The sequence below is a fragment of the Rhizophagus irregularis genome, chromosome 1 (assembly GCF_026210795.1).
Source record: "Rhizophagus irregularis chromosome 1, complete sequence".
NCBI classification, from domain to species: domain Eukaryota; kingdom Fungi; phylum Glomeromycota; class Glomeromycetes; order Glomerales; family Glomeraceae; genus Rhizophagus; species Rhizophagus irregularis.
The window spans coordinates 6,682,848-6,754,936 of record NC_089429.1 but is presented as its reverse complement, the minus strand read 5'-3'; the positions used below and the strand labels follow the sequence as shown (position 1 = coordinate 6,754,936).

General features: G+C 26.7%; 12 protein-coding genes across 12 annotated transcripts; 9 read left to right on the top strand and 3 right to left on the bottom strand.

Annotated features, from left to right (window-relative positions):
* Positions 1 to 3,809: 3,809 nt before the first annotated feature.
* OCT59_001382 (uncharacterized protein) lies at positions 3,810 to 4,338 on the top strand (the record flags this gene model as incomplete). The annotated part of the gene is made up of 2 exons (XM_025325408.1): positions 3,810 to 3,960; positions 4,127 to 4,338. The coding sequence occupies 2 exons, from the start codon at positions 3,810 to 3,812 to the stop codon at positions 4,336 to 4,338; spliced, it is 363 nt and encodes a 120-aa protein (XP_025181357.1).
* Positions 4,339 to 12,783: 8,445 nt separating this feature from the next.
* On the top strand, positions 12,784 to 13,107 carry OCT59_001381 (uncharacterized protein; the record flags this gene model as incomplete). Its single annotated transcript, XM_025331845.2, has 1 exon — positions 12,784 to 13,107. One exon carries the CDS (start codon positions 12,784 to 12,786, stop codon positions 13,105 to 13,107), a length of 324 nt encoding a protein of 107 aa, XP_025181356.2.
* An 8,599-nt stretch (positions 13,108 to 21,706) lies between these two features.
* OCT59_001380 (uncharacterized protein) lies at positions 21,707 to 22,350 on the top strand (the record flags this gene model as incomplete). Its single annotated transcript, XM_066139527.1, has 2 exons — positions 21,707 to 21,808; positions 22,048 to 22,350. The coding sequence occupies 2 exons, from the start codon at positions 21,707 to 21,709 to the stop codon at positions 22,348 to 22,350; spliced, it is 405 nt and encodes a 134-aa protein (XP_065988925.1).
* A 259-nt stretch (positions 22,351 to 22,609) lies between these two features.
* On the top strand, positions 22,610 to 23,325 carry OCT59_001379 (uncharacterized protein; the record flags this gene model as incomplete). Its single annotated transcript, XM_066139526.1, has 2 exons — positions 22,610 to 22,797; positions 23,112 to 23,325. 2 exons carry the CDS (start codon positions 22,610 to 22,612, stop codon positions 23,323 to 23,325), a joined length of 402 nt encoding a protein of 133 aa, XP_065988924.1.
* Positions 23,326 to 23,435: 110 nt separating this feature from the next.
* On the top strand, positions 23,436 to 24,041 carry OCT59_001378 (uncharacterized protein; the record flags this gene model as incomplete). Its single annotated transcript, XM_066139525.1, has 2 exons — positions 23,436 to 23,650; positions 23,765 to 24,041. The coding sequence occupies 2 exons, from the start codon at positions 23,436 to 23,438 to the stop codon at positions 24,039 to 24,041; spliced, it is 492 nt and encodes a 163-aa protein (XP_065988923.1).
* Positions 24,042 to 27,740: 3,699 nt separating this feature from the next.
* OCT59_001377 (uncharacterized protein) lies at positions 27,741 to 27,983 on the bottom strand (the record flags this gene model as incomplete). Its single annotated transcript, XM_066139524.1, has 1 exon — positions 27,741 to 27,983. The coding sequence occupies one exon, from the start codon at positions 27,981 to 27,983 to the stop codon at positions 27,741 to 27,743; it is 243 nt and encodes an 80-aa protein (XP_065988922.1).
* A 5,598-nt stretch (positions 27,984 to 33,581) lies between these two features.
* On the top strand, positions 33,582 to 34,532 carry OCT59_001376 (uncharacterized protein; the record flags this gene model as incomplete). The annotated part of the gene is made up of 1 exon (XM_066139523.1): positions 33,582 to 34,532. One exon carries the CDS (start codon positions 33,582 to 33,584, stop codon positions 34,530 to 34,532), a length of 951 nt encoding a protein of 316 aa, XP_065988921.1.
* A 6,875-nt stretch (positions 34,533 to 41,407) lies between these two features.
* On the top strand, positions 41,408 to 42,666 carry OCT59_001375 (uncharacterized protein; the record flags this gene model as incomplete). The annotated part of the gene is made up of 4 exons (XM_066139522.1): positions 41,408 to 41,655; positions 41,737 to 41,885; positions 41,991 to 42,149; positions 42,230 to 42,666. 4 exons carry the CDS (start codon positions 41,408 to 41,410, stop codon positions 42,664 to 42,666), a joined length of 993 nt encoding a protein of 330 aa, XP_065988920.1.
* Positions 42,667 to 42,703: 37 nt separating this feature from the next.
* OCT59_001374 (uncharacterized protein) lies at positions 42,704 to 43,501 on the top strand (the record flags this gene model as incomplete). The annotated part of the gene is made up of 2 exons (XM_066139521.1): positions 42,704 to 42,880; positions 42,983 to 43,501. 2 exons carry the CDS (start codon positions 42,704 to 42,706, stop codon positions 43,289 to 43,291), a joined length of 486 nt encoding a protein of 161 aa, XP_065988919.1. The 3' UTR covers positions 43,292 to 43,501.
* Positions 43,502 to 46,728: 3,227 nt separating this feature from the next.
* Positions 46,729 to 47,260, top strand: OCT59_001373 (uncharacterized protein; the record flags this gene model as incomplete). The annotated part of the gene is made up of 2 exons (XM_066139520.1): positions 46,729 to 46,820; positions 46,957 to 47,260. 2 exons carry the CDS (start codon positions 46,729 to 46,731, stop codon positions 47,258 to 47,260), a joined length of 396 nt encoding a protein of 131 aa, XP_065988918.1.
* Positions 47,261 to 48,781: 1,521 nt separating this feature from the next.
* OCT59_001372 (uncharacterized protein) lies at positions 48,782 to 50,452 on the bottom strand (the record flags this gene model as incomplete). The annotated part of the gene is made up of 1 exon (XM_066139519.1): positions 48,782 to 50,452. One exon carries the CDS (start codon positions 50,450 to 50,452, stop codon positions 48,782 to 48,784), a length of 1,671 nt encoding a protein of 556 aa, XP_065988917.1.
* A 15,757-nt stretch (positions 50,453 to 66,209) lies between these two features.
* OCT59_001371 (uncharacterized protein) lies at positions 66,210 to 67,058 on the bottom strand (the record flags this gene model as incomplete). Its single annotated transcript, XM_066139518.1, has 2 exons — positions 66,210 to 66,829; positions 66,911 to 67,058. 2 exons carry the CDS (start codon positions 67,056 to 67,058, stop codon positions 66,210 to 66,212), a joined length of 768 nt encoding a protein of 255 aa, XP_065988916.1.
* Positions 67,059 to 72,089: the final 5,031 nt, after the last annotated feature.

Here is a 72,089-nt window from a genome sequence, read left to right as displayed (position 1 = left end):
AATAAAATAAATCAAATAGTAGTACCGTAAAATTATTTTTATAGCAAATAAATTATAAATTATTATTTATATAAATGTGTTTAAAATTATATTAATTTTGAAAAATTAGAATCTCTAGTAATTAAAGTACATTAACCATTAGACACACCGCTAATATAATCCTTTTTTAGACGTTTACGGTATGTGTGTATATATATATATTTTTTTTTTCGAGAAAATGATATTTCTTGGTACAGTATTCGAAAGTATTTAATTAAATTATTTCAAAACTAGGAAACGAGAACCGTTATACAGACTGAAGTGCTGTTTCTGATACTTAAAGTTCGTTTATATCAATAGCGTTACTTTTGTAATATATGCAGGGCAAACAGACATATGACTGCATGAGTTGATATTTTACTTAATAATGCGTCAATAATGTAACTTTTGCATAACTTTCGTAATAATACATAGTCCTTTGTTACACTTCGAACGCCGTTCTTTTTTAAATTCTATATAATTGGATCGCCCCACATTATGAATCTTTTAGAGAAGATTGAGAATGGATAATCAGAAGAAATTCGCCCTTCGCTCTCTAAGAAAAAAAATAAAAAAATATAACTTTTTATATTTTTTTTAATAAATTTAGTATATTTTTTTGATCAGTTAGTGATTTTTTTATGTCACAATTAATAATTTTATAAATTTAAAAAGACAGTAAAGGTAGAATTGTGATTCACTTAATTATGAAATTTTGCTTTTTATAATAAAAAAATTTATATATATATAAAGACGAACTTATAAAGAATACAAAAAAAAATTATAAATTTATATTTATGTTAAGACGAACTATAGAAGAGAGATGAAAAGAATAAAAAAAAAATAAATTAATTATGAAATATGAATTGAGATAATAAATTTATATTTATAAAATGACGAACTATAGAAGAGAGATGAAAAGAATAAAAAAATTAAATTAATTATGAAATATGAATTGAGATAATAAATTTATATTTATAAAATGACGAACTATAGAAGAGAGATGAAAAGAATAAAAAAAATTAAATTAATTATGAAATATGAATTGAGATAATAAATTTATATATATAAAGACGAACTTATAGAAGAGAGATGAAAAAAATAAACATATAATCATAATAATTTAATTATAATAATTTAATCATAATAATTTAATCATAATAATTATTGATTAATATTCATGCCCCGAAGACAGTGGCCTGTCGGGGATGATATTGCATATCTTGTATTTTGCAATAATTGCATAACATAAATTTTCTTATGTTTAAACATTTTTGCGTTATAAAATCTTATAATAATTATATTTTTATGGTACACGAGCATATTTTCTCGTCACAATTGTCGCAATCGTCACAATTGTCGCAATTGTCGCAACCGTCACAATTGTCGCAAGTCGCAACTGTCACAATTGTCGCAACTATCACAATATTCGTTATTTGTATTTATTAAAATGATTTATTTGTTAAAGGTTTAGGTTTTAGTAATAATATTATCATGTTTTTGTAAGGGTTAAAAATTTTTAAATTTTATTAATTAGATACTAAATAATTAGATACTAATAAATAATTGTTCCAAAGATGAATTTTTTTTTGTCGTATAAATACAAAAAAAACAACTCTACCGTTACATACATTACATATCATATTCCTTTCTATACAGAAAACTTCAATCAGGATAAAAATAGCTGAAAAATTTCATTATAAGAATACTCAAAATGAATAAAGATATTTATAAATTTTTTTTCTTTGTTTCCAATATTTTTTTTTAGTTAAATATAAATTCTATTTTTGTTTTGTTTTTGATCTAGTTAATTTTCGTATGATTGATTTGATTGTTCTTGTGATACATTACGTATGATTGTTATTGTCCAAAAGCTCCTTTGGATTCGCAGAGTCGCGAATATCAAACATATAATCTAAATTTTCTTTTTAAATGTACAATAGGATTGATTTATTATTTGTGCATTAATAAATAATAACTGCATCATCTTTTCGAAAGAAGTCTATCACGCTACCTCAGAAGGCTACCAATGTAGTAAAGAGCGGTGATAAAAATTATTCATTTACATCAGCGCATAATATACTATTTTTAAAAGGTCTATGATAAGTATATAAAATTCACGCAATACAGTATTTAAACAGTACCTATCGGTAATAGAATATTTGTTATTGCAAAAATACCGTAAAGTCCCGAATATATGCACCAAAGCATCCCTTACCAGAATTATGATAATTTTGTCCTACATTATGATGTGCTCGGCACGCATTACTTTATCGGGACTTTACGGTATCAATGAATACTAGGTAATTGTGGCTCAGACCTAAAAGGTTGCTCATAAACTGTATATTATTAAAATACAAATTGGAATTCAAAGATTTTAAAGAAACTATAAAAAATTTATGTTAAAAACTATAATGATTAATGAGATTAAGACTTGATCTATATACATTTTAGTTAATAAATATCACCTATAGAAAATTAATCTAATTTATTAGCTATAATACCAATAGAAATATTAATAACAGTTTGGTCTAAAGTCTAAATTATTAGAATTACAGTTTAATCTAATAGATCAATTTGAATTAAATTAATATATACCAATTTTAGTTTTTAGAAACCAAGATTTCCCTATAAAAAATATTTTTGCCAAAATATACTTAAAATAAACTTAAAATTTTATTTTATACTTAAAATATACTGAAATGGGTAAAAATTAAATATTATTTAAGTATAATTTAAGTATATAATAATATACTTAAAATATTCTTATTTTAAATGTCCTTAAAATATATAGAAATGAGCAAATTTAAGTGTAAATTAAATATAGTTTAAGTATATATTAAATATAATTTAATTCAAATTTTGTGAAAATTCAATTTTTAGTATATTTTAAGTATAAAATAAGAAAATTAAGTATATTTTAAAGAAAATTAAATATATTTTAAATATATTTTAAGTAAAATTTTTTTTATAGGGTTTTAGTATTAGTTATAATCTGTTATTTTTTTTAATTTTATAGCTAAAAATGTCTCACTTGAAGAAATACACTAACAATATTGACCTTGAAAAGATCACAGAATACAATATTAATGGAAAGAACTTTCTTGAAATACTACGTATTGCCCTTCAGAAGGTTGAACTTACTCATCCAACCACTATTTAAGGATATGTAGAGCGTATGTTACCTGCTTAAGAATACTGACAACAATACTGAAACTTTTACTAAAACCCATAAAACAGTACTTAAAGAACTTGGTGTTAAAAATGAAGTATAACATACCTACTTGTTGTTTACTCTCGCCGCTATTGCTGATGAGTAGAGTTCCAATCCGTCATCCGACGAATGATCAATCTCTTCTCATTTATTTTTGGAAAGAGACATTTATGTTTCATAATTTATAATTTAGGAACTGCATTCGATGTAAGGTGATCAGACTATGCATTATTTAATTAATTGAACATAAAATAAATGGGGTGAAATCTTAGTCAGATTGAAATTTTCATCTGTCGGATGATATTTTAATTCGTTCCTAATTTCTCCTTACTTTCATTTTTGAAAAAAAAGTTTATTTATTAAATTATATACTGTATTATGCTCTTAGGATATCCTTAGAAAAAAAATGCTTTTTTATATTAATTAAATGAGCGTACAACTGTCAAAATGTGATTATCCGTCGGATGACGGATTGGAACTCTACTGATGAGTACAAAGTCTCTTTGAAGAATTACATAGACAAAACTATTCAATAACAAAAGTGGCGCAGTTTGAGTCAACAGAACTAACCAATGATATGCCAGTATCAGCACAAGTACAGCTGATGGAAACAGAAATTTTTAAAAATATCGAACACCAATTAATGGATGTAGAATATGATGATCAAAACATTGAATACCAATCAGAAGACGTGATTGCCAAATCTTCAACAAAGAACTTAAAAAAGAGTACATAAAATTGAACGTCAAAGCCGTACCTTATATCCCAAAAGGAAAAGGACATATTGTTATGTTTGCAGAAATAGCCTCCAGGAATCTAGATGTAGGCAGCACTTATGACATTTCCTCCACTCCTTCTGGTAATAGGCAAAAAATTAACGTGATAAGCGCATAGCATCTGATAGTAAAGCTCAGCCAGTTAAGAAGAAACAACAATGCGCTTCTCCAAAAGAAATTCAATCAGTAATGACCAGATATGATCTAATACTCAAGAACAATGTTCAGGAAATTACTTTATACAACATCCCTTCCACTTGGACTCAACTCGAACTTCTTCAACATCTTGAGAAATGGGGTTACGTGATCGCTTTCAAGACTAAACGTTAAAAGAAATGTTCAACAGTCACTGTCTCAATTGACTTCAACAAGTAGGTTATGAGTCTATGGAATCAAGAAGTCTGGACCACTACTTTAAAAGGCAATGATATTCTGCTAACTGGAATCTTCAATAAAAAAAGAAAAGAGAACAATTTTGGGCTGTAGTAAAAAATTTACCTGGAAATATCACCACCTTGATGCTATATCTCTCGGATTCTATCCAATTACCTATATCCCATCTGGGATGCAAAACTTTTAAAATGGTTCAGGAGAAAAATACCTGCAAGCTTATCACATATTACGAAAATTGTGCAGATTTAGATAAAATTACGAATACTAAGCTGAACTTGCAAGAATTTGAAGGTATTTGGACTAAGTATTTCTCACCTCAACTATCTAAAGTTTATAATCGATCACTAGTTTCTTTAGATTCTTGAAAGTAGAAGAATTCATTTTCTTTCCAAAAGGTTTACTCTCCTTAGATTTGTTATTTGTAGTATTTGGTCTAACCTTGTTAGCTGAATTTTGGTTCTGCTTCTGATTACGGCCACTTCTTACTGAAGGTTTGGATGGTAGCGAATCTGAAAAACTCGCAGAAATCAAATCGTTACTAAAAAGGCTAGAGAACTGATGGGATGACTGCTTATCTTTGGTGACTATAGGTAGAATGTAAAAGATATTATAGTAAACTTCATATTTGTAGATTACTAATATTTTTTATTTAGTTTACCCCTTTTTTAATTTTTTTTTTTACCTTAATTTTTCTGTTGTTACTCCTTTTATTTTTTTGTTTAAATTTGAGTTTCATCTGCAATAACAATAAGTTTTTGGGGACTTATAGTGTAGACCGGAAGGAGAAAATCTCTCTAAAAAAGGAGGTCTTCAAGGTATATTTACTCCCCTAGCCTAAGTCCTTCTCTGACAGTACACACATAGTTACTCTATTGTGAGTTAATAGGTGGTTTAGTTTTTAGTATTTATTTAGGATCTATAACTAGTTCTACGTATATTGTATTAAAATTGGTTTCTATAAAAATCTTAATAAAGAATTATATGAGCTGCAGCAAAAAAAAAAAAAATTTTAGTATTAGTTTACCTATAAATTCCTTTTATTTAAAATTACTGAGTTATAATTATATAAAACTAACATTAAATTAATTTTAATTCTTAAAATAGTTAAACTTTAACTTTTAAAAGTTAAAAATAGTGTTAAATATACTACATGGTAATTTGGTTTTAGGTTACCATCATCAGGAGATTATATGAGGCAAATATTAGCATAAAGTTGTCAAATATGTATAATCTCTGGAAACTTACATTCCGTAAAAATCTATAAATATACGATTTTGTATAAATTACACTTAAACATGGTTATTTAAAAAGGCATATCTTAAAAAGTGCCATAAATTATTCATGAATGAGTTGTTTCAAAGTTTTACATTTTGAAATAATTTCTTAAATATATGATTTTAAGTAATCTATATATAAAATCAATTTAAATAATACTTCATTTATTTTGCATCTTAAAAAGTTTTATAAATTCTACATAAATACTGTAGTTTTGAAGTTTTACATCTTAAAAAAATTTTTTAAATATACAATTTTAAGTAATTTACACATAAAAATGATTTAAGAAATACTTCATCGATTTTGTATTTTAAAAAGTTTCATAAATTCTACACAAGTAGGTAGTTTCAGTAATCTACACTTTAGAAATTTACATAAATATATGATTTTGCATAATCCACACATGAAAATGTAAAAATATTTTGAATAAATTTGAAGTTATATAAAATTTACACAAATAGGTAACTTTGGTAATATATTTTCGTAATCTATACTTTAAAAGAATTATATAAATACACAAATACAAAGATAAAAGGTTTAGGTATGTCTTTATTTTAAGATACAGTAAATATAAAATATAATATTAATAATTAAAAAAAAAAGAATAAATAGTGTAGTGGTTAGATAATGAGACTTAATATATTAATAATTTGTCTTGAAGTATTCAGTTTGACTCTTAGTGTAGTAAAAATAAATAAATAAAATCTAATTAATAGTTTGACTCTTAGTATAAGTAAAAAAAAAATAATAAAATGTAGAAAAATATCAGAAAAATATACAAGTAAAGGAAAGTTAGAAAAAGAATTATAAAGAATTTATTATTTTTACTGTTAAACTACATTGTTTTTTACTATTAAAAAACTATATCGTTTTTAAGAATACACTATTTTATACCATTAAAAAATTTCTTTAAAATTTTCACACTCGTATATATATTATCACAAATGGTGTAGATTTGTGTAGTTTTTCACATATGTATTATTTTATAGATCTACGCTTATTTTATTCTCCTGATGATGTAACTTTTATTTACAATTATATGCTATTATACTATCAAACAATAGAAAAGTTTATTAAACAGGTTATTCAATCCCCTCTTAAAGTTCCATTAGCTATAGCAAAAGTAGTATTTAATGAGAACAAATGCAGTAAGGTGTAATAGATTTATTCAATACTGATATCAAGAAATTAGTTATTTAAAACAACTTGTATATAAAGGAAAAAGGCCTTATAAAAGACATAAAAGTAGTACTAAATAGTTTATTCTAAATATAAAGAACAAGAATTAAATTCTGGTACAAAAAAAGTGGATTTATTTATAAAAAGATGAGTTAAAGGTATAGCCAATAATATGAATAAGTGGAGATTACTTAATAATGATAATTTACTACCAGCTTTTTGCCTATTTCACTATATTTTAAAACCTAAAAAATTGATTTTAAAAGAACAGTTCATCAAGTTAAACAACCTTATATATTTAAATAATAAAGTTGCAAATCATTATTCTTTCAACAGTTTGAATCAAAAAATTATTCTCAACTATATATATAATAAAGATGATTTCTATACAATACATTAATTTACATAAAAAAGACTTTTATATATAAAAAATTATTTCCAATTGATAAAGTAGAACAGTTAGAATTGAAATATATAAATGATAATATAATTTTTGATATAAATATTATTAACCAATAGTATGATAAAAGGATAGAAAAATTAATAGAAACTAAGACCGCTAAACATAAATGAAAAGTTCAAGAAAATTCATCCAGCTATTTATTAGATTAAAAATAGACTTATTGTTTTAAGTTCATTTATTTTTTCTGTCAAGTTGTATCCTTTTTTTTAATCTTTTAAAATAAAATTTCCTTAAACATTTTACATCTAACAGTATTTATTATGTATAGCTAGTTTTTAGTTAGAAAAAAAAATACAAACTTTGGCTAAAGTTAAGTTATTTAAAGATTTTGGTTGTATTACTGTTTGTAATTGTAATATAACTGCATAGGTGATAGGTTGATCTTTTTCTCAGAAAAGTAGTCATATCTTATAAATTATAATACTTAATTCTTATATATATTTTATTTTTCTTATTTATATAAGTTTAATATAAGAAGCATAATTATAATATAATGACAAGATTACATTTATAAAAAAAAAAAGTTAAAAATAATTAAATTAAATATTAAATAATTATTTATAGAGTGATTTTAACGCTCACCAGTAGTGAAATTCACCCAAAGTAAAGTTCACCTATTACATAATTTATTAAAATTTAAATTGTTTTGTTTTAAAAAAACTAATAATTTTATTAGGATTAATTTTATATTCACCATTGGTTAATTTAAAATTAATTCACCAGGTGGTAAATTTCATCTCTGGTGAAATTCATCAGTAATATGATAATTTTAGTTTTATATTAATTTTATTTGTATTACGTTTTACAATTTCATATATGTAAATAAAAATTTTTTATGAATTTTTTTAAACTGTAACTTTTTTTCCAAACATACTATTAAACCCATACAACTCAATTTCATAAATTAGAAATGAAATTTATAAAGAAATTTGTGTTTTTTATAATACTACTAACTGTCTAACTCCTAAAGTTTTATATTTTTTATTTAATAACTTTAGAGTGTAATTTCACTACTTTAGTCAAATGAAATCAACTTCTTTTATTAATTAAAAGTTATTCAACAGAGCCAAAACTACTTGTATATTATTTTTTATAAGTATAGGTATAATACATATAAAGAACCCATATTTTTCATAATGGTACTAACTTTCAAATTTTTTTTTTATTTATTAACTTCAGAGCGTAATTTCACCACTTTAGTCAAATGAAATTGACTTTCTAAATTAATTAATAATTGTTCAGCAAGGCCGAAACTACGTGTATATTAATTTTCATGGGTGTAGGTATAATACATATAGAGAAACCAACATTTTTCATAACGGTACTAACTTTTAAATTTTTCTTTTTTCTGTTTACTAATTTTAGAGCGTAATTTCACCACTTTAGTTAAATGAAATCGACTTTCTAAATTAATTGATAATTGTTCAGCAAGGTCGAAACTACTTGTATATTAATTTTTATGGGTGTAGGTATAATATATATGGAGAAATCTACATTTTTCATAACGGTATTAACTTTTGAATTTTTTTTTTCTGTTTATTAACTTCAGCGCGTAATTTCACCACTTTAGTCAAATAAAATCGACTTTCTAAATTAATTAATAATTGTTTAGCAAGGTCGAAACTACTTATATATTAATTTTCATGGGTATAGGTATAATACGTATAGAGAAATCTACATTTTTCATAATGGTACTAACTTTCAAATGTTTTTTTCTGTTTATTAACTTTAGCGCGTAATTTCACCACTTTAGTCAAATGAAATCGACTTTCTAAATTAATTGATAATTGTTCAGCAAGGTCGAAACTACTTGTATATTAATTTTTATGGGTATAGGTATAATACATATGAAGAAATCTACGTTTTTCATAATGGTACTAACTTTCGAATTTTCTTTTTTTCCATTTACTAACTTTAGAGTGTAATTTCACCATTTTAGTCAAATGAAATTTACTTCCTTTATTAATTGAAAGTTGTTTAGCAGTATAAAATCTACTTAATACTTGTAAGATTTATCCCATTTTTTATAATAATACTAACTTATGAATTATTGTATCCCTTAAACTATTTTGCAGCCAAATTTGCCTGCAATTTTGTTTTTTAATTAAAGACACTTTTAAATACCTTAAAATATTTTATTATATAAACCAATATTTTTGTAATAAATTCTATAGTAATTTCTAAGTAAAAATTGAAAAAAAAGTTCAATTTGATTAATGGATTAATTTTATATTCACCAGTGGTGAATTTACCTCTGGTGAAATTCACCAGTAATATGATAATTTTAGTTTTATAAGTTTTATATTAATTTTGTTTGTATTACGTTTTACAATTTCATACACGTAAATAAAAATTTTTTTATGAATTTTTTTAAACTGTAACTTTTTTTCCAAACATACTATTAAACCCATACAACTCAATTTCATAAATTAGAAATGAAATTTATAGAGAAATTTGTGTTTTTATAACACTACTAACTGTTTAACTCCTAAAGTTTTATATTTTTTATTTAATAACTTTAGAGTGTAATTTCACTACTTTGGTCAAATGAAATCAATTTCTTTTATTAATTAAAAGTTGTTCAACAGAGCCAAAACTACTTGTATATTATTTTTTATAAGTGTAGGTATAATACATATAAAAAACCCCATATTTTTCATAATGGTACTAACTTTCAAAATTGTTTTTTCATTTATTAACTTCAGAGCGTAATTTTATTACTTTAGTCAAATGAAATCGACTTTCTAAATTAATTGAAAATTGTTCAGCAAGGTCGAAACTACTTGTATATTAATTTTCATGGGTGTAAGTATAATATATATGGAGAAACCAACATTTTTTATAATGGTACTAACTTTCGAATTTTTCTTTTTTCCGTTTACTAACTTTAGAGCGTAATTTCACCACTTTAGTCAAATGAAATCGACTTTCTAAATTAATTGAAAATTGTTCAGCAAGGTTGAAACTACTTGTATATTAATTTTCATGGGTGTAGGTATAATACATATGGAGAAATCTACATTTTTCATAACGGTACTAACTTTCGAATTTTTTTTTTTCTGTTTATTAACTTCAGCGTGTAATTTCACCATTTTAGTCAAATGAAATCGACTTTCTAACTTAATTGAAAATTGTTCAGCAAGGTCGAAACTACTTGTATATTAATTTTCATGGGTGTAGGTATAATACATATGGAGAAATCTACATTTTTCATAACGGTACTAACTTTCGAATTTTTCTTTTTTCCATTTACTAACTTTAGAGTGTAATTTCACCACTTTAGTCAAATGAAATTTACTTCCTTTATTAATTGAAAGTTGTTTAGCAATATAAAATCTACTTAATATTGTAGGATTTATTCATTTTTTATAATAATACTAACTTATGAATTATTGTATAATATATTATTATATTTAAACTATATATTTTATATAAATATTTTTATTAATAAAATTATTATTTTTTTCAAAACAAAACAATTTAAATTTTAATAAATTATGTAATATAGGTGAACTTTACCTTGGGTGAATTTACCCCTGGTGAATTTCACCACTGGTGAGCGTTAAAATCAGTCTTGATTAATAATTTTTTAAAAATAAATGATTGACAAATTATAACAAATAGTAGTTAAATTTTTTAAATTTAAATATCTTTTTATCCATTAACCTAGAAATATAAAATTACCACCATTTGATGCGTCTTAATGAAAAGAACTGAATCTGATAGAAATAAAATTGTCCTTCTACAAATATTATATAACAGGACAACTTATAAAATCTAAAATTTATAAATTAATATAACTTTTTCTTTATCAATTTTAGAGTTATGATTTTATTATTATTAAATGCACTTTAATAAGAGGAATCTAACAAATATAATTTCATTTTTCTATGATCACTAGATCTTAAGATATTTTAAAAATTCAAAAATTTTTAAAATTAATTTTAGCCCCTACAGTTTAAGGGATAATATATTATTATATGGACACTTTGCAGTAGAAAGAAACAAAACTACTAAAAAAAATAAAAAATGAGTTAATATAAAATCTGAACAAATTATAGCATTTAGAATATTTTTGGCATATAAAAGAAAATTTGAATTTTTTTAGTAGTTTCATCCCTTTTTACTGCAAAGCGCCCATATTTAAATTATATATTTTATATAAATATTTTTATTAATAAAATTATTAGTTTTTCAAAACAAAACAATTTAAATTTTAATAAATTATGTAATATAAGTGAACTTTACCTTAGGTGAATTTCACCACTAATAAGCGTTAAAATCACTTATATAGAATAATTTTATAATGTGAAAATTTTATAATACTTTTAATTTTAAAAAAAAATTATAGTATATAAAATGAATTAATTTTACATTCATCAGTAGTTAATTTAAAATTGTTTTACTAGCAGTAATTTGTTCAGAACAAAACTAAGAACTATATACTATTCATATCAGTTTTATAAATTCTATTATCTGCCTATTTACTATGTAAGTCAATGGCCATCCATTCATATTGGTTCTTTCAGTTACACATTACTTTTTATTTATATATGTGATAAAAATAGAACAAAAATTGTTTATTTAATAATTACAAAATACTATTTATTTTTAATAATCAGAAAACTATACTTCTTATTTATTCAATTTTCTATTTATTTGAAAAATAAACAAATTGTATATGTTTTTTTTATTCAAATTACCCATGTTTAATTAGGTTAATAATTTCACTTTTTGTACCATTCTTTAGTATAATTTTAATTTTATATTAATTTTACTTTACAATTTTGTATATATAATAAATTTTTTTTTTGAATTTTAAACTTTACCTTTTTTTTCAAATATATTATTAAACCAATTTCATAAATTAAAAATGAAATTTATAAAGAAAATTATATTTTTTATAATATGGGAGGCGGTCAGTAGAAAAGAGGGAAATTTAAAAATTTTAAGATTTTTAGTTATTAAGTTAATTTGTTTTCATGATCATGATTGGCAAAGTAAACTAATAAAAAAAAATTTTGACCAAAATTTGGATTTTCCTTTTTTCTACTGACCACCTCCCATATTATTAATTTCTAAAGTTTTATATTTTTTTATTTAATAACTTTAAAGCGTAATAATTTTACCACTTTAATCAAATGAAATCAATTTTCTTTATTAATTAAAAGTTATTTAATAAAGTCAAAACTACTTGTATATTAATTTTTTATAATTGTAAGTATAATATATATAAAGAAACTCATATTTTCATTCTGTATTCGATAGTATGTACATACAGCTTTTTTAATAAAGAAAGAATCATACATGCACGTTATTTATGACGTGTAGAGCGATTAAAAATTTTTTTAGCTAAAATTATACAGGAGTATTCAAGAGATGATATAGATACACAAGAATTAAAAGGTAAAATTAATGAGCTCGGTATGTAGGATATTGGATGTTTATATGATTTTACATTTTTAATGAAGAATCAAGTCAGTTGTCAGTTAATAGAATTATTAAGGTGCTATAAGATAATTGAAGAAAAATTGTTGTATAAGGTACTAAAACAAATAACTGGGAGAGTTTTATTAGAATTCAAAGTGCTTATTTGGAAACTAAGGAACGAGTTACAAATAAAGGAAGAAAAGCGGTGCGGTATTAGCGGTAAAGATAAAAAAGCTAAGTCACATAGTAAACGCACTGAAGTGGGTATTAAAGATATTGGCTGTAAGATGTTAGAAAGTAATTGGAATAAATGGAATGATTTGGCATTCCATCGAGGCGGTCATTGGGCAAATTTTTAGGTAGATCATGATAGTCACCTTTGATAACAATAATGTGATCGTTTAGGTGATAGGTTGACTTGTTCTTTATGAAAAGTAGTCTTGTTTCATAATGCTTAATTCTTATATGTATTTGTTTATCTTATTTTTTGTAAGTTTATATATGTAAGTAAGCGTGATTATAATAGGACATGATCGCATTTATAATAAAGTTTTTTTTAAAAAAAAAATAAAAATAAAAAAACTCATATTTTTCATAATACTACTAACTTACAAATTTTTTTTTTTATTTATTAATTTTAAAGTGTAATTTTATTACTTTAGTCAAATGAAATCAACTAATGTTATAGTATATCAAATTTTGCAACATTAACTGATATGAAAATATTATCGAGACTTTTTAAATATCTTTTATAACAAAAATTAGCTGGATATCTGGATCTAATATTAGACTTTAAATTTGTCCAATTGGTTTTTTAATTGGATAATTTTGGATTATTTAAAACCAGTTTTGGATATAATTTTGGATATAATTTTGAATAGTTTAAAGTTTTTCAAAAGTTTTAATATTCATCAACTAAAACTAAAAATAAAATATAAATATAATACTAGAATATTAAAAAAGTAAATATTTAATAAATTAAATAATAAAAAATTAATGTAAAATCAAAATAATATTAAAAATAATATTTAAAGATTACATATTCACTGATTTGTAAAATTTGCCAATCATTAATTATATGGTGTAGTACCGATTAAAATCAATTAAAACCTGTTCCTACATAAAAAAAAATGTCAAAAAATATATAAAAAAAACTTTCAAGACCTTTTCCAAAATATTTACTTCTTTAAATCAAAATCAATAGAAGGAGTTTCTAAAAAAAGGAAAAAAATATTATAAAGTTAGCTTATTAAAAAAAAAAAAGAAAAACTTTATAAAATCTGGAATATTTAATGATTTAATGAAAAAAAATTAACTGGAAAATAATTAATAATAAATATCAAATAGATTTAATTAAACAACTAATCAATGCATAATCTAAATTCACTAAAATATTGTTATTAATATTTAGAGTTATTTATTTATTAAAAGAATTTTTTTGAATAATTTTGCTTTCTAAATAAATTTTTCTATAAACTATAAAAAATAAAAATAAAAAAACAGCTCTGAGTTGTATCTAATATAAATAATTACTAATATACTTGCAAAAATTCTTCAACTTACTTAATGTTAAAACTGGTTGAAAAGTTGATAGGGAAGTTAATAGGAAGTTTAATAGGGAGTTTATGAAGAAAAAAATTTTTAGCACTACTTTTTGTTGAAGTTTTTTCTTGATATCTGTTATATGATCATGTAATACCGTGATCCTAATTTTTATTAAATTATTGTCAAATTCCTTAATTTTAGATGAATTTTATTAATTTTGTAGATTGGCGGATATGAAATAATTTAATAATTAAATTAAAATTTAAATATTAGCTAAAATTAATTATAATTCTAACCAAAATTAAATTTTTGTTATATAATTTGTTCAAAACCTATCTAATGAAAAGGTTTTGGACAAATGTACTAATATCTAAATCAATTTTTTATTTATTAAAAGATATTTCAAAAACATTAAAAAGGCAGCTTTACAATTTTTAGTTTAAAGATTAAAGGAGTAGCCATAGGAATTTCAGATCTTGCATTATTTAGCCCAAAATTCTTTTATATGGCAAAATTTTTAATATGGCAACTTGTATTTCTAATTCTTTATAAATAAAAGCAGTAATATCATTTTCACTTTTTTTCTTAAAAGTTCATAGTTCTATTTAATTTATATATTATTGCAAAAAAAAAAAATTAATAAATAAATAATGAATTTTAAAAATATTTACCAATTGGTATCACATTACTGGATGGTATTAATGGAGAAACAAAGATATTATAACTGGTTCATTTATTTCAACCTGTTTAAAAGCAAAATTCAGAAATATAGGATTCAAATTGGTCTTTTTATCTTTAAGTGAATGAAGAGTGATTTTAAATTAATAATTTTAAGATTTAAAGAACCTTCTAAATTCACTATTTCATGAATCATATAAAATAAAAGGAAAAGAAAGAACTAAGTAATTAAATTCTACTTCAAGAAGTAAAAGATTAATATAAAACTTTAGCTGTAAATGCTCATTATAATCGCTATCACAACCACATCACTACCACCATAACAGCTGCAACTGCAACCCAACTACTACCACCAGAAAAGAAATTACCATTACTATCTATTACCATTACTCTAATAACATGTTTATTATCACAAAAATTCAAAAAATTTGATCTAAATCTCAAATTGAATCATCTGATAATCACATGCCAAGTGCCAACTATTTGAAGGCCAATCAAAATTTTTCTGATTGATTATAAAAAGTGGATATACAACCTTGTCTTAGACTTGACATTTATCTTTTTTCATATTATATATATATATATTTTCGCAATTATATGAACCACAACCATTATCACCACCATATAAATTAAATACTGGAAAATGTATCAACTGCCTTATTTATACTAACCACAACCGCGAACCGCAACCCGTAACCGTAACCGCAATCGTCACCCTGCTACCTTGCCTCAACCATATGCAAATTACCAACCAATATCATATGAAGATAATCAACCACAACCATTACTATCTAAAGCATGCATAGTTATAGTAAAAAAATTTTATTGAAGAAGTTGGTATCGAGAGTGTTTCGCGTGTAATGAGAATCATTATGTGTATTTTTTCTTTTTATCTTGTGTAGTCAAAAGAGATATATGAGTCGTTGGGTAGTATATAATAGGATGTGATTTATTTATTTCTTAGTCGCGTGATGGGAAAGAAGCTAACAAAGTCATTCACAAACCGAAGATCACGATCATTGTAATGAACCATTAGTCAAGGTTATTATAACACCATTAAAGGAACCAAATGCTTTACCTTCAAGTCCCTATAAGATTTTATATTACGAAAAAAGAGAATATCTATAATAGTTCCAATGACCGACATGAAAGAATGTCATTGTAGATCAAGTGTGTTTGGTGTGTAACGTGAATTATTATTTGATTCATTGTAGGTGAATTGATGGGTAGTGCATAATGGAGGACGTGATCTATTTATTTCTTAGTCTCGTGATGGAAAAGAAACGAAATTAACAAAGTCATTCACAAACCGAAGATCACGATCATTGTAATGAACCATTAGGCAAGGTTATTATAACACCATTAAAGGAACCAAATTCTTTACCTTCAAGTCCCTATAAGATTTTATATTACGAAAAAGAGAATATCTATAATAGTTCCAATGACCGACATGAAAGAATGTCATTGTGTTTGGTGTGTAACGTGAATTATTATTTGATTCATTGTAGGTGAATTGATGGGTAGTGCATAATGGAGGACGTGATCTATTTATTTCTTAGTCGCGTGATGGAAAAGAAACGAAATTAACAAAGTCATTCACAAACCGAAGATCACGATCATTGTAATGAACCATTAGGCAAGGTTACTATAACACCATTAAAGGAACCAAATTCTTTACCTTCAAGTCCCTATAAGATTTTATATTACGAAAAAGAGAATATCTATAATAGTTCCAATGACCGACATGAAAGAATGTCATTGTGTTTGGTGTGTAACGTGAATTATTATTTGATTCATTGTAGGTGAATTGATTGGTAGTGCATAATGGAGGACGTGATCTATTTATTTCTTAGTCGCGTGATGGGAAAGAAACGAAGTTAACAAAGTCATTCACAAACCGAAGATCACGATCATTGTAATGAACCATTAGGCAAGGTTTATACCACCATTAAAGGAACCAAATGCTTTACCTTCAAGTCCCTATAAGATTTTATATTACGAAAAAGAGAATATCTATAATAGTTCCAATGACAGACATGAAAGAATGTCATTGTAGATCAAGTGTGTTTGGTGTGTAACGTGAATTATTATTTGATTCATTGTAGGTGAATTGATGGGTAGTGCATAATGGAGGACGTGATCTATTTATTTCTTAGTCGCGTGATGGAAAAGAAACGAAGTTAACAAAGTCATTCACAAACCGAAGATCACGATCATTGTAATGAACCATTAGGCAAGGTTACTATAACATCATTAAAGGAACCAAATTCTTTATCTTCAAGTCCCTATAAGATTTTATATTATGAAAAAGAATATCTATAATAGTTCCATTGACCGACATGAAAGAATGTTATTGTAGATCAAGTGTGTTTGGTGTGTAACGTGAATTATTATTTGATTCATTGTAGGTATATGTGTTGATGGGTAGTGCATAATAGGGGATGTGATCTATTTATTTCGTGTGGTGATTAATGAAGATTATCATTTTCCTTATCTTATTTAGTAAAGGTGTATTATTGAAGTGTAGTGTATGGTGGAGAGTGTGTAGTCAATGTATTATTACTAAATTACTCGTATTACCTTTTTTTGTTGTTCTGACATTATGAAAACAATAAAAAATTATTGATGCCATTCATTCATATTATTGACCGTATCAATTTTAAGTACGTGATTTTGTAAAGCATCATTACCATAATTACCATATGTGCATTGAATTTAATAAATTGACCAAGGTAAAATTGATTCATTTTTACTATCTTAACTAAAGTATTCATCTAAAGGAATTTTATTTATTATTGCTTCTAATTCATAATAGAGTTGGTATCTCAATTATCACTGATCTTTAAAAAGTATCTTATATTTTGAAACTATTGTTTAATGATAAGAAACTAACAATTATTTATTTTTATGCTCAAAATGAAAATTATCAAACGTAAAATTTGTACTATCAGAGACCTAATGTTTATGTTTTGTTTTGTCCAGCTCCTTTCGTTTTCCCCTTTCGTTTTCATTTTACCCTTACCATTCTCTCACTATTGTTAAAAAAACCATTCTCCCACTGTAATTAGAAAATTATTAAGAAACGCCCAATTTCCCGCCGCATTAGAAAAAAACCAAATAGACAAGAAGAAAACCAAAATCTCCTCATGGATCTATTTCCAGAGAGAATTGGCGATAACAAATTTCTACAAGCCTATAACAATTAGAAGTTCTTGTAATCAGAGATCCCGACAGTTTTGATGTGACAAAATCCTACATAAATCAGAAATACAGTAATCTTGTCTTCATTTTCCAATTGTTTACCAGCGTTGCTCCACCAATGACAATAACGAGTACTGATGCATGTCGGATCTGCTCCGTTTGTATATCCTTTGAAGTTAAAAAAAAAAATCAACTAAAATATTAAATATTAAGACAATTAATGACTTGAAAATAATAAGGATTTGCCGAGAATCGCATATCATGTTAAAGAGGCAACATCATCAAATACATCAAATATTCTATATTTCTTCGATATCTCAGAATAAATACCAATTACTATAACTTTCTAATAAGATTGTACATTTTTTCTAAATTAATTTAATAAATTAATATACAATGACATACTTGTTATGCTACGCATGAATATTTTAGATCAATCGATTCCCTTTTTACTAATTTCTTTCCGGATTTAAATTCAGGAGGGGTTGGCTCGTATTTTACTATACTGCTCTTACGCCAAATTTTCGCATAAGAGCATTTATACTGCTCTTTTTTCTTCAGCGAAAAACTGATGGCCATCGCTGTTCTTTTACGGCAAAAATACCGATGGCAAATCCAAATCAGGTCAATCAGGCCAATCTCGCTTCAAGCAAGAGTCTTTATATCGTTATGATTGACCATTAGTTTTTTTAACTTATATTAAATAGTTAATAATTATTAGTAATTAAGGTAAAAAATGAATAATAAGAATGTGGAATAAAATTTACATACTGTTGAATCCCATATGCTTATGAAATTTTATGGCGCATTATGGTGTTCATAAAACGATCCAACATAAACATAGTACATATGTAGAAGATGATAAGTTTGCTCTATCGAATTATCAATTGCTTGTACTATAGTATTGCTTCATGGATGTCTATATACAGTCTAATGAAAGTACAACAGCAGTTGCCGCTGCTTGCTGCAAGTATTAATTATGCTGCGTGATCACTTCCATCAGATTTGATTAATAATATTTAATTTTCCACACTAATCCTTCTTTCAATACACATTGAATGCTATTGACAACATACGGTATTTGAAAAAACATGATCCAATTTGTATCCAAATTAAAAATCTTCGTTTAACGAAATTCTCCACGGATTGGAACATGCAAAATATCTAAGAAAGCAAATAATATTAATAAAAAAGAATAAAAAAATAATTTACAATACCAAAGAATGTTAAAAGCAAATATTGTACATACAATGCAATAAGACTCCGAAATCACAATTTACCATTAGTGAAATCCAAAATTATTTTTCAATAAGGAACTGACGCACCATACCTAAATTCTACCCTCAATAACTATTCACTATAACCAAATTTCTCATGGGTGTAAATCATCAATCTTCACTCGCTTTATAAAATAAAATCGCAAATTATTGTTTGGCATTGAAACATCTTCATTATCTAACTCAAATCAACCGAAAAATCGATAAGTTGGATCATATCAACACATCACAGCCCAATATATCATTATCAGATGACTATAATCGTCATTTTTCTAATGAAACTTTCGTCCAGACAGCTAGAGTTATATTAAAATGATCTTTAGCAATTAAAATTATTAAAATACTAATCCATTAAATATAACATACCTTGTCATACAAGTTTTTCCTTCGGTCCCCAAATATTAATTCTTTGCTATTGAATATTGCACGTCGAAGCCTGGATTTATATATAGATCCGGTCATTCCAAAAAAAGTGTTCACAAGATTCAGCACCATGAAGCCAAGGATGTAAAAGTGTCAGTCATATTTGGACCAAGGTAAATATTTAAAATCCATTTAATTTCGATTAAAATAATTACTCATTATAAAAAAGATAAATAAAGAGTCCCTTCGATACTTGGCTGAATTTATTTATTATTAATTAAGCATTGTTTAAATGTGATGAAAAAAGCTCTATATGCTGCAGCATCATCATTTTTCATTTTTTAAACATTGGTGATTGATTGGTTAAAGAAGAACTATGTATTGAACTGATGTTGCGCCAAATGAGCGCCAAATGAGCGCCAGCTATGGCAGCAATTCCCTAGCATGTTTGGGATCCTGAACACGTACTACTGAGCCAAATTGTCCAAAAGTTTTAGTATATAAATATTTAAACTGTGAAGGAATTTCGTCACATTCCAGCAAGGATTCTGGCCTAGAATCCCTAGAATCTGTTCATCCATTATTCAGCAAATAATAGCTTCATTATCCTTTCGTGATAACAGTAAAAGTGACATATTTTCCTGCGGATATATACTCTGGTTCTAAATATGAGTATAATATTAAAATATTTCTATATAAAAGATAGCAAAGTTGCCTTTGCGAAGGTTCCATCAGACGCTCTTCTACACTCCTGTAGCTCGTTACCAAATAATCAATACCTTTCTTTTAAAATTATTTCATGGTTTTGAATTGAAATTACATTATAGGTAAGTTGGCTATAGTGACACCTCTCTAAGTGCACCTCCCTTGGGACTATAGTAAAAAAATAGTGGAATGTGTAATCTTAGTGTAGTGGTAGTTGTGTAGTGGTCACTAGACACTAGAGAGGGTGCAGTAAATATTAAGCACTTGAAGAGAATTTATATAGGTGTCACTACATGTTTTTCGTGATACTTGTGTCACAGTGTCATCATGATAAATGAAGATTTTTGTGCTAATTTTTTAATTTTTTTTTTTTAATACCGTACCAAACAATTGTTGTGAAATCTTCAATAGAAAATTCACTGATCAAATCTTATAAAAATAAAGCATAGCAAGTTCTTCCTTCAAAATCTGTTTCTACCCTGATTTATTAATAACAAAATTATAATTATAAAAACGAAACTTGGACAAAAGGAAATAGTATATAAACCTTCTAAAAAAAAAAGAATGTGGATGATAACGATAAAAAGGTATCCAGATGCTCTTGTCTATATTCAAAAGAAAAATGTCATTCATCGAGATTTGAAGCCAGAAAACATATTATTGTCAATTGATGATATTTCATTTGATTTTATTATAATATGATTTTATTCATTTGATTTTATCATAGTATGATATTATTCATTTGATTTTATTATAGTATGATTTTATTCATTAAGATAAAGATTTCGGGTTTTGGATTGGCGATTCATACAAGCAAGAGACGTATGACATTCTGTGGTACGCTTAATTACTTGGCAATCGTATCAGAGAAAGACGGACGAGTATTATTCCTAATAAAAGTCGGCTGCTGTCATTACCCCTATAAAAGTTGAAGAAAGTGACTCTCCTGATATCATAGTAGGTTTGAATAGATCTGGTCCAACGACTCCGGAGGTGGAGAAATGTATTTACTTATAAAACCTTTAAGTTTTCTCACCAAATGTCACGAGATCTTGTTATATTACAGCTTTAATATTGTGCTCGAACAAGTTTGAACCCATCTAATGAGGATCAGCTGTTAAAGTTCCGTTAGAACTGGTTAGAACTTCCAAGACTTAATATAAAATTCTCTAAATCAAAAGCTCCTATTATGAAACCTTCTGATGCAATTACTTCAGTCGCTTCACCTGCTTCATCTAATACCACACAATTGTGGACAGTAAAATATCGCAAAAATCTTGGTTATTTCGTGGTAAAGTGAAAGATGTGGAAAGATGGCTTAGCGAATGAGATAATGGTTCAAATTTAAGAGAAAAGATCAGATAGCTGGAATTTCTTAGATTATGGTATGTCTTTTGCAGAAATAGCGACAAGTAAGAAGTTTTCAACAAAATCACATGTGGGTGACAGTTTAATAATATTAAATGAAAATAATTTTAAGATTTGTAATCATGAAGACGAAAGTGATCAATTTCCAAACCACAGAATTAGAGGGGTAATATTCGTATAGAAGAAATATTCAGAGATGAGTACAGATTACATAGAGATAGATTGAAAAATAGAGGAGGTTTATTTCTTGAACAATTAATTGAGCCGTACACGAATAGGATGATGAAATGGTCGCATTTTTTGGCAAAGAATAACTTATGTAAAGGACCAGAACCGTTATGGTACAAGAAATTAAGTGAAATGGTGATAGATGTCGAAGAGGATGACAGGGTTGTCAAACACATTACTTCATTTCAAGAAATCTTGACGAGGGAAAACAATACTAAGGAAAGAATTATTGCCTAGTACGAGGAAAGAAAGTAATAAAGAAATAATAATGTGGGAAAAGGGGGGAAGAAAATTTATTTAGTATAAAGACAAAAAGATCGAGAAGTAAAAATTATGATGAAGTGGGTAAACATTTAATTGTGCATGAAGAGTTGGAGAATGAGAATGAAAAGTTTAACTCGCCATTCTTAGTGAACTGTAAAGGATGAGTATATAACATTAGTAGGAAACGTAGTGCGGGGCAATGTTTGGTGTATATTGAAAAGAGATAGCGACGATGACAAAAGGGAGGAAAATTGAGAATAGTGGAGATGAGAGTATAGTGAAACCATATATGACATCAGAAAATATAGAAGCGCAAAATGAATCAGTGATAGAGTCGAATATAAAAGAAGTGAAAGAAATGGACGCGAATGTTATGTTGATTGATGACAACAAGATGGACAGTATGGATAATAGTATGATGTGATTACATTATATATTAGAAGACAGTGATGCGACGGACAAATTGAGAAACTTTATAAAAGAAAGAATAAGAGGATTCATTGGCAAAGAAGTAATAGTGAATGTGGGTGCAGATATTCAAAAAGGGAGAGAATTGTGTTTGAATGGGTTTTTTGGGAACGAGCTAATACCAAAAAATAGTGATATTGATAAATTTAACTTCGAAAGAAAATTAAGATTCGTGAAAAGTGGATGATTATCGCGATAATGATATTGCCATGTAATATAAAAATAGAAATAAGAACAGATCTAAATATCATTGAATGGTTATATAGTTATTGTAAAATGGGGAGTGCAAGGAGAGAACTAGATGATAAATTGTATATATATTTAAATTTTATCAATACGCTATTGGAGTTAAAGAACGTAAAGATGTTAGTTAAAGACGACAAAGCTGAGATACAAAAAGAAATTCAAGACGGGAAGGTACCTGCGATAAAAAAAGCGCTTGTTAGTTGTAAAGAAACGATTGGAGAAGCGATCAAATAAATAATTTGTTGGTTGATGAGTTTGCGTTAAGATGGAATTATATTCCGATAGAAGGTGCATTCAGATCATGGCTTAAAGAGTTGAGTTTTAATAACACGAAAATTGACATAATGTTATTGGATTATGTTAGAGATTGTTTCATAGAATCAGATGGAAGGAATATAACGATAGATTGGAGCGCATCATTTAAGTTAATAAATAACGAGATTACAACGTCAAAAAACGTTACGAACAGAGATGATGCTACGACAAGAAGTTTCAGAGTCAAGAATTTCTTGAAAATTCTGCCAACATTACAAAGTGTTATGGGAAAGGAAAGTGTGGGGTATTGATAATAATAATGTGTCCAAGATGTTCATTAGAAGAGGAAACATGGGAACCTGTGAATATGTAGTAAAAAATGTGCGGATAACACTGAATATAATATCTTTTTTAATAGTATCGACGAAATTTTGAATAATGACGGTGGCGTATGCAATGGAGAAGAAAAAGTTCGTTTTAAAGAAAGGATTATAGATTTGGCGGAGAATTGCTCGTTAATAACAAAAACAGAAAAGTTAATATATGAAATAAAAAGAGGAATTGTAAACAAGAAATGGTGGACGCTCTGCAAGATTAAAGGCCAGCATGAGTTACAATTTCGCATATTTGATGAATTTATGAGGAAATACAGCAACAAATTTGGATTAACAGGTGTAATGATACGATTGAATTAGAAAAACATTTGGGAATTACAAAGATTTAAAAAGAAAGTAAAAGAAAAAAGAAGATAGTGGTGCAGAGAGGGATGAAGATATAGATAGTGAAAAATTAGAAAATAAAAAAAAACAAATAAAAGAATTAAAAAGTTATAAAAAATATAATGCTAGAGAATAGTAAAGATGACGTATTTAGGTTAGGTGTTAGTGATAGAAAATTATGGGGAAATAAAGTGATTAGTAATTTAGTGAATACATGGACTAGATAGTTAAATTTTTACTTCGTTTTATTATACGGAGATTTGATATGGAGAGATTTAGGATGCTAATATTTCAATGTATTTTTTGTATTTAATATATAACTTGTTCTTCTACAGTTACTAATAAAGAAAAAAAAATAGTCTATAGGAAACAGAGAAATCACATAACGACTGACGTGACAATCCAATTCACTTCCGCCGCCGGACAAACAACAGATGAATTTAGAGAGCAGTTCAACAGAAGATAGATCCGTATTAAAGTAATAATAATTTAACAATAATGTTTTTTAAATAGAAATTTCAGTGACAACACAACAAGTAATCAACTTCGTAGAATAATACAATAATGCTTTGAAATGAAATGAAAATTATTTGGGTCAATGACGCTTGATGCGTATGGCTTGTTAAAGAAATTCAATAAACATAATAATAATACTGTGCGACCACGTATCACGAATTACTTGATCAAAAAATAATCAATTCACATTTTTTTTCAATGCATAACTTAAAATGTTAACAAGTATGAACTTTCATTGACTAGAATTTTTGGTATGAAAATCGATATGATGGCTTGATTGTTGATAAAAAAAAAATAAATTTGTTAAAGATAATTCGATTGATATAAAAATTGATATAAAAATATAAAAAAACTGTTAAAGCCCAATACATAATAAATTTTTTTTTTTTAACTAAAATCCCCTCCTCTATATCTATTCATTATAGCTATAATTTTAAATTTTTTTATACCGATGAGGTATAATCGACTTGTTAAATATCATTATTCTATTGTTAAACTTGAATAATTAGTATTAAACAAAAACAATAATATATTGCATAACTAGCAAAAAGTGTCTTTTTATTTCAAAAAAGACGGATGTTTAAAAGACGGATGTTTTAAATTTAACTTCAGATGGTATTCAGGTGATTCAACTATTATTTTTCCTATTTGAACATGCGATGAAAGAAATAAAAAGAACAATAATGAAAGAACACATGATTAATTACACAGAAAAAATTATTAAACTTTGAAGTAGAACATAATAAAATAAAGAGAAACAAAATTTCCGGATTTCTTAGCCTTAACTATTTTATTGAGTGAAAAAGAACTTTTTAATGGATAATTTTAAATGACAAGTGATGATGAGAAGAAAGACAGTCTAAATTAGTGATGCAGTTGGAACTGCCCCAATGAATTGGCCAGCATATAAAGGATATAGCGGATTGTGGCTACAATTACGACAAAACCCAACATGCCGTTAATGTTATTATTGCCGTAACTTTTACTGTGGCCAATGATTCCGCAGAGTATAAATAATTTAAATAGTCTAATAGCATAAAATAGTTTAATAGTTTAAATAGCTGCTTAACAATATAAATTTTTAAATCTCTCCGAATTTATATATTTCATGGTTTGTATTTTTCAATAATTTAAAGTGATTGAAAATATTCTAAACTGTGACAACAATGATGAGCAAAGCGCTTCAGAGAAAGAATTATACCAAATATTACATATGCACAAGTTACGGTGTTTACGGTACATATATCAGTTACGGTACATACAACTCAGTTGTCTCTAGTCTATATACTGTATATAATAAAACAATCATGCAAAATGAATACATGTTATCATCAGTATCATCAGTTGATTTAAATTATCATGAAAAATATATTTATTTTTGAGAGATCAATGCACCAAACCCGCATACTTCACAAATAAAGTATTTTGTGACATCACTTTCAACTCGTCTAAAATTAGATATAACATCCCAATTCCCCTCAGACCCGCTGAGATCAAATAAGAGACAGAAGTATAATGTCGTCACGAAGTTATTGGGAGGTCTTAAAGCAGTATTGGGATTTGCCCTCGGCCAAAGGATTTTTTGCCAACAGCTAAATGGCCAAACGGCCAAAACAATCAACAGTCTTAAAGGCAACGAATGTTGTTCCTCAGATTGATTCTTTGCCTCAGATTAAAGCGACCGCTGCGTGAGATCAATACCATATCACGTGCATTCCATTTTATTATGTAGCTCATCACGTTGTATATACACGTCCTATTGGTACCATTGATAGGCGTTAATCTGACAATATACAGTATACTGTATATCAATTCATGCGCTGAAAACAGGATGTAACCACATGGCGCTACTCAACGTCCAGGCAAAAAGCAAAGCCCAATGACTGAGGATAAATGTCACATCCAATTTTCATTTTTTCTAGACGAAGTTTAAAACCCAAAAACCACTTTAATATTTTAGAAATAGATTGTCAAATAATAATGAAGAACTTTTTTTCCTTTCAAATAATTGAAATTCCGCCAGTTCAAGTCTCATCCTGTAACTTAATAAAATATTACTGCATTACAATAAAGGTCATAAATTTTGTTATTTCAAGATCCAACAAATAATAACATGCAAACAATTTTAAGAATGCTTAATGTATTAAAATAAATAAATATATAAAAACAACAGAACGCATATTTTGATATAATTACTAATTGGGTACCGGATGTGTTTAAGTTACAGGTAATCTTTCTATAATAATCAAAATAATATTATTCGACGTAAATTTTTTACAAAGAAAAAAAATTTGTATTATCTATTGACGTTACATCGTATTTTCATAGGTCGAATCCACCATTATGTCCGAATTAAGGAATGATCTCAATAAAATTAGCAAATTAGATACTGTATATTATAATTTTAATATTACTTAAATGGTATATATTTAACAGCGGCTAAAGCTTTTCTAAACTCTTTTGGGTCTTATATTATGCATGATAAACTTTCAGATTATGTAAAAATAATACCTTAAATATATTCACAAAAAATTTCTTTTAAATTTTTGTTTTTAATTGTACAATTTTTATTCGCTTGTGTTATAATGTAACTTTCAGCTTTTATATTACAGAAACTTTTTCAATACATTTTTTCACTGGCTGTATGTTTGGTTATGGATTAAGCATAGATAAATAAATAAATATATATGTATCTCCTATTGACGATGCTTATTCGATTTACTATATTTGAGTTCATTGTCACAAATGATTATTTCCGGCTATTTTATTACATGATAAGAAAATATATGAAAATTGCGGCGCTTTCGTGTATAACCACATAAAATTATGTTACTTAATTTTATTTATGTTAAATAACTTAATATACATTTATGTAAAATATTTCGGGATGAAGTAAAATCAATTCCGAACTTGCATTTGTTATGGTGAAGGTACTAAATTACATCAATGTAAGAAAATAGAAAAGCTGAAACAAAATACTACGTTTAAAATTTAAGCAACAAATATAACAAAATAAAAATAAAATTTATATAAAAAAATAACTAAACTATATCTATCATATTAGATATATTGTGTAGAAGTTTACATGAAGAGAAAAAAAAAATGAAAAGTAAAATATTTAAAATATTTTAATAATAATATACATTGACAGTAAATTATTTAAAGTGCAGATTGCGGCGAAAGCGATTGAATTGTATAGAGCTTTTCGCGCCATTTGTTTTTTTCGGTTTCTGGTAAAGCATTCCACTTTTCTAACATCATTCTGCTGCAAACGGACGTATTCATTATAGTAGGCCTGTATCTACTTATCATTACGTTACGAAAGTAAATGAACACATTAACTCTTTTTTTCCTATCTTTTTCAACGTATGGAACAAATCGAATTGGTTTTATTGGTTTCATAATTAAAATTATTAAAATTGAAAGATAGTTTTTTTAGGAATTTAGGAAATTTATGAGAAATTTTTTGTTTTGTTTTTTTTTTTCTTTAGAACTTATTGCGAGATGAAAATAAATCTATCGTTTTTATACTTTTGGAGAAATAATCATTGATAATAAATTATATTGAATTGCGCCAAATAACGATTCAACACATACGACAGCTGTATTGAAGATAAATAAATTTACAATACCTGTGCATATATTTTCATGCGCACAATAAATAGCCGAAATCCGAGAAACTTCCTAAATAAATTGATATCTCTTTCATTATACGCTTCAATGATTGATAATAACACAAGGGAAATAATTAATACACATTTGTAAGTCTATAAGAGCGATGCGTGAAACGAATATGGTTAAACTATATACAAAAGCTATATAATTTCAATGAATAAAGAATCATAATAAAGGAATGATTTGGCTTTACGGAAAAGGTTATGTTCAATCCATACAATTCTAAAAAGAGAAATTAATATAGTAAATATACCGCTGTATTTGTGTGTTTTATAGCTAGGGGCAATATATTGTTAGATAGAAATATAAATTAATTTAAAATTAGTTCATATGTCCAAATCTGGAGAAGATAAAAGAAATCTATATCCTTTCAAACATATTTTTTTTTTCAATCAGCTTTATGTTATTTGAAATATTTGATTATCTTATCTTTTATTCAGCCAGTCGGAATTGACTGAAAAAAAATCAAATAAAGAAACAACTGAAAGAAATGAGTTCTAAAATTGAATAAAATTAAAATACATTCATATATGAACCGAACTTATTATATAAAACTATATAAAATTTTAGAGAATACGTAATATATAGCATTAAAGTTTATTGTAAAAATACGTGTTTAACAATATAAATTATATTTATTTGCTAAAAATGATCCTCGGCCGTAAAGAATTGAATAATTGGTAGTACGATCAACGTTACAGAAATATAACTTGGGTTTTATTGTATGCATGAATGCACACAGATTTTAAACTTAACTTTAATCGCAACACCTTTTAATTTAAACAACTTATTTATTTATATGTATATGCATACACTGTAATCATTAATTCTACTACATGTTTCAATGGTTAAGATTTTTGTAATACTAAGGATTCTATTCGCTTATAGTATGATATATTATTATATAACTTTATTCCAACCTTCTTTATCTTATTGTTTTATTTTTATAAGTTTATTGTCTTTCTTATAGACCTACAAATAAGATTTTATTTATTTCGAATTACACAAAAAAAAAAAATATAATTGGAAATTTTTTGATTCCGTAACGATAAGATATTTATTTGCCTTTTTGTCTCTCATAAACTCTTATAATTACAAATTTGTTATTGTAAGTTTTCCGAAACATGTGCGTGCATTAAATCTATTTATAAGTTATTTTATTTTATATTATTGATGTTTTTTTTGTAATACTTTATTAATTATAATTGCGAATTGCTAGTATCTCGTTAAAAGTGATATTTAAATAGCCGCAACGTTAATATTGGATTTTATTATATTAATTTATATTCATCTTTATAGACATCACGTGTTTGATAGGTTGAATTCAACATTAGAAACAATGGACACAGAATTTTTTTTTTTTTTTTTATCTAAATCCATTTTTATTCGTACGTTCATCGACTGCGAATACCCCAAAAAATTTTCGTTAAAATATCTCAGAGATACAAACTAGGATTGAAAAATTTGATCTTTTTTCTTGTAGATTGATGCAATCACAATGCTGAAAAGGTTACAACATCGGTTAAGAAGATTCTGGAATACAGCAAAAAAGCAGATAATTTCCGGTAAGTTTAATTTATTAATAAATATAAGTTGTAAAAGTAAGTATTTTATTAGAAAAATGTTCTTGATCCATATCATAAGTTCATCTTTTAGCATCTACTACTTAAAATGAGAAAGGAATAAATAAATATATTTGTGACACGAACCGTTAAGTTTATAAGAAAATTTTGCCGATAATGAAATATTTTAGAATCTTATTGATAATAATAACACACAAATAATTGAAGATTTGGAAAAATCGCGGCGATCATAAATTCATAATTTTAAATGAATATTTACTTCGTTCAAAACAATCTTATAATGTCTCCAGATCTGTGAATACGTATCAACAACATTCATACAACACACATCAATTTTATAACCTCAATGGTTGATCATAGAATTTAACGATACTTTCTTTTTTACAATTCCTAACAAATATATTTATTAATATTTAATTGTAATAAAATTTTAATTATTTTTTTTTTATTTTTTCTTCGTCTTTCGGCTTTGATTCATTGACTATCAATTTCCATTTTATATATTTCACATCACAACTTCTCGAAATCATCGATTGACATTTGAACCTCATCTATCAGGAAATTTTTCCACATGGAAATCCACATCGAAATCCGAATAGTTCTAATATTTTCCAAATCCTGTGGTTAGATCGATGTGAATCCGCATAAGATATATGGGAATGTATGTAATTCCACATATTTCCGAATTAATCCATAGCATGTGGAGTTACATGATCTTTAACTGCGAAATATATACAAGACGTCTTTTGATCGAAAGCACTCATTATTTTCGCCCAACTACGCACGTCGTTGTTTTTGTATAAGCTTTTTATATTCTTCATTTTCAGTATTTAAACGTTTATTAACAACTGAGGTTCTTCTCTTCAAACTTTTAAATAGGTCGGCCAAATAAATTTCCCGAAACATGCTTTGTATTATCCTAAGACCGTATCGGCAATTAGTCCCAACGATTATTCGGTTCGAGTGCCGAATAAGTGATTTATCCGGTTTCACATGATTTACAATACGTGATCAAATACCGAATATTTTGAAAGGAGGATTTCAAGAATTTCGGTGTTAATGTTGAAGAATCAATTTCGCTGCATTTGGAAATGGTTATGAACATGTTCAATTATAAAATTTTGATTAAGCCCAAAAATTTTTAAGAAAATTGTTATTTGCTTTGGACTAATGATACGAGAGAATGCGATCACATAACAAATTTTTTTTTTTTAAAAGAAAAAAAGCATTGTATTTACGTCTCAAATAATTTAATATCGTGATTCGTGAAATAATTATTAATAGATTGATTTAAAATCAGAAACTATTAGTTACTACGAACATAACTGAGGTTTTTTCGGAATAAAACTAGCATTTATTCGGAGTTATTACAGAAATTGTCTTAATACTATTTACTACAATATTTCTCTATTTATAATAGTTGAATAAATTTGTATTAATTGGAAGAACATTTGTGAGTCAAGAAAGAAAATCTAAATTGTAAATGTTTGTCCGTGTATATAACATGTTGCTCCGGAATTTATAAACTTCAAATTATGGAAATTATTCAATTTGGTATTAGACTTTAAGTGATTGGATATTAACGATATAGATATCGTGTATATCATGCCCGAAATCATACATTATTATGTTTGATAATTTCATCGATACGATATACAGACATACAGTATACTATGATGTATAATACGAAAATTTTTGTAATGTACACAAAAGTGCATGCCATTAGAAGTTGGATATTTCAAGTTTAAGGAAACAAGTTTAAGAGGAAAAACGAATAATCCGAATAATCCAAATGCGTATAATAAGATACTTTTGTTTACTAGCCACAATTAAAATTTACGGTATATTTGTCTCCTGAATATTGAAACAAATTAAAACTCTTGTGCTTTAATTCTTCTCGATACGGGTACAGTTACACACACAGACCACCTGCTGAGCCGCTTGGATCATTAATGTAGATCAACATTTTGATTAAGCAATTAAAAAAAAACATTTAATAAAAATACAATTTATAAAAGTAATGTATGTTCCCATTTATATTGATATTTCAAAAATTCTGATGTTCATGTTCTTTCATACATGATATTATCATATTAATAAGCGAAGGGAGAAAACCAATTGGTTCCAAGACGATAAAAAAAATAACAATAGATTTCCTTATTAAGAATATCTGAAACATAATTTAATGATACATATTATATTTCCATACCTGTGAATAAAAAGTTTGTTAGTGATGATATCATGAACAATTCTAAAAATTCTACATCTTCACATTTTCTATTCCTGATATAGTTAATAAAATAAGACGATTTTTCTTTTGTGTCATGTAAATAAAAAATTTTTTGGGGCAAAGATATTATCTGATTTCATTACAAAAAGATAAAAAAAAAATTTTTTTTTTTTATTTCAAAAGTTCAGAGTACAGCAGTGGACGGGGTAATTCATATGATAAGCTATTAAGTTATAATAATTTTATAGTAATAAATTGTCAAGCTTTTCTTTTATTGCATCTCAATTAATATCAAATTTTTGGTGTACTGTACTTAGGTTCATCATTGAGAAAAAAGGCTTTATTGGTCGGATTCGCTATTTGATCTTTTCCAAAACAAACAAAAAAAAAATTAGAATTTAACAAATTTGGTTAATCATTGATAAGCCAATATTGGAATATCATTTAGAAGCAACAATGAACCCATTTATATCAACATCAATTTTGAGGGCCATTATGGTGAGAAAACTAGATTTTTGATAAATAATTTAGGGTTAAAATAATTCTGGGGTTTTTTATTCGTTATTCATTACTTTAATAGTTTAATTAATTGTTAAAATGTTTCAAGTAAGAATTGTTTAAAAAGGGTAATTTGTGACATTGATATGTTCTCATAAATGGTAAATCCTTGAAAGTCGTTCCGATCTCCGATTATCTGTTTAACGTTTTAACGTTTATCGTTTCCCAATTGGATTAATCCATTTTTTAATCTCATATTTCACAAACAATTACGCATGTGTATTTAAAATAAAAACTTCAAATCCTGAAAGGAATAAATCTCCTTATCTCTCACTCATTTACATATGTTGGCGCAGTAAGTGATAGAAATTACTATATATTAATTTACATCATGCATACAGTAAGTATCATTATTTGTATTATGCCGAAAATGCACATATTAAATTTTGGGAACTTGTTTTTTATAATAATTAATGTTGAGAAGTATAAATGGTAATTTATTAAATAATAATACGTTTATATGTTACATAAATGCTTTTTATTATCTCTATCGGATCGGATTTTCCACAAAATTTGCAGAATTTTAATGTATGATGATTGACGTTATATATAAGAGTATTGTAAAAAAAATTTTTTTTTTCGTTCAAATATTTAATAAACAAAAAAAAACCCAAATTTTATTTTACAATATATATAGGGTATATAACATGTTTACGTATATGCAAGTATAAAAAAATTTTTTTTTTTTTTTCTTTATTTTCTCAAAACATATATGAGTTAATAATTTTTTTTTTTTATTACTTTTTTTTTTAAAAAAAACAAATATGAATTATAGTAACAGACAATTCTTTCATTTAAATTTTTAATAATCAATCGGATACAATTTTCTTTAACTCCGAAAATTTCATATATAAAAATGTACATTCTTTACATTCCCATTAAAAAAAATTAAAAAAAAAAAACTAAAAAAATTCCAAATATTTCAAATAAACCTTATTTTTTTTTATCGAAAGAATGTCTTCAAATTCATTAATGCAAGTTCCTACTGTTACCAAGGACGCCGATTCTTTTACACAATCTCCTTCATCAACTAATAACGAACATGTCAAAACCAAATCAAAATATAGAATGAGAATTTGCGATGCACCGCCGGAGATACTAGAATTAATAAGACGTTCAGAAACAAAAAATGAACAACCGTTACAAAATAAATCCAGTGTTTCTAATGTCGCCTCGTTCGGTCCTGGTAGTAGACCAAGCGCCAACATATTCGCTTTAAAAAACGGTTCAACGCCACGAGATGATTTACCAATATCATCCTCATCATCATTGAATTACGGTTCGTCCGGTATATCATATACTCCACCATTACCAAAAAAACGTACCGTCAAAACCAAAACAACAAAAACATCAACATCCAAAATTAAAGCGAAGACAAAAAATTCAACATCCAAAATTAAAGCGAAGACAAAAAATTCAATTTCTAAACAACATAAAAGAAGAGGTAAAAATAATAGTTTTTATAGAGCTATGGCGTATAACGGTATAACTCCTACGGTTGTGGCAGGAAAGATAAAACCGACTCGTATACCAATTCCTCCTCCTATGAAAATTGAAGATTTGATGAAGAAAATTGCACAGCTAAATCTTGATCAAAATATACTGAAAAATATAACACCAAACATCACATGGAAGGGGAACCCTCTGTTTATAGGAAATTCAATTCACTACGATCTATTACATCCAAAAGAAGCTCTCGTGGCTTCAACTTTACGTCTCACGCCTCTTCAATATTTAACCTATAAATTAATTTTAATTTCATCTGCAAGAGGTTATTCGCAACGATCATTCCCGTTTCGTAAGAGTGACGCACAAAAACATCTGCCAATAGATGTCAATAGATCAAGTAAATTATGGGAATGGTTTACGCAAACCGGGTGGTTAAAAACTGAAATTTTATTATAAATTAGATTCTATTTTTTTTTTCTTTTATTTCGTTTTGAAATTGTAGGTTAATAATTTTTAATTAAAATATTATAATGAATCATAGGTTAAATCTTTAAATTTTACTAAAACAAAAGTAATTTTTATATATTGTTTGTATAAAAGTTAGTATTTAAGGTTAAAATCATAGTAATGATAATATATGTCAAAATAAATTATAATAATAAATTTACTAAGAAATTTAAGCTGAAATTTTTATCCGATATATACGTCAATTATTATGTTACAAAGGTTACTTTGTTACAATTTCTGGAATCATGTTTCACTGTCCCAACCGAGATATGAAAATCAATTAAATTTTTTAGTGCTATTATTTATTGAGTATATTTACTATTGTTACTATAATGATTGAAACTTCTCAAAATAATGTTATAAGAAATCTTAATAATAAAGAAATATAAATATGATTTAATAATAATATTTATAATTGTATATTATTTAAATTTATATTCAAAAATAAATGAATAATCTAAGGTTATTTCTTGGTTTTTAACCTCTTTCCCTTACCCAGGTTTGTAATTATATATACAGTATATATTTTACTATATTATCTATTAATATATATATATATATATTTAATAATTTTTCCTTCAGTTATTTGGTTCTATTATATTTTCAATTAAATAAAGGAAGAGTTGTTGAAGAATTGATTGATTAACTAAACTAATATAATAACATAGTTAAGGTATGATGGATATAGGATCAGGATAATGTATTAGTTACTAAATTTTACTTTTTCATTTAGGAAAAACATTTTTACTCTTAATTATGCAAGATTATGCGTTGACTTTGAATATCAAATTTTTAAGAATATATATAATAAATCAGATTCATAATTACTACAAATTTTTGGTCCTCATCAGACACAGTAGGATCGTCTCTCATGATATAGATGATGTTATAAAAAATTTGATGAATATTTCATTCCATATCTGAGGGAAAGTTTGAGCAACAAAAGTCTGCAAGGGGTTAAGGCCACTTTAAGTTTCCATAATTCCAAAAGTTTACTTCTCACAGATTTCGTCAAGTGGCATTCACTTAGGTCTAAATTTTTAATGTCTTTTCTTTTCTCAAGACTTTTTTCCCAGATTTCGTCAACTAACTCACGAGGACAAGCCCAGTAAAAATTAAATGTTAATTCCGTCAATCGACAATTTAGAACAAGGTATGTATTTGCTTTTTGATAAAATCATTATTAATTATGAATCAAATATTAAATAGAATTTACTTTTTAATATTAATGATATATGTAGAAAATTCTAATGTAAGTCACCTCATTTTTCAATACAAAATATCCTGGACTAGATTACTCTAAAGAACAACTATTAACGTGGAAGGATCATCAAAAATGGTTAGCAGTACTTTCTACTTCACAGACTGCACGTACTTTTCGGCAACGTTTTGTTCAGTTTCCAGAACTTGATATGGCTACTATGCAAACTTGGAACTTCACAAGCAGTGGCTAGTGGAGTTCCTTAAGTTGTGCTAATGGCTAGGTGTATAGATTATAATTGCATAATAGTCTTCAAAAGTTCATGTTTCAGGGAAAGCTAAAAGTACGCCACTTGAAAGTCTTTCAGAGGAATGTATACGTTTACGTGCACTTTTAGAAATATGATGAGATGTTTATAATGCAGATGAGACAGGCCTTTTTTTTTGAATGGAACCAAATCAAATACTTAGTACTGGATCAGTTGCTTTTTTTGAATGGAACCAAACCAAACACTTAGTACTGGATCAGTTGCTGAACGTAAAAAGGTAAGAATATTTTAATTTTATATTATAAAATATATAATAAAAAAATTTAATTTATTATTAGACATTGATTTTTTATTTATTTATTGAATAAAAGCTGCTTTTTTGCGCTAATGCTACAGGCTCTCATAAATTTTATCCTATTGTAATTGGATTCCGAATTAAATATAGATGATAATGGAATTGAAAATCTCCTAACATGATGTAATAGAATATTTTAGGATACTTGATCATGAAAATTCCGACCTTACTGATGAAGAAATTATTAATTTGGTACAAGCTGATTGATTCAGTTGATGATGAAATACCTGCAATATCAGTAAAAAATCAGTTAGTGAACTGGAAACTTTTATTATTAAATTTTTGAACAAAATGATATTGAATTTAATAATAAAGATTTACGCAGGTAGTTAGAGTAAAAGAGTTTAATTCGAAAAGCAAAGTACACTTAATTTATTTCTTAATGATTGTGGTATGGAATAATTATATTTTTTTTTTGTGTTTTAATGTAATAAGGGTAATGCAAATTTTATTTTTACAGTAATAATAAAGTGGGTAGTTACTCGTAATTTCTCAAAATAAGGTATAAGTTGTACGTGTTTTTTTTGTATACGCGATCATGCAAGTTAAAAATGTGTATTAGGGAGTGGTGGGATGGTGCAAAAGCATTTATTATTGAAAGTTAACAATGATTTCAGTTACAACAAAATTTCATGAATTTTCATTCAATTATTACAATCAAAGATTCCGTCATTAAAAGGTAATAATTTAAATCTACGCGTTAATAATAATATATGATAACTTAAAAAATGACAAATTTATTAAATTTATTAATATTTTATTTAAAAATATATAATAAAATTTTTTTGAAAATTATCTATCCATGAGACTATATCTTACTATTATTTATAGTCACACCTAGACACCTAGTAAATGATGTGATTATAAAGGGTCGACTGTATAACATCTTTTTTAATTATGTCATTATGTCACTGTTACCACCGGTTTCTGACGTTCGGTAGGTAGTAACAGAAAGACATATAAGGATCGGTTAATAAATGGCAGGGTAATATAACGATGTATGACAAGCGATAAGGTAAAAGTGTATACGGATAAACGATAATAAACGATGTGTTAGATAATTAGATTGAGGGTAGATCGGGGGGTGTGTGTATAAAAACGATTAATGATATTAGTATGTATACGGATAATCAATGGTGTATAACAAAAAACTAACAAATGATAATAAATGATAATGATAATAAACGATAATAAACAATAATAAACAGTGTGAGTGAAAAAACGATAAAACGTATATCGGCAGGTTTATTAACAATTGAACAAATACGATATTACTCGCTCTGTAATATCCGTATAATCTATCTGTTGAAAATAAAATCTATACTAAACTTAAACTTAAAACTAACTACTCCAACTGCACATCCAACAACGGTCCTTTTTATATTGTTAAAAATCTGGTGCAATATCTGTCTAACAGAATTGCCACCCGGCCAATTGTGGCGATCTGGGCATATTTGTCTATACAGCCAGCCACCTATATTCTATCTAATCACTAAATAACTAAAAATAACTAAAGATAACTATATGTAATATAACTAAAAATAAAAAAATAAAAATAAAGGATAAAAATAGATTAAAAAAAAAAATAAATCCCGTGACATCACAATATCTTATTATTTACTATATACTGCGCCTAGACTAAATAATCTTTACAATTGCCTATTAAAACTTTCTGTATATGTTAATATTTTTGTATTTTTCTTTAAAAAGATAGTTTTTTGTTAATAGTGTCTATTATTTTGTAAACTATCAATGGCTATTTTAGAATATGTCACGCTACATTGATATATTTTGTACGAAATAAATTTTTATTCCACGAATCTTTCTGATGACATCAATAATTTCGATAATCCACATCCTTATTTAAATATCACTACGGAATCTAAAATCTTTTTTAGGAAAAAAATTTTATTTCTATATTCTCGAAAAACTTTAATTAATAAAAAATAGTCTAAATCAATCGATATAACCAGTTTTCGCGCTGAAATTAAATTTTAATGTACTGTAAATTAGTTTGAAATTAATATTGTTCATATTATTTGTAGTGTTTCTCATGAATGAGTCATGATTGTGCATACTAAAAATATAAGAACATTTAAACTCTCAATACCTAGGCAATTAAGTCGTCCTTAAAAGTATTTGTTGCTGTAATTAAAACTCAACAATAGCACGCGATGTAGCTCAAGCTGTGAATTAATTTCTATAACTTAAAATGTAATTTAGAAATCAGAGTAATCATTATTTATTGGAGGAGTAATAAAAAATAAATTAGTATAATTAAAAATCTTATAAAGAAGGAAATAAAGCTAGTACTGATGAACATCAGGAAATTTTTTAGGCGTAACCGTGCGACGGGAGTGTAAATTTACGTAAATTTGTGTAAATATAAGTTTTTGTAAATGTCTTATGAAAATTTACGAACTTGTGTAAATGTTGTTACGAAATTTTAGTTTAATTTTTTTTTAGGTTTAATTTAGGTTATTTTATAGTATAGTTTATATTTTTATACATAGTTTATTTCGGTGAATTTATTAACGGGAATCGGGATGATTAGTTAATGAGTGGCTGGGAAAGGTTCGGTTGAGGCTTATTAGGCCAAAATTGACCGATCGACAATATTGGTCAGAGGACAAAATTGTCCAGATGGAAAAATTGTTCTTTGAGCATAATTGTCCCAAGTTTTGAAATGTTATATAAAGGATAGGTTTAGAACACGATGAGAGAGTGTGTGGATTTTGTATTAAATAGAGTTAAGATAGTACGAATATTATGTGGAAGAAGACATTTCATTGTTATCGTTTAATATCGTTAATTGCCATATTTCGATTGTTTATTATCACTTATTGACTTTTCGTCATATATCGCTTGTTTATTTTATATTTTTATATATACACTTCTAATTAGTACGTCCTTGATCATTTACCGATTGTTCACTACTGACATATACCATTAGTTTATTGACGTTATTTTATCTACTATCGATTATTATCCGATCCTTATTTATTTTCTGTTACTACCTGACGTATCGGTGGTAACAATGTCAATGATTTGCCTGACTCACGTCTGAATTTTTGGCACAGTTTAAGAGGTCATGTTCTTTTTTTATTTAGTTTTAGGAACATTGTTAAGTGAACGACTGAACGTTCCTTTTTCTTTATTTTATTAGAAACAGCCTCTTGAACTTGAAATGGAAGTCGTTAAAAAAACAAAGAAAAAAACACATTAGTAATGTTTCTAAAACAAAAGAAATAACTTTAAAATGGATTTAGTTTATACTGTAATATCTGGTGATCAAAACAACAATTTATTTTATTAGGGCTTTAGGAGCTTGATGGGCTTGCATATTCCAATTTGGAAATATGTTTTTTCATGTGAACACGTTCAATGTTTAAAACGTTCGAAATGATCGAAAATTTTCAATATACTGTATATCATATTAACGCTTGAGGATGATCTAATGACAGTTTTTTCGAGCGATTGTAGTAGAAGAATAATGGTTATCCTTAATCAAATGAGTCTTATGAAAATTTTATTATAAAGAACGAACGCTCCTTATTATTTAAAAACTTTAGTCATCGTCTATCGATGTGTTATAATAGATTGCCATATATGATTTGGTTTGTAATGCCGACTGATTTATCAATCTATTGATTTTAATATTTCCTTTATACTTGTTATATCAATGAAATTTAATCAGTAATCATTTATTGAAATTTTTCACACAAAATAAGCCTTTTAACAGATCAGGGAAATAATTGATGTAATACTCGTTTGTACCCGATCCAAGTATTACAGTAATTACTATAATAAAAAAAATTGTTATTGTCTCTAATTTTGGCAATTACATATATTTACAGTACGAAAGTACATGTTCAAATATTTTTAATTATTGAAAAGAAACGCTCAAATTGTTTGTAAAAAGATTTGAAGGAGCAATATACACTATTTATCGAAAGTTATAATGTAAGTATTCTTGTAATTTGTTATATATATTTTCGATATTTTCTCATCTTGTATGGATACAAATCGGGACACTGACCCTTTTACTCATGGGTACGTACTATTAAAACGTAACATCCGACCAATAAACCCTTTTTTTTGTGTCATTATCAGATACTTGACGAATTCTATTTATTTCAAAAGTGCAACCATATGATCTATCGTATAATTAATTTACAAATTTTTATGTTATGAAATCTCTACAGAAGATGCGGTAATTGTTTTTTATAATTGTTCCGACGGAAATTTTGCCACATTTAACAAGAAATAAAGCTACAGTTACAAAATTGCAATGTTTCTTTCGTAGATTAATAAATTTTAATTAAAAATATTATAATAAGTTTTATATTTTTAAAAAGAAAATAAAAAGAAAGTATAAATAAGTAAAACCAAAGTTAGTGTATAAACATAAATAAAAAAACGATGGCTTAGTTGTGCCACTGATGTGGCTTCCTGATGGGCTTGTAGGGATTACCCATCAGTCCCATCTGAATCAATTCACAATCATAGCCGATCAGCGCACGTTATTCTGAATTATCTAATAAAATTGCACATCACAAAGTTACATCAAAGCCAATGGGCTGAAAAAATTTTTTTTTTTGGATTGTAATTTAATTTAACGAAAAAAAAAATTGTAAGTTTCTGTCATTTTTTTTTAATAAAAAAGTCTTTATTCATTTGATATTTAATAAAAAGATCTAATTTTTTTTTTATTTCAGTTTTTTTTTCGATAATTTCTATAATAAACAAAGGAGGTTGCAATTATGGAGAAAAAAATTTGTTATTTCAGCCACATCATCTTCGTAACATCCGTTTTTATTTTGTGTTTTGATGATCGTTTACCTGTTTATGAGATCATGATTATTATGATTAATAAAATATTTTTTATTATTTAATAATTAGTGTCCTGTTCAAATATAAAAGGAACCTGAGATCAGGGAATTATTGTACATTTTATTATATTGAATTTCTTATATTGATAAACTACTACTTTAAAATAAATGAAAAAAAACGCGAGAATTTCCTCTCCAAACAGTTGTGACAGTGGAATTAAACCTCCTCGTAAATGGAAAAACTTTGCTGAAATAGGATTCAAAGTTAGTAATATTCAAACTGAAGCTACTGTAGATGGAATAAAGGGTTTTTTTGCTACTCATGGTAGTGTTTATAAAGTAGAAATTGTGACCAGAGAAGCTTATGACTCTGAAAATCCTGAACGTTCAACTGGAACTTCTTATATCATATTCAAGTACGTATTTTTATACATTTATTCTTTTTCAACCCTTTAAATTTCATTTACTTATCCCTTTAAAAATATTTATTTAATTAGACCTGTACCCGCTTATCCTTTCTGGAATAAATCGTTACGCTTTCATGGAAGAGTTTTACAGGTCGATTATCAAAAATACATTCGTAGTTCTGATACTTTTTATTCCTATCCTGCTGAAAGTTTAGAATTGGGTGATTATCTACTACCTGGTATCTGAGGTTAAATTTACTCAATCGGTAAAATTTTCTATAAATTATCAAAAACGAAAAATAATTGTGGAATTGGAGTATGAAGAGCTGATGCACACCTTTAAGCTGAAATCAATTTTAAGGATATAATTAATGATATTTATTCTGAGCTTTACGTTTCTCAACAAAGATCTCGTGGTTCAATTACTATAGAAAATAAATATTCTGCAAAATGTTGGGTATTACATAATATATCAGTATATGCCAAGTCGCTCTACAACAATCGTAATTCTTGATGTAGGGGTAAAACAAATCATTGTATTGGTACAAACTATATTTTCGTACCAAGTGTCAAAAATCAAAAGATAAATTTAATTGGTGTATTGATGATTTTTGGAAACGTATTACAAAAGATGATAAAATGCCTCATTTTCATAAAAATAATGAACAACCTGGTAAATGGCTCGTCTTTAGAATAACTTTTGATTTGGATCAAATTGGAGGTCTTAATCGTTTTAAAAAATTAATTGAGAAGGCCGGTGAATATAATTTGGCTCCTAGAACTTCAAGCATTAGTAATTTTCCATTAAAAATTATTAATGGAACTGAATTATGTAAACATTTTGTGAACCGTAAAATGTTAAACTTTAAAGTTAATTATATGCTCGAATGTAATATTTCTTTTAATTACCTTAATGAATATAACCTTTGTAAAGAATTCTATTCTTTATTATCTCAACAACCTACTAAAGTCTCTCTTAATATTTTGGTTCGAGGAAGAAAAGGATCAATGAACCTTTAATATATTTGCGTTCAGAATGAAGAATTTAAAATATGAAATGCCTAAATATATACCATATTATTGTGGTATGGTGCGTAAAGTTATTGTAACTCCTACTACAAGTTATATTTTAATTCCAACCATGGAAACTTCACATAGGGTGATCCGTCATTTTCATGATATTATAGAAATTCCTGATATGATAGTTAGAAATGGTTTTACTTTTTCTGATGGGGTAGGGAATATCTCTTTTTCATTAGCAAAGAAGATTGCTTATGTATTGGATTTAAAAACTATTCCAATTTAGAATGGCTGGGTATAAGGTGTTTTATATCAGTCAACTAATGTGAAAGATAATCAAGTTCAAGTTCGTCCTAGTCAACATAAATTTGAATCACATTATAATGTGTTGGAAGTTATCAGAGGTTCTACGTTCATCTCAACATATCTCAATCATCAGGCGATTACATTATTGTCCGCATTAGGAATTCCTGATGAAGTATTTATTGAATTAAAAGATTTACGAGTTAGGAAATTGGATAAAATGCTTGAAAGTGAACATACGGCGTTGGATATTTTACAAGGAATGTCGATGAATATGGAATTTCAATCTCACTTGCTGAACTTGTCAAAGCGGGATTTTTAAGAAATAACGATCGTTATTTGATGAATTTTATTTCATTATTTCGTTTCATGATGTTAAGAGACATTCATCACTAAATTTTTTATGCGCAGTATATGCACAAAAAATTACAAAAATGTGCAAGATTTTGTGTTTTATGATAATCGAATTGTGAAAACGCGCATTAATGAAATAATAAATTATAAAATTTTGTTTACAATGTATTTTACATTCAAATAACAATAAAAATAACTAATAACAATGTTAAATAGCGAACATTATAAATTTTATTTTTTAACTGTATAACTAAATCATATTAATGAACATTTAATAATAATAAAGATAACATTTAATAAAATTTATTATTTTAAATAGCGTTTTTTTTTGAACTAATTTGTTTTAAATCATAATTAAATAATAATAAGAAGAATTATATTATAAAAACCGTATTAGATTCGGCGGCCCAAACTCCGTTTCAACCGATTTTTGGAGTCAGTTCCATCAATTCGTCAATTCGACTCATCCCGACTCGTTCTGGTTCGTAGAACCGAACCGATAGAGTCATCTCATATCCCTAGCCGCAGTTCTCCATAGCACCAATTCATCATCACGAATAAAAGAACAACATTCTGATTCAACCCTTTTAACCCTTCTATGATAAAATTTGATTTTAATGTTGAATCATGAATGTAATTTTCTTTTATAAATTAAGAATTTTTTTTTTAAAGAATATATTTTATTGTATAATAATTACATGATTGGAAAAACCAATGTGATGGAGTTTGGAAAACTAACCTGGAATGCTCATTTGAATTGTATGAATTTTTTATAGGTAATTATATTTTCTTTACAAGGAAAACTTTGATTTGATAATTTATAATATAATGTAATACAAATATTTTAAATTAAGAAATGGAATGAAAATGTAATAATTAGATAAAATAAAACTCATAATATTTATTTACAAATATCGTAAAATTTTCAATTATTTTTTAAAAAGAGCATTTTTTGCTAAATCATGATATACCGTCATATGAGTATTATTACCTGTATTAAAATTATATGTTGCATCATGTTATGTTTTGACCTGAGGAATTTTTACCAATAGTAGATTTGTGTAAAACCCCTACGTATTGTTATTATCACCTAACCTACCCTTACGTTAGCGCCAAACTCCGACAAAAATTTGAGGTAGGCATTATTGAACAGAACTTTAATTATGATACTATTATGATCGTGAACTTTATAATTGATAAGATATAAAATATTTAAAAAATAAAAAAATATTTAAGCAATTTATTTGAAAAATTATAAAAACTTTTAAAATATTTTTAACGGTGAAATATTTAAAAAAAAAATCCAAAAATAACTAGCTGAAATAAATTAATACCCCTCCGGCCATCAGCTCACCTTAAATCAATTAAATTTTGATCATGATCATTATATTTTGATTCTGATTGCCGTTTGAAAAAATATTCAAGTTAGTGTCATGAGGTCCTAATAAATCCATTAGTTCCATGGACGCTCTTTGATTATCATTTCTAACGGCAATGTCACATAAAATATCATTCGCAATCCAAGGGAATGATATCATATTTTCAGAAGGATAATAAGGATGGTATGATGCATAATACTGTTACTACCGGTTTCTGTCGTTCGGTAGGTAGTAACAGAAAGAAATATAAGATCGGTTAATAAAGGGCAGGGTAATATGGCGGTTAAGGGTAGATCAGGTGGTGCGTATATAAAAACGATTAGTTATCAAATGTATACGAAAAATCAACGATGTATAACAAAAATTAATAATTGATAATAAATGCTAATGATAGTGAACGATAATAAACAGTAATAAACAGTGTGTAAAAAAAAAATGATAAAATGTGTATGCACAATACGGAAACAGATCAGCGGTTTATTAACAATGAAACAAAATAATACGACATTACTGCCTCTATCTATCGGCGTTCTGTAATATCCGTATATTATCGGCTGGTAATAAAACCTAACTAAACTTTTCTAAACGAATTCAAACTGAACCTTTACAACTATCAACGACGGTCATTTTTATAATGTTAGATTTTTGGTGCAATTCTGTCTTTTCGAACAGAATCGCGGCCAATTGTGGCGATCTGGGCACATTTGTTTATACAGCCACTTATATTCAGCCACTTTTCTATCGCTAAGCTTCCGTTTGTTATCTAATCACTAAATATCTAAAAAGAACTAAAAATAACTATACTAAAAATAAACAAATAAAAATGGAAGATAAAAATAGATAATCATAGATAAAAAAAATAAAACAATAAAAAAATAAACAAAATTATCCCGTGACAATAATACCAAGCATAAGCTTTAGACTCCATTGGTCATGAAAATATTTCATGTTATCGATGAGCGAGAATCCTTCGATTATGTTATTGATTTCTTTCCTCCATTTAGGATATGATTTATTTTGTTGATTGTTGTTATCTGGTTTGTAATTTTTGCTTTTGTCAAAGTTGATGTTAAAATCGCCTAAAATGATGATGATTTGGTATTTTTTGTCGTGTGCTTCTTTGAGACGTAATTCTATGTGTTGGTAACAAGATATAATGAGATCTTTATCTTTTGATGTATCTGCTGGTAAATAGCAGCTGATGATTCTTATGTAATTATTGCCTTTGAAGCACAAATCTATAGTGAGGATGCGTCCTTTGAAGAGATGTGATTTAATCACGTGTTTTTGGAAATTTTGAGAGAATCACGGATACTCCACTGCCTTTGGTAGTTCCTGATGCGTCCGAGTATATAAATGATTTTCAGGTAAGTTAGAATTGTTGTAGGATGGGAGGTCGTGAGAATTAACCGATGATTTATTATTATCCGGGTTAATATTGTGAAGACCAGTTTCTGTTAGTGTTAAGATATCGAAATTCTGTGTTTTGAAAAATTGTAATATATTATTAAGTTTCTGATTAAAGGCGCCATGAATGTTAATAAAGCCTATTTTGTGATAATCAATGATGTGTGTATGAGGTTGCGGAGTTGTGTTATTAGTTGTGTTAGTTGATGATGTTGATGAAGAAAATGTTGATGTTAGTAGATCATCTAGATTTTGCTCTATGTATTTTAACATTTATTCAACTTGTGTATCATAGGTTTCGCGTACGTGTTGGGGAGTGTGAGTAAGTTGTTGATTGAGATCTTGATTTACGGGGAACGAGGATGACGGAGGGTTTTTATAATTAAATGAATATTGTAAACGAGCGTGTTTTGTTGTTTTGGTTTTCGAGGCCAAGAAGATTTTTTCGTTTAGTTGTGTCCTGCATAAAAAAATATTTAAAATTTTCGAAGTGTGTAAGTAAACCTGAATTGGATTGAATATAAAGCCGGTGTCAAAATCGTTGATCGATATTAAGAGGTGAGTAGAGAGAGTAATTAACGGGATCCATAGATCCAATTAATTGGTGTGAAGTCCTTTGATGCATGTGGATGCGGATGGTTCTATTGTTTCATCGGGTTCTATGATGCCTTTGACTGATTCTGGATCGGAGGCTTTTCCGTTTTCGGGGAGGTTATTATCTTCATCCATTTCACTTTCAAATTCTGAAGAGTTTTGTGATCGTAGGGGATATCTACTCTTTACGCTTTGATAGGATCTTTTTTTGTAAGGCGCTGAGCGTTTGGTACCTTTTTTTGTGGTGATGTAGGTTTCTCGTTGTTGTTATTTTGAAAGGCGTTGATGAGAAAATCAGTTTAGTATTGATTGATGAATGTGATGCTTCTAGTTTGTTTTGTCTAGAAGTGACATTGCTAAAATGGGTCGTTAGTTCGTCAATACGATTATTTAATTGGGGATATCTGGATGTCGTTGGTGTTTTGTTGTTTTGTAAAAGATTAAAAGTCTCTGACAATTTTTCAATTTTGGCTTCTAATTTTGCGGTTATCGCGAGCGCTTCTTCAGAGAGATTCGTTGATGTCACAATTATTGTTAGGTATCTAGTTGGGCGATAAGAACGGGTTTACGGTATTATCACTGCTGGTCTGTCTAGAATTCTGATATTGACCATTTGTACTGTTGTTATTTGGTCTAGAGTTGAACTGAATCACATGATTGTAGTTGGTTTTTGCGTCATCATTGATCGTAATCTTTTCTGAGTACATTGAATGCTTTATTTATGACTCTGACACCTAAATCACGTTCCTTCCATTAAAGCCTTGTACTTGCACAATTCTTTCTACACAGCGAGATTCGGTATACCGGAATCTCGATATAACGGTATAATTTCATCGAAACCCATTTGCCGAAGCCATTTCTCCGCCAAAGTGATGTCTCACCGAAGGGAAGTTTCACCGAAAGGACGTTTCACCGAAAGTGTATTTTATCAAATTCATTTCACCGAATCGTCCATTTCGCCGAATTCCATTTCGCCAGATGGACATTTCGCCGAAAAATGGTAGCGATTAACATTTTTACAAAAAATATTCATCGCGCAATGAAAATAAAAATTAACTTAATTTTAGCGATTTTTTTTCCAGGATATTATTACTTCAACATTCAAGTAACTGATATTAATTGTTAAGCAATAAATAAATAAATGGATAAATGTTTTCAGGAAAATAAAGTAAAAAAAAAGATTAATGTATATTATAAATAACGAGGTAAATTTAAATAAAATCAGCTAATTCAAAATTTATCTAGAAATGATTTCTTTTATTATAAAAACAAATAAAATAACCTAATGGAATAAATAATTTTTCGAAGAAATGTCCATTCGGCGAAATGTCCATTCGAGAAATGGATTTCGGTGAAATGGACTTCGGAGAAAAGTCCGGATACCGAGTTTTATTATGCTCTTAGAAAGTAGTAAAAAGGCTCAGTTTAGCAATTTTAAGGTGTTAAATTTATTATTATGGGTTTTTTTATTCAGTTCCAATTTAAACACGAAAGTAAAAAATATCATTTAATTTTTCTTTGACATCTTTTATTAAGAAAGAATTTTGATTTGAAATTAACCAACGGTATTAAAATTAGTTGCGGCGACACATTGTTAAAAATTGGCTCTCGTTTCATGGAATCAAAATTTTGGGCTGGCGGTCGGTATTTTTATTTAAAATTTAATATTAACAAAATTTTTTCACAAAACTAGGTCGACGATTTATCAGTTTAGCCAAAATTACCTATTAGCATTTATTGTAAAATTTTATCAATTTAATACATAACATAATAGAAAAATAATAAGACACTGTAATTGAGGACATGGTAACCATATAATTTTATTTTCACGACTATTTTCAATAGATTTCAATATATTCCCTGGCAAAAGGAGTACAAAAATTTATCAATTTAATACATAACAAAATAGAAAAATAACAAGTAAATTGAGGACATGGTAACCATATAATTTTGTTTCCAGCACTATTTTCAAAAATTTCAATATATTCCTACTCTAAAATATTCATATCAATATCTATCAATATCGCAAATAAAAGATAATCTGCAATACATACACTAATATGACAAATTCATCAAATTTAGAAAATTGGTTCAATAAAACTTCTTTTAAAAGGTTCGGGATTATCATCAATTGTAAATAAGCTTTTGGCTTCTTCTAAAATACGTCTTGAAACTTGGGGATAATAATAACGGTATGAGGGTATATTTAAGTATCTAAAAACTATTAAGGAATTTTTCCGTCTAGCATAAGCTATGATTATTTCTAATATATCATCATTAATACTAGAATCCATACGAATACTGATTTCCCTGAGATGACATTGCATATTACGAAATAAATCACCCAAAATTTCAATCATCATAGATGAATCAATCTCCAAGATTTCCAAAATTTGTAAGGAAGAAGAAAATGAATGAGCCAAATCAACAATTTGATCAGTTCCAAGATAATTATCCCAATCCAATTTTAAGAAAACAAGATAATTCAAACTTTTCAAAAATGAAACGATAGTACAAAGATCATTTTGAAATATTCTAATAAAAAGATGAGTTATATTTGTACAAAAAGGCCAAATTGATTTTGTAAACTTATTAACATTAGAATGAATAATATATTTATCATAATAAAGGGTTTTGAGGTCATAATCCGACATTATAATAATTCTTTTGAATAGAGTGAGAACAGAAAAATAGGAGATTGTAATATGAAAATTCTTGAGATTTTTAAATTTTGAATTAATGGGTTTATCTAATTCTGTAATATCAGTATTTTTATTACAGTGAAAATTAACAAGTTCAATTGTTTCCAGATTTAAACAATGATCCAATATACTAACAATTATGTTAAAATTACGAATTTCATGTAATTTTAAATGAGTTAAAGAATGAGAATGCTTTTTAGCAAAATTCTCATTCTTCACAAAACAAGGTATTTCCAATGATTTCAAATTATCCAACGAAATAATGAAAGAATTTAAAATATCCAATAAATCATTAAATTTAGGATTAAGTTTTTTAAATTTTTGTTGTTTAAATTCTTTCTTCGTAAATGTTAATCGAACATGGTTTATGTTTTTATTATAATCAGAAATGATTTCAGTAAGTTTTGTTGCATTCTCTTGAATAAATTTTAAAATTTCCATTATTTTTACATCGAATTTAAACCCAAATCCAAAGGTAAATTTGTTGATATTTGATAGAATATGACAAAGAATCCTATTATCAAATGAACTCATGTCTATCTGATTTTTTTCATCATTCAAATCAACACTCACGTATTTAAAATTGCTTTGAGCGTTAAAAAACAACTTTTCCATAAAAGGGTTAAGAATATGAACAATACTATTAATTTTATTCTCCGTAGTTGTAGCAGAATAATATTGATAAAGAAAAGACCTCATTGATGTTTGTATATTGAATATTTCAAATTCTTGAAGAAAGCTTGGATAATTAATAAAAGGTTTGGGAAAGTCAAAAACGGAGTTAAAGAATGTCGTGACCTGTTCTTTTTCTTGATCATCAAGACAGGAAAAATATGTTCGAAAGATGAGAGCTTTTTTCGTCTCATCTTGTTTAATATATTTAAATGGGTTTTTCCAAAGTACACGTGCAACAACTTGAAAAAAATCTTGATTTAAAACGACACATGAATATAAAGTTTTAACATCGTGAACAACATACTGAATAATTTCATATATACAGTCAACTGGTAAATTTACTGTACTGGTGATATCTTGGTTTCGCGACATATTTCGTAAAAAAAAAAGAGAAAGAGGTAAAAAAAATTTTTTTTTAATCCGAAAGGTTTATTCCTATTTATGGCGCAAATTCTGTCACACAAACACGAAATTCGAACGTTTCACATGATCTATTGCTGATATATTATTAAATCTCTCTCACAAAAATTTTGAAAATAATTTCATTTCTTATCGTTGTAAATTTACTTAAATTTAAATAAAATCAGTTGATTTATAATAAATATATTTTAAATTAAATTTATTAAGAACATTATCATAACTATTAATCAGGCATCAGATCACGCCTTAAGAAATTTGTGAAACACGATATTTGGAGATCCATTAATACTTTTTATTCCTTCACATTATATTTGTATCCGATGTATAATAATTAGTCCCTTCTTAAAAAATTGCCTCCATCATGAGGTTAGTTAAGAGGATAATATGTTATGTATGGCTTTGGGTCAATATTTCCGCTATTCAAAGTGTCTGGTTGTAAGACGGTGACAAAAAAAATCGATATGATTAGCAATCGCGTGACATCACTGATCAGAACTTTAATAAAATTTTTAGCAAAAAAATAGAGTATGTGTTTTGTTACCACCTTACATGATCGACATAGTATGTTTCGTAAGTAAATATTAACAAAATGGTAGCGATTAACATTTTAACAAAAAATATTCATCGCGCAACGAAAATAAAAATTAAATTATTTTTGAGATTTTTTTTTTCCAGGATATTATTAACATTCAAGTAATTGATATTGATTGTTAAGAAATAAATAAAAACTTTATTTTCCTGAAAATATTTATTTACGAAAAAGTAAGAAAAAGAAGGCTATTAATATATTATAAACAATGAACTAATTCAAAAATTTTTCTAAAAAACACTTCTTTATGTATTTAGTATAAAAACAATAAAATAACCAAATGGAATAAATAATTCCTCGGCGAAATGTCCATTTGGCGAATGGCCTCGGCGAAATGGGTTTCGGTAAAATGAACTTCGCCGAAAGTCCGGACACCCGGTAAAATAGTTATAAGCCTTCCTTATTCAATGTCCAAAACAAACTAAAAAAAAGGCCCTCGGTTTTTATAATTTGAAAAAATTAATGGTAATTTGGAATAAATGTTGGTTTGCGTGATTGAAAAATAATTCTTGATTAAGGGGTCAGAGGCTGTATGTTTCAGCAGCGCCATCGCTAATTAAAATTCTCAAGAAAGTTCGACTGTAATCTGATTGGTTTGTGTGGTTGGAAAAAAAATGAAAATTGGGCCAAAACTTTGATTGGTTAAGTCTCATTATAAATAAGAAAGAATCAGATACGTATTGTGCTTTTTCCGTTGATAATTAGGGTCGGTTTACTTCATTACCACTGATAGAAAATCATGGAAGGTGTAGGTTGATCTGAGCCGTTAGGTATCGATGGTTTTTTGGTTCGTGGGTTTTGTACTATAAGTGTGTCAATGGTGAAGTTTAAAACTATGCTATCGAGTAAGAATTCGTACTGTCCAGGTTGTCTACCTTTTTTACATCGTAAAGATTGTTTAATTTCTTTTCACTGTAGTAGAAAGTGTTCATTCACTGAGATAATTTGATCTAAAAACATAATGTTCTTGTTTTTTAAACTATTAATATATGAAATTTTTTTTTTTTGGTCAGCAATAAAATTGCTTAAAGGAATTTGACCTCTTTTTGTAAGAAAAATTAAAGGAAAAGATAAAGAATAATATTGAAAGATGCACATTAAAGATTCTATTCTATTGAAATTTTTAATTGGGAACGAAAAAAAAGATAAAATTTTTTGAATATCTTGAGACCATAATTTGTTTTGTGATGATAAAATCAGAAATTTAATTAAAGGAGAGTTACATTGAGCGTTGAATAATGACGCCTGAGCGCGAATTTGATGATCGAAGATATTAAATGTAATACAGAATTATATAAACTTGAACGTAGAATTTTGATTAAATTGTATACATTGATCATGCGCAATACGTTTCTTAATGTTTTAATAGGTTCTTATGCGCATAATTTTGCAATATTTGCGGATGTGAACTTTTTTAAATTTTTTTTATTAAATGTGAAACTAGAGTTTACATAATTTTTAAGAAAGATGATTGATTATTATTATAAAATAATAGTTTATTTTATTATGTAAAATGAATTGCTGTGAAATTTTTTCTTTATATTTTCAGTCCATTTAACAAATTTTAAAATTTCTGATTGGATTTTTTGGGCTTACTGCGGTATTATTGAGCGATGAGCGGAATTTTGGCATAAGCCGCGAATTTATTACTGGGCTTGTGGTCAAATTTTGCGGAAATTACATTGAATAATAAATTTTATTATAATTAGACCTTATAAAAAATTGGACACGTTTTTAATTTTTCTTAAAAATAATTTATCTAATCTATATAGGAATGCAGGAAAATGCACAATTCCATATTACAAAATGCATCATTTGCATGATTTGACATAATTTGTATTTATATTGATTTGATCACAGAATTTACATAATTTGAGCTTAAAATTTACATGAATTTACTGCTTAAATTACAATTATTAATATTAGTTGCATTTATATAAATTGATTTTAATTAATAATATTTTATTAAATTATTAAATTGAATATAAAAATATAAAAATAAAACAAATCCCTAGTATCATGTAATTTTAATTAGCTAATAATATAAATTAATTTTTAACATTTAAAATAAATACACATAAGTTGTAATAAGTGTTCCAAAGTTAATACAGCTACAAAAAAATGAAATCTTATGAAAATTATCATTCAAATAGTTTTAACCCTGCTGAACAACTTTCAATTAATAAAGTAAGTTGATTTCATTTGCCAAAGTGAAGATATTATGCTCTAAATTAGAAAAACAGAGAAGAAAGTTAATATCATCAAGAAAAATGCAATTTTCTCCAAGTACTACACCTACACTCATAAAAATTAATATTCGAGTAGTTTCAACCCACCTGAACAACTTCCAATTAATAAATAAAGTTGATTTCATTTGGCTAAAGTGAAGATATTACGCTCTAAATTAGAAAACAGAGAAGAAAGTTAGTATCATCAAGAAAAATGCAATTTTCTCCAAGTACTATACCTACACTCATGAAAATTAATATTCAAGTAATTTTAACCCGCCTGAACAACTTTCAATTAATAAAGAAAGTTAATTTTATTTGGCCAAAGTGGAGATATTACGCTCTAAATTAGAAAACAGAAAATAAAGTTAATACCATTAAGAAAAATGTAATTTTCTCCAAGTACTACACCTACACTCACGAAATTAATATTCAAGTAGTTTCAACCCGCCTGACCAACTTTCAATTAATAAATAAAGTTGATTTCATTTGGTCAAAGTGAAGATATTACGCTCTAAATTAAAAAACAGAGAAGAAAGTTAGTATTATCAAGAAAAATACAATTTTCTCCAAGCACTATATCTACACTCATGAAAATTAATATTCAAGTAGTTTCAACACACCTGAACAACTTCCAATTAATAAATGAAGTTGATTTCATTTGGCCAAAGTGAAGATATTACACTTAAATTAGAAACAGAGAAGAAAGTTAGTATTATCAAGAAAAATGCAATTTTCTCCAAGTACTATACCTACACTTATGAAAATTAATAATCAAGTAATTTCAACCCGCCTGAACAACTTATAATTAATAAAGAAAGTTAATTTTATTTGGCCAAAGTGGAGATATTACGCTCTAAATTAGAAAACAGAAAATAAAGTTAATACCATTAAGAAAAATGTAATTTTCTCCAAGTACTACACCTACACTCATGAAAATTAATATTCAAGTAGTTTCAATCCTGCAGAAATTTGATTTCATTTAGCTAAAGTGATGAAATTATAACCTGAAGTTAAAAACAAACACGTGAAAGTAAAAAAAATTTAGAAACTCATGTATCATGAACTGTACAAAATACCTGTAACTTTACAATACACAAGTAATAAAAGTGAGTTAAAAGTGTTTAATATGAGCTAGTTTGTAATAACAAAGTTTTAAATTTTTTTTTTTTTGAAAAAAAAGGGAAAAATTTTTTTTTTTACAGTTGTAACGAATGTAACGTTAAGTAATATTCATATGATGCAGATGATTACTGACGCAGTGACGCTAGATATAATTTTTTGCTGACGTCTCACGTGATGTGATTTTCTGTGCTGGAAAGATGATGAAATATATGAAAGTTTAAAAAGAGTCCATTCGATTTATTAGCGTAGTCCTAGTTCTTTGAATAGTTTGTCCAAAGGGTGAGGTCCCGTAGGGATGAGGTTCTGAATCCTATACATGTATATTAGTTGATAGACATGTAAATGTTTTCTCGCTTTTATTTGTTGTCCGGAGCGAAGCGAAGGACTATATATGTTTACGCACTATGATGATCTATGGAAATAACGTGTAAATTTTCAATCACGTGAGTTTCTCTGTCCAGGAATTCCAAGGCGTTATGCTGCTAATTAGTAGAATATCGCTACATCTTTATTATTATACCTCGCTCTGGACTTACAACGGTTCCCGTTTCCTAGTAATAGTTTTGGTACTACCACTCTTGTAGTAATAAAATAAAATAAATAAATAAATAAATAAAGTTTAAAAAGAGTGGGATATGTAGAAAAATTCTCTGTTAAACGTCAATATAAATACAAAACCGTTAGAGCTATAACTCGTTTCACCAAATTATATCATGAAATAATATACAAAAACACACCCCACTCGGGTGATCATCAAAGGATATAACCTTATTATTTACGTCACAAGTGCATAGGTTATATCCTTTGATGATCACCCGAGTGGGGTGCAAAAACAGTGGATCAAATATAGCTATCGCAAAAAATGATTTACACTAGATTATCCTCAAAAGGTATCAAAAACAGATACAGCTGGCAAGTTGTTAAAAATTGGATCTGGAAAAGTATAGTAGTATAGCCGATTATCTAATTATTAAAAAATTTAAAGAGAAATACGGAGGCCATTTCGCAAAAATTATCAGAACGACCTGATGAAGACAGTATACGATTCAGAAATTGGGCAACGGACTTCAGATTAAGACAAGATGAAATTATATGATGGAGTTTTTAAGCTGAGAAATCAAAAGACATCTAGCAATATCGTTAATTCTTCTTTGGAGGACGACTATTATTCCAATTCTGTGAAGAAATCCTTGGAAATATTAAATTACTCAAAGGGAAATTCCTACTAGATAATTATTTCACAAATAATATGGTATAATTAATTCATACAAAAAGCCTTTATTTAATTATATTAAGTTTGTTTGTAAACATTTAAATTTAAAGAGTTAGTTAAGCTTTCTGAAATGATGTTAATTAGAAAAATATGGTGACCATTAGATTAGATAGTATAGTGTACTACCACTGCGTACCACTGCAACATACTCTTCCAATATTACTATTTCCTATTTTCTATTGACGAAGGTATATTACGAATATTGTGTTAAAGCAAGATTTTCAAATTAAACGTCTGGAAACAATGATTTTGACAACTTAATACAAGAATGTCAATTGGAAACACTTATGCCAAATACATGGTAGATCTAGAAACTGCACTGTACTGTACGAAAGTATATGAACAATATGAAAATTAAACTTTCATAAAATAAAATTTATAATTTTTTTTTAAATTTATTAAACGAATACAATAATTGTCTATACATATAATCTTTTTACACAAAAAAAAAATCAAAGATTAATACCATTAAAAAATTCATAAGTATTTGATTCACGGATTAAGTAATTAAACATATCACCTTCAGTTCTTGTATTGAAATAATAAAAGTTGAATGATTTAAACAAATTTTTGAAATTGCTATTAAAAGATTAGGATCAATTTTTAAATCCAAACTCAGAACTTGACAAATTTTTTCTGAAATATGGATTCGGTGAGTTTTCAGTGGGTTTGTTGGGTCTCTTTTATCTTTATTTAATTAAACTTATGTTTTGTTATTTTTTATTTATTTTTTTTTTAGGCGATACCATAACAATAATATGATTTTATTATTCTTTTATGTTAGTAGTATTATTTAACTAATTAATTAATTTAAAGTAAATGAATATGAGAAAGATGAGAAATAGGGAGAGGAGGAAAGAGTGAGAGAGGGACGAAGATGAGATACAAGTTTGAAAGAAAATTTTGAAATTTTAAAAAATGGGTTTTAACTTTTTTTTTTTTCATAGGAACTTTGGATTCAGCTACTGGAAAGGTATTAAGTCATTTTTTTCAACAATTCATAGTTTTTTTTTTTGGTTTTTATTAGACGGCTGCTTATTGTATGTGGATTTTGAAAGTTTTTTTGTTTTCTTTAATTCATTTATTTTAACAAACTATTATTAATGGTTCTTTTTTATTGGTAGATGTTTCTTTGGTCTCTTGGACATGTGGATTCAGTTAGTACCCTTGACTTTGGCCACTTGGATTTTATTTTGTAGGTCTTTTTGACTTCGGCTACTTGGATTAGACTGTAATTTTTGTAGGACTCAATTGAAACTACTTCGGACTTGAATGTTTGGATTTTATATTATATAGGTCTTCCACTTTGACTTCTCGGAAATTCTTATAGAAACTTAACTAATTTCTTTATTTTGTAGGATTTACTCTTTGATATTGAATTGGCTTAAAGGTATATTGAATAAGGGAATGAGTGATAAAGAAAACATTGATTTTTTCAACTTAAAGGTAGGTTGAATAGAAGGGAGTGATTTTATTTATTTATTAGAAATGTTTCATTTGACATTTTTCTTTTATTTTTAAAATAGTTTAGTATTTTAGAATAGTTTAATATTTTTAAATAAATTTTACAATAAATTTAATTATTTGTTATTAAATTGTATATGTTGATAAATTATATGATAAATTTTATACTAACTATTGTACAATGTCCATACAAGACCAATAATGAGTATTTTAATATGGTTTGTATATTATGTATTGCAAAGTAGTCTTAAACAGTCTGGCTAAAATGAATTATACAAAGTTTGTAAAGGATCATTAAAAATATTTAGATGTAACTAGAAGGAATACTAGTGAATAAGAATCAGAAATCTATTTTTATCTGATTGTTATAAATGGGTAGTTTTTTTTTAAAAAAAAATAATATTAGATTAGAGGTATTTTAGTACAAAAAAAACATTTTGTCTGCAATGTAGCAATTTTAGTAACATTTTCTACTATTAGCCATTACTTATTAAATTAGAAAAACTATAAATTTAAAATTCAATATAAATTACTTGTTTATTTACTGAAATTTTCATAGAAAAAAATAGGAAATGTTTTACTTGCTATTACCATTCATTGAACTTTTTAATATATATAAACCCTAGTAAATATAATAATCCTATCAGCAAATATTAGTAATTGTAAAAATAATAAGTAAATAAAAACGCATTATGGATTTTTTTTATTTTTTCATTAATTCTTGATTTTTCAATTTGAATAAATTATTTGAACATAAAATTAACTATATATCATTATTGATAAGTACTATATAGAATTTTACTAATAATATTATTTACTAAAATTGTGAATAATAATCAAATTTTTAAGGGTTATAAAAAAATTTTCAATATGAAAAATTTTAAAAATCATGAATTTTCTAAACTTTTAGTTTTTCTTGAATGATTATTATTCAGTTGTTATAATGTAATTTTTTTGTTTTTTGAATATAATATAAATTGACAACAATAAGAAAAATTACAAGAATAGACAATTATTTAATTTTTGCAATTGATGTATATATTCTTATACTACATTTAGGATGATATGCAGTTTGATAGTAAAAATCTTACTTCTTATTCATTAGAGTTTTAAGAATGAAGAACTCTAAAACAGGTATAGAAATAATAAATTTTTAAATGTAATTAGGGGAATAAATAAAATTTTCATTTTATAAATTAATAAGGTGATTCAGTAACACTCCTATAGAAGTCCAAACATTTGAGCTGATTTTTACAATTTTTCATTATTAGGAATTCATGTAAAGATAATTATCATAAATTTTGAAAAATATAGTTCTCTTCCATTTAAAATTCTTTGAAAATATAATTACATTATTCAACCTAAATTTTGTAATATAGTTGAGCTACATTAAATACAACTATTATAATCTGACATAATGAATTGAAAGGTAACTAAGATTGTTTAGAATACCCTGTATAAATAATTTTCCATTGTGTTCTAATATTCAGCACATTTTGTAATAATAATACATCAATCTGTGATACAAATAAGGATCTTAATTTAGTAATATTAGAATATTAGAATTCAAAGAATAAAGAACTCTGAGAGGTGTATTATTATCCTATAATAATTAATAAAGCATTATTAACTATGCCAAATGACTAAATACAAGGGATAATGGCAGTCAATTATTTTTCTTGGACATTTATTTACTTAAAGTTATTATTCAATTTTTTTCAAAAAAATGCCCAGTGTTGCTTATATTCTTTTTAGTCAATATCAAAATTATATAGTGAAATTCTTTGTTGCATATTTCAAGATTGATATATTAAATATCTACTGTATTTTCTTGTTTATTAGTTAATAAACTGTGGTGTGAAATGTTAATCCCAAATGCAATTTCTTCCTCATTAACATTCGGGCATATATTCATTATTTGTCTCTTTACTTTATATAACCATAAAGTTTTAGATGTTTTTTGAATGTAGTAAAATTCTTGACTATTAGCTTATATGTCAATAATTTAGCTGATTTTACTTTGGTGGTACTGATCACCATTGTTCCCATGAAAAATTCATACCATTTTTCTATTTTCATTATTTTAAATTATATATTAAAATATTTAGAAATACTAATCCTGTGAGTTTGTAAATTGCCAATTGTTAAATATTATATAATATGTGTATTATTTTGCCAAATAATATTAGGAAATGGTGAATTTGATTGTTGTATTCAACAAGTATACTTACTATTTTATCATCATTATTATAATGTATATTATCTAATTTAAAAGAATGAAAGAAGGATGATAAAATAGAAAAATCCAACCATTAAAACTATATATATCATAAAAATAATACTAAATAATTGTATTGAAATAAATGTCTTTAAATAATTTTCAAAATAACAGATCATTTAATTCATTAATATAAAAAAGATTGCCAACTTTTTTGTTACATTTTATTAAGCCAATCACAAATTTTGCTAAATTAAGTTTAAGCAAGTCAGAATTTGGTAAATAAAATTATATAATATAATTTTGTCATTTTTTTGGATGGTTGCCATCTGAATTAAGAAGTATAAGTATATCCTATATCACTTGAACATGAGCGAGTTTCACTAAAGCAGAAATTTTAATCTTATCAATTTTAAACTCAGAGATTACAATCTTTACTGATTATCAAGCTACTATATACACATTTAGTAGTCTCACTAATCCTAAAAATATGATAACTGAATGTATTCACATCCTTTGAAAATTCTGGCTCGCTTAATTCAACATCTGCGAGGATTTGCCTTGTTTCTACTGATCATCACATCATCCACACCTTCAGAAATGTATAAAATTCCAGACGTTATTGGGTCATCTAAATCTATGGAAGTCAAGAGCTTTCTCGGGTAATATCATATATATTTCCAATTTAAATGTAGGAGGAATCTTAAAACCTTGAAAATTAAATAATGTAATTTTTAGCCTTATCCTAAATTATTTGTCATCTATAATCTAATTATATATATTTTTTAACTTAATAATAAATCTTGATAGCATGATAGCATAATAAATTTTAGGTAATACAGCTTATTGAATTATTTTGCTTAAGCTTAAAATAATTTTCCTTTTACTATATATACTTTATGCAATAGGTAAAAAGTAGTTATATAATATGATCATTCATCCATCAGTGTTGACACATTGGCCGTTTGGCCGCGGCCAAAATGGCCAAAAAAATCTTGGCCGCGGCCAAATGCCAACACTGCATCCATAATATTATTTAGATATTTTTGGATACCCTTTTTATACTTTTTGATAATATCAAAATAAATGTAATTTCATTAGATGCATATTGTTGCCCGTCCATGAATATGAGGAGAATTTTAGAAATAGATTTGCTATCATTCCAATAAACTTTATGAACCCTTTTTGTCAGCATGCCAATATGTTAAGCTAATTAGTATATGCTTGATTTATATATACAACAAATATTTTGTGCTTCTGACATGTCTGCAAGTATAGTAGATAAGTGCAGAGTAGATACCATTTTTTTTTTGAAGAAGTGGACTTAATAAATATTCAAAAGCATGCTGTTCTAACTTTCATTGCATCTGTCTAAATACTGTAGACTCTTTTAATTTATTATCACAAGTGATTTTGGCAGTATGATTCTTAGAAAATAATCTTTGATATTTTTTATTCAACTTGGCATGGTGTTGTTTATCCTTTATAATAATATGTAAAATGCATAATAATCATTAATAAAAATCATGCATTTTGGACTTTGTAATATTTTTCCATTTCCTAGTATTTAGCATCACCTGTTATATATAATATTTATAAGGCTAACAGCACAACAAGTTGTATTTATGTGTAAAATTACAGAGGGCTATGTCATAATAAATTGCAAAGTCACATTAAAAGCCACATTAGCATCAGAGAAGGCCACATTTTCTTTTTATATTTGTTTGCAAAACTTGTATGATAAACACAGCCCATGATAATAATAAGCCCATCTTTGCATTTCTAAATCAGAGGATCAGGACTGATTTATAGAAGAATTTATATTTACTTTCAGTTATAAAATATCACTATGGCTTATTATTAAGTGAAGTATAAAATTTTGAAACTGAAATACTTGTACCAAATTACAAAAAATACAATTTAATGAATGCTATATCACAATATTTCTTATAGGGATTATCATTTTATTATATTGTTTTAAGTGAATGGATAAGCATTGCTTGAAAAAAGAATATCATTAATAATATATACGTAACTTCCTGTGTTCATAAAATTGGTTAAAACATGAACTAAACGATCCTAGCATCGCCACCTGACATCGCCACCTGAAAAGTGGTAGCCGGATTTATACATGCCGGTTACATGTGATTTCGGATAGTAGTCTCATTTTAATCAATTATGACAGATTAGATAAAAAATCGATTCCCAATTTCTACTTTCTCTTCACTATAACTTTTTTTTATAAACTCATTTAAAATAATAAGCCAAAACACATTTATGGTATTTGTTCAATAACTTTTAAATGATTATCCCACTTTTCGGTGGCGTTGCTAGGGTCGTTGACATTTATATTAATAATCATGTGATATAGTACCATTTTAACATTAACGTAAAGGGGATGTTATTATTATTTAGAATTTAGTCAGACATTACTTTTTTTCCAAGTATTTTTTTAGTTGCAAGAGAGGAACTACTAGTATTTCATTTGAAATATGTTTAATGTGATGCAAACAAATTAACGCAATGTTAGTTTTAAAAATATTTCGATTTGCATTAGCGTTAGTTGATAACTGATGCGTGTTATCTGTGTCACACAATAGAGTCCTCCATAGTACTAAACACATTTTTTATTAATTAAATCCTTTACAGAAACTTCAAGATCGTAGCGATGGCTTAATGCGCAGTAACTGCGTTATAAATACACACTATGACCACATTATGTAAAATTACATATATGCAGTTACTGCGCATTAAGCCATCGCTACGATCTTGAAGTTTCTGCAATGTCACTTTTTATTCTATAAATAGACTTATGAATTATACATTTATACTTATTATGAAAGTTTTATATTTAATTAATTTATATGCTTGCAATTTCTAAATAATATTGAATAAAATGTTTCTGTGAATTTTAAGTCTAATCAAGATTACATATTTTTTTAATGACCCAACTTTCAATTGCAAGAGTTCAACAAGTAACGATGATTACGATCAAAAAATGCAATTATTTAAAGATCACAAATTAATACTACGCGAAAACATTGAGTCGGACAAGTTTCAAGGGTGTTAAGATTTTAGTAACTGATATTAAATAAATATGACGTACAGTACGTACGATGTTTTTAGAAAAAAATGATTTACCTATAGATAAGATAGTAAATTAATTATTTGTTTTTGTTTCTTTAAAAAATTTTTTGATTTTCACAAAATAAATAAAATGCACTACGATCATGTGTATGTGATGATAACATGATTTACGCAGACGTCCGTGACCAATTAAGCGTGATCGTGGTTCTAATTTTCTAATTTGTAATCTGCTTCATTTCATTCTGTAAGCAAGGCAAAAGAGATTCTTTTAACATTACGTACTACTTTAGTACTTTATTTTTTTTAAAAAAAAGAGATATCATTCCGTTATAAACAAATCTTATATACAATATTTAAACCGTCAAGCCAGTGTCATGTAAATGTAAAAAGTTCAAAAATGTTAGAAAATAATTTATTATTAATCAGTTCTTATATCTACATCGTATTATTATACTGCAGACTTTTACAAATAATACTTTGAATTCTTGTTAAATTGATTTTAACATTTTGTCTTATAACTCATTAATTACGATAATTAACTAAAATCTTTACTACCCATTACTTTTATATTCATTGATTAATTCTGTATAATTCTCTCCTCTGCAAATAGGATCAATTACAGTAAATAGAGAAAGTGCACGTCTACCTCTCCAATTTTTAAAGAAAATTTGAATTCACCATCACATATAATTTCTTTAAAATTAGTCGGTGCCGATCTAATTAATATTTTTAATAGTTCTTCCTCATATTTTAAATGGTCTTCGTAAGTATCCTTATAGCTATTGAATATAAATATTAATAATGACTTTAAAATTGACATCTTTTTAGTAATTTTCGAGTTCAGTGAAATTCTCCTTTGTTGGTGAAATTAAAATTGACAAATATTCTATTGAAGGACAATTTTCATAAACTTTACGAATAAAATTGAGAGAACTTTCATTGCAGAACTTTTTATAATCGAAACCATATCGTGACTAAGTCGAAAATTTATTGTAGACCTTATAACTCTAAGATTTGGTCATGATATGGTTTCACATCATCACGATAAGATTAAGTTAATCGTATGTATAAAGTTGATAGTACATATTAAGGTGGGTCTTGTAAAAATCGTAAAGTTATGTTAAAGTTATAGTCAAGTTATATTAAATGTATATTTAATAAGTTATAGTCAAATTGTATTAAATGTATATTAAAGTTACATTATGTAGATAGTAAATAAATAGTACAATTATATTAATGTTATAGTAAAATTTTACAAGTCATTAAGTAATAGTAATGTTCCTATTCTAGTAAGCTTATTAACCCTAACAATCATAAAATACTTCTCATATTTCAAAAAGAAGAAATCTGACCGGAACCTGCAAAAATGTCATCAAGAGAAAGAAAAATTAATGAAATGTTTCTCAAATAAAAATTACTCAAATTCATACTTCCCGAAAAATGGTCCAGTCGAAACTAAGTTCAAGTCTGTTCTAAAAAACAAGTTCAATTGTTTCAAATTCGCCACACCTAAAGAAAATCCAAAGTCCAAGTCTAAAATAAAAAAATTCAAGTCAGTCAGCGCTAAATTCACCACACCTAAAGAAAATAAAGCCCAAATCCATCTTTAAAAACTTACAAAAATAACATCAGCAGTTGAAACAAAGCAACCTACAAAAAGAAAATTAAAATAAAGCCGTAGTTGAAATAAGTCTACAAGAAAAAATTCTCAATCTGAATTCAAAGCTGAAGTCAAAGTCAAAGTTTGAATCAACCTACAAAAAGAAAATCAAAATCCAAACGAGAGGTTAAAGTTGAAGCTTAAAGTACTTACAAAGAGAAAATCCCAGGCTGAAATCAAATTGAAAATTTGAAATACCTACAAAAAAGCAAATCTGAAATCAAAGTCAATTAAAAGTCGAGTCAACCTTTCAAAAAAAATCTGAAGTCAGAATCTCCCAAAGTAAAAGTTCGAAATAAAGAAACCCACAAAATGAAAAATTCCTAAAGTTCAGGAACGAAGTGACCTAAAAAAAAAAAGAAACCCTAGCAAAAGTCGAACTGAAGCAAATTCCAGAGTCTAGGTCGAATGTCTTAGACTAGAATCAAAATAGTCAAAGCAAATGTGTACTTTCCGCCAGGATAAGACTTTAAGAAGTACCTGCAAAAAGAAGATTCAAGTTGAAGCGGAAATACCCACAAAAAAGAAAAAAAATTTTAAGTTCAAACTCGAAGCGAAGTATCTTACAAAAAGAAAACCACGAAACTTACCAAGTTTCAGAGCTATAGAAGTTCTACGAAGAAGATTTCTGTAGATTATCGATCTCGTGAGTCGTATCACATATCAGAATTGGATAGTCGAATTCTGAGGAGCCCTAAAAAGTAAGGAAAGGAAAAAGGACGAAGAAAAGAAAAAGAGGGAAAAGAATAAGGGAAAGTAAAGGGACGAAGGGAAGTGAAAGGAAGGGAAAGGGGAAGATCATTACTAATTTAGGTTGAATAGTTTTAATTTTGGCCGAAATATAGATAGGCCAAATTATTATAAGGTCATTACTTCTAAATTACTATTTCATTTTATACCACTCCGGCACTTGTACTTTTATTATTTCATTACAAATCTATTATTATTAATTATTGGCTAATACCTCTTATCGACATAGTTCTTTCTATTACTTCCCCTATCGGTCGGTATACACCATTGATGCTTTTATCCTTCCTACAATTACACAACTCAATATTAATACACGTAACATTCATACATTTCTTTTGTTATAATATCACCGTTTTCCACTAAGAAACTATTTTTTTTTGTAATGTATGCATTCTTATTCTCATAGTAATTCTCACTGCATCATTATTATTTAATCTATATAATATATTTTCATATATTTACTAATCTTAATTATACAGTACTATTACTAATTATCCCACAGTTTCTAGTTAAAATTTGTGATTTTTTTTTCTTGATATTCTCACGGGCGGTGTTTACTTAAAAAGATGGGTAAAAAGTTTATCAATATTGGAATAAAAAGTCTATCATTATTAGTCAAAATATATGATACGAGAGTCACTGGAATATGATGTTCATGGCGCAGCCATGAAAATCATATCCACAGTTGAAATAACTATTACTTATTATATAATAAAATCTTCACAATAGGCATTTTAGTATAATATATAATTATTTTATTATATGACGGCACTTTTTTCTTCAATAATTAATTCTATTGTATTTTATTATGACTTTTTTTTATAACAGCTATTTTTTATTAATATTAAAACAGCGTTTTTTATTTACAATTTTATAATTTTTTACAATGAAATTTATATATAATCGTTTTCAAAAAATATAAAAAAAACAAAAACAAAAAACTTAAGAAATTGGTAGATTCATCATTAAATAATATCTAATACATCGGAAAATATCTTGGATTAATTTCTTCGACTAATTTTCAATGATATTTATCATCTATTCAAGACCATTCTTTTAATATGTAATGACATCGAAAAAGCGTGTCATCGATAATTTCACGGTTATGTTATGAAATCATGTCGTCACGTGTTGGAGACGTAATTTGATGGCGATCACTTAACCGCATAGTAACAAATCACGAGTTTCTGCAATGTTCATTAAAGTTCTCGTCACCAAGTTCAAATAAAATTTTTTTGAGACGCCCTCCACATTTTTAATTATATTAGAAACTGTTTTTAATCTATTACACTCTTATTGTTCTAGAAGATAGTGATCAATTATTAATATCTTGAGTGAGTTTATAAAATTTTGGAAGTATCTCTAACAATAATGTGTGTTCATAATTTTCCACATATTGGAACGATAATCTTAGATAATTGAGACTTCCTGCTTTCTTTTCCAGAACAAGAAGAATTTGTTCGTATGGATCATCATCTTTCGCAAAATATTCATCATAGAAACAATCTTTCCACTCAAAATGCTTTAAGCTCTTCTGAACTTCAATTAATTTAACAACCCCATGATTAAGTTTTGTGTTCACATTAATAATGACGAGTTTCGTTATACGTTGACAGAAACGTGATAATCCATAAAAGTATGTAGCATTAATGGATGTATCAAATTCTAATTCATGAAGTGATTCAAGACAAGTCTTAGCTTCTGGAAAGTAAAATATTTGATGCTTAATTGATTTCATATTCAAATATTTTAACTTTGGACATTTTTTCATAAAGAAGTAATAAAATTCTTGTTGCATAATAAATTGGTTATAAGTTAAAGTTGATCCAATAGAAATTATACTATCTATAGTATTTGCGTTGATACTTCTGCAAAAGGATAAATAATCAAACAGGGTGGATTTAAATAAAACCGAGGACAATTGGATTCTTTCCTCTGTTATAAATTTTTTAATATCATCAAAAAAATAGTTGGTAATAATAATAAATAAATAACTTTTATTTTCATAATCGATACCGCTATAAGACCAAGGGTCCCTCCATAAAATTGGAACAGCTGTTTCACACCAAAGTCTATTAACCATTAAACATGAAAACAAGGATTTTGAATTAATTTGTAATTCTTCAAATATTAAGAAAAGAATGTCTTTGCCGAGTTTGGACATTTTTATTCAAAAATTCAAAAAAAAAAAAAACGAAAACAACGAAAATGAAAACGAAATTGTAATTTATTTATGTACATCGGAATCGGAATTAACCGGTAAATTTTCTTAAAGAATACAATATAAATTACAGTACATTAAACGTGGTAGTACAGGTGATGGTGGTTTAATTATTTCTGACAATAATTTTTTTAATTTTTTCATATGATTTTTTTGGTAGATCATTTTATTTTAAGTAATTACTAATCACCAATGAAACTATTTTTATTTTATTATTTTTATTGTATTTATGCTATTTTATATTATAATATATTATATTGCTTTACTATTTATTGCGTTATAATAGATTATATTGTTAGTGTATTTTTGGTATATATATTCTTTTAGTTAGAATTTTTTTTATTTATTTGACTTTTATTTTTCAGAAAACTCTACACTCTTTAGAGTTTAGAAGTTAGTAGAATAGTATGGCGTAGATAGATGTTTTACAAAACTATAAAAATTGTGTAGCAATTTATTTGCAATAAACAAAAAAATTTTTTTTTTTGTTATTTACAATAAGGCAATATATAAAATTCAAATTTTAATTTTTTTGTGTTTACCCAATAAATAGTGCTTCGATCCGGGTAGAAACCGTTATCCGGATAAATTAAAAAAATTATCCGGTTTTTATCCGGATTATCCGGTTCGGATATAAATCCGGATATATCCGGATAGAAACCGAAACCCGGATAAGATTATATATAAAATTTTTTTTTCATTGATCGATCTTAACAAATAATATCAGTCGCATTAACTTAATTAAATTTTGACTTAATATTTTTAACTAAATTAGTGATATTTTATTAATTTTAAATAAAATAAAATTTTAATTTTGGCCGGCACTACGAATTTTGCCTGAATTATGACAATTTTTTGAAAATTTGAAAAAATTAAAATTTTGCAATAAATACATTATTACAAATATAAAAAATACAGTAAAATCGTAAAATAATGGAAGATTAGGCATGAACTAATTATTTTTATTATATTTATACTATTTTGTACTTAAAATTAATCAATTCAACCTATCTATTAGAAAAAATCTTTTTTTTTAAATCATGTATCGACAGTAATTTGGGCCAAACATATAATTTCGGCCAAAATTACAAAAATCCCAAATTTTGTTTAGCTGGGCCGGAAACTGCTGCCTTTTGACAAATATCAAGCAATTTCGCAAAATTCGGGCTGGCATTATAGATGGCCTGAATTATTACTGACCATCGAATGTTCTACTAGTAATTTTAGTAAGATAGATTATGATTTTAATAAATGGTAATTTAATAGATAATAATGTCAATAAATAAGTAATTTAAATGACAAAAAAAATTTTTTATAATTTTTTTTATCCGGATAATGGGTCAAACCGGATATTTTCTATCCGGATATTTATCCGGATAAAAACCGCGGTATCCGGATAGCTATTTTTTTTCCGGGTATCCGGATACCGCGGTTTTATCCGTGCACGGATCGAAGCACTACCAATAAATTGCTCTAAATTATATCACGTGATGAACTAAAGTTAATTACGAAATTTTACTATTAATAATTATTTATAGGAATTATCGCCTACCATCACACTTTCACACAAAGGATCTCTCAACAGTGGGCTAGCTCCACAAAAGCAGATACGTTCGCGATCTTTTCTATACTATTAATTTGTCCTCCTAATAGTACAGTACAGTAATAGAAATATTTACAGACTCACAAGCTACTATTCACACCTTTTACTCGCTCAATTCCGAAAAACACATCACGCCGTTTCCAGGAAGCACGCTCGAATTCAATCAGGAATTTACTATCGACAGAAATATATATCCGCTAAACCCTAAAGAAACTCATTAACTAGTATCGTCGTTTGAACATCACCTATCATACAAATCTTTAACGTTGATCAAAGAATTAACAATTGCCGATTATATTGACTGGTTACACTCACATCTGGATGTTATATATCTTCCTACACTAGACATTCTCAACCAGAATTTCCGAGACTTCTACAAGTTCTTTCAACATGTTTCTTTTGCAACAATGAATAGAAACTAACAGACAATTATGGTCATGCCCTTCGGTCACACGTTTAATATCAATCTTCCAGAAACACAAAGATTTATTCTGGACCCTTCTCACCCTGAAGACAGTTCTCATCGCTGCAATCTTTTAATTGGATGCATTAAGATATTTCTACGATTATAGAAAACAAGACATTAACCACCTTTTTATTGAACTTAATACCAAAAGACTTGATAGCCACTTTCCGCGCCGCCATCAGCACAGACAAACTTCTCAAAAAACTTTTATGTAACTTCGTTTATAATTTAGTACATTATTTACATTATGATATAGTATGCACAGATATTTGGAAATACCGTTGTGAACTATTCTCGGAGTGGAAATAACGTAACAATATTAACAAAAACTCTTTCAAGAAATTTCGAGCCCGCAAAAACAACAAAAAAATCGCATCAAGATTCGACCGATTCAAACATCTCCGACCGAAAAAACACGCGTCGAGAACGTTACAATTATCTTTATCGTAACCCTTACAATGCTTAACGTCAAAATACGGATGACACTATGTGGATATATTTTCTAACTCTAATTTTTTACATAATGTGCCTTGGTTAAATTTATTTGATTTTTCTTTAGATTTTACTTTACTTTTTTCTTCTTTAGATTTTTTTCTTCTTCCTCTTAACTTTTAACTTTTATTATATATGGGATGTGTATTACTAGTTGAATATGCGTACGTAGTTAGTATGTGAATTTTACCTCTGTGCCTATGTATCTGTTTCAGCAGTTTACTTGCCTTTATTGTAATAAAATAAAATAAATAAAAAAATTAATAGGAATGTATTGATTTTATCCAAATAGTATTTATTTGTTATAATATGTAAACTGATAAAAATTTTTAATTTCTTGATGCGTGATCAGATGAAAATAAAAACCCATGTGGCTAGATCAAATTATTTTTTACTTTATATTTGGGAAAAAAATTAAATAAAATGAATTTAAAAATTGAATTTTATATAGTAACGACTGAGTTATTTTAACAAGTTATTCAAATTAATGTATTTTTTTATTATATTATTTCGGATCATATTCATTATAGTAAAATTTCTTTTTTAATAATAAATTGCATTATTTTTTTAAATAAACGTGATAGTATGCATCCTAAAGTTTTTATTTAAAAATGCACTTAGCATATAGTAAATACAAGTTCTCGACGTTTTTTTTAATTATTTTATTAAATAAATAAAAAAATTCATTTTTTTTATTAAAACGAAAAATCTTTTTAAAAAAAGGCAGGATTTGAGATAAACTTAAACTGTGGCTGCTAAACATTCATGATGGACGTATTAAACAATTTAATAAAGATAATAATATAATTTAATTTGTAATTTATATTTTTTTTATTAATTATCAGAAGATCCCTGTTATGTTAAATGTTTACTTGTTAACGATCGAATTACTAGTAATTCGTAAAAAAATTGAATGTACGAGATTATATCTCGTAAATCTTTAATAAATGTGAAAAATATTAATAACTGGTTGGCCCAATTTTTGGCCATCAATTTTTTTTCCATAAGAGCATTTATACTGTTCTTTTTTCTTCTTCGGACAGCATTTTCAAATTTTTCAGTTGACGCGGCCGTTTCATTTGTCGTTCCTATTGTGAGCTTTACCTTTTAGAGGCAGGAGAAATAGGTCTTGTACGTTTCTTGTATAACGAAAGTTCTGGTTGAATCTCATTATTAGAAAAAAATTTCTTGAACAGCTGCTTTATTTGAAAGTTGTTCATCTTTGAGTTCATCACGTTTTAATGCAAGTTGACCTTCTAACTGATGTTGAGAGCGAAGCAGTACTTAAGAATTAACATTAGACCTGCTAATTTTCTTTCTTTGCATTTTTTTGAGAATAATTTCGCTATAATATTAATGAATGGAGTATTAAGAAAAATGACAAGAAAATAAGTTAAATTGACACAATTGGAAATAAATCATGAGTGTGAAAATTATACTGTAAATTTACTTAATTGATTTCGTACGACCGAGTCGAAGAAAAGGTTGTCCGTAACAAATGAGGTTGCTGAGGTTGAGGTTGCTGAGGTTGCTGAGGTTGTTGATATTGTTGACATTGTTGATAATGTCGAAAGTTGAAATTGAAATCGTTGAAATTGTTGAAATTGTTGACATTGTTGATAATGTCGAAAGTTGAAATTGAAGTTGTTGAAGTTGTTGAAATAGTTGAAGTTGTTGAAATTGTTGAAGTTGTTGAAATTGTTGAAGTTGTTGAAGTTGTTGATATTCAGAATCTTCAAAATCGAGATAGTAAGGGCAATGGCATTATTACGTAATATTTTAGGGTGGGAGTAAAGAAAGGTCTTAATATATATGGTGAAACATAAGATTTTATATTAAAACTTATAATAAATGGATATTACATAATAAATGTCACTGCCCTAAGATTCCATGATGATTTAAAAAATTTATAGAATTAAGTAGGGCGAAAATAATTCTGATTTTTTGAATTTTTGTATTTTTTGAGGAAAAATACCTTAGTCTTTTTATAAGGCCTATTTACTATAACTATTTCAACATCCTATAATATTTATATTCGGTAAGATTATCTATAAGAAAAGTTGAAATAACCTTTTGATTGACATGCAGTTTATTCAATTCTTTTTTTTTATAGATAAATACTTATAATATTTCATCTGAATTTAATAACACTATTATAGAGTATTATAGGATTACAACAATAAACTTAACAATTTTATCATTGAATGAATTAATATGAAACAATTTTTCTCCTGTAAACATCTAATGAAATGATAAATTTGGTTAATAAAAAAGATAAGAAGAGATAAGGGAATGCGAAATAGTGTCATTATTATCAAAAAAACTTGTTTGTGAGAATTTTTTTTAATAATTGCAGGTAATGTATCCAGCTGTATTACGATGATTTATCAGCAGATTTTTCATTTTTTTCATT